A 72,089-nucleotide genomic window follows, 5' to 3' on the forward strand; every position below is an offset into this window, starting at 1 on the left:
CATTTGATAAGCTCATAACATCATTACATCATTTTAGAAAGCTCATATGATAAACATATACTCAAAATATTGCCCACCTGAAGACCTTACTCAAAAACTCCCGTCAAAGCGGAGTTACTTACTTCCTTGCTCTGCTTGTGTCTTCAGGGATCATCGTCATCATCGAAGGTTCATGTCAGAAAATGAATCTCGATTAGAACTTAACGACGAAAACTCATGCCTTAATTCATGCTCTACATTATATTCTATCTCCTTAACCAACTCTACATAAACTCTTCACTCATTTCAAATCCTTAAGTCCAAGGATAGGTTTCAAGAAAATCATGGTTCTAAGTCTCGATTCATCTCTCATATAAGACTCGTCTAATCTCATTCAAACACTTAGGCAACATAAACACATAAGGCACATGAGAAAATACAATCAAACATCAACAAAACATGTTCTGTTTTTACACAGACTCGACTTCAAACTTTAACACGTTCTGACTCCGACATCCCCTGGATTCCAGACTCATACCAAAAGAAAGGTATTTGAGTCTAGTTTCATTTAAAAAAAAGTAGAGTCAGAAACTCCAAGTGGTTTGGGAGATATGACTGTTTTACTACAGCCTACCATATTCGGCAGTTTTGAGCAATCGAAAAGTTTGATTTTTCAAAAATAGTAAACGTTGTCAAACTGCGCTCAAATTTGGTGGATATCTAGCCCATACAGTAAGGTTGATACCATAAAAATTTGGAAAGCTAGATCATACAGGAAGTTACTGAGATGAATGACTTTGTCCCCTGTTCTCTGAAACTCCCGGTGGAAATGTGCAGATTTGGTTTTGCATTTTATAAAAATAGTAAATCAAGTCCAAATGACTTGAACTTTTACCGGTATACTCAAGACGAATGTAGGGACATGCTGTAAAATTTTCAAAGCCATTAGACATCGACAACCCGTCGATCACAGTAGGTCAGTAGCCTACGAAAAATCACCAAAATTTTATTCCTAACTCTTAAATGCTCAAATCAACATTCCTTCAAAGAAAACCAATCAAAGCTCAATTTAAACACATATAACACTTAAAAACATTCAAACACATTATAAAACTCATCATACTCAATCTCAAATCTCCTCTTACATCATAAACTCAAATCTCAAGGAAAACGTTTCTACAAACGTATCAATTTAATCCTCTTCTCAATCTCATGCTCAAAAACACTCAATCATTCATTTTTGACTCCATACATCATGTAACTCATTTTACACATATATTTCCCTTTTTATCATGTAAACTAACTCTAGTGAAAAACTCATATATCAACATAAAATTCTCAACAAAAGCATGACAACTTTCACATAATGGTCATAAGCAAAATAGACCTCATGTTATCAATCGTCGACTTCTCAAGATACGAAAACTCAAAAATTCTCATAAACTAACTCAAGTCAAAATTTTACTTAGCTTAGAAAAGACTTAACCAAACATATTAAAACACTACTATCATGCTCAATTTCATATATCTTAAGCCAAAACACTTATTAAACACATAGACAAGAAAGTCCTAATTTTGATTAAACTAAACTCTTTGAAATTTTATAAACTCACATGGATCTTTAATCTCATCATATATCTATCAATTTTAGTCATTTAAACTCACATATACTCCATCAATTTTATAAATTAGAGCTTAGATACACATAGCCCTAATTTTAGTAAACTAACTCATATCAAAATCATCATTTGACATCATATACTCAATTTAATCCATCAATCATCATCATATACATCTCATAAACTCATATACATCATCAATTCATCACCTTGATCATTAACTCAAAAATTCCCAAATTGGGGTAAACTAACTCAACCAAATTTTTACATCACAAAGCATAGCTTTTCAAAACACACACAAATCATTACCAAACATCACATAGATCATTTTTCTCATCTCAATTCAAGGAAAGAAGAAGAAAAATTTTTGAAGGGTAGAACACCCAAATTTTCGAAAACCTTGAAGAATAAAAGAGGGGGTGATTTCTTGCTTCAATCCTTCAAATATACTCATATACAAACTCATACAAGTCTAATCTATGAATATAGAAATCACTTACCCAAGTTTATACCAAATATCAAATTTTCTCTCACTAACTTCAAGATTGAATCTCCATGGATCTTCTTGAATCTAAGGAGATGGAAGGTGTTTAAGGTGGATTTAGAGGGTGATTTGAGTTTTTGGTATGAATTTGAGAAGCTTCGAAGGTGCATCAATGGAGGAAAATGGTGGAAAAATAGAGAGATGAAGGGGAGAGAGAGAGAGCTCGAAAATGGGTGGAGGGAGAGAGAGAATTATCTAGCAAGATTTTTGAGGATTTTGCTAATCTTGTAAAGATTTGTGAATCTTTAAAGAGGATTTGATATCTTATGAAATATTTGGCAATTAATGCCTTGATCTCTCTCTCACTCTAATCTCTCTCTAATCTCTACACTCTCCATCTCATACTCTCAATTCTCTACTCTCTCAATCCCATACTTAGTCATTTAAGGCATATAACATATGGTATGGGAAATTAAAATAAAGTGTGAGAAAGGTGATCAAATAAAATCACAAAGATTATGGAAGAGTCACTCATTAATAAAATACCACATCATAAATATTCATGTGACCAAAAAAATAATTATAGCACTCATATTAGTGCACTCACATATATATAATATTCCTCTTCGTAGGAAGAAAAAATAATTAAAAAAAATTATGCTCGGAAAACTTTTCATAAACCGGCATCATTCGATTTCTCGATAAAAATAAACCATACTTGCTTTGGAAACTTAAACAAAATTCCAAATGCTAAGGTCTCGAATAAAAATCATAATAACTCGGTCAATATGACACACGTCACAAAATCACATAATCACTCAGTCACGTAAATTTACATAACATCACATCAAAACAGTCGGCAGACTCAGATAAGTTAGACGTTTCTCTAACCGACTCTATTTATCAAAGATTCTCACTCTTTCTTCCTCGACTCTATTTCCAACTCATTATTCCTATTTTCTTAATAGGACAGTCAGTCTCTGATAATTCGGTATCCGGTAACTCTATTCCCGGTAGTTGGAAATAAAATAAAATCTCAGCTCAATTCAATCAGCATCTCCATCTCAACTCATTTCTCAAATCTCATCATTCTAACTCTATCATCGGTTTACTCTCTCGTATCTCTATTTAAAAGACAATCTGTCTTATCTGCTCATAAAAAAAAGTAGTCTCGTAATTTGACATCTCAGTACTCTCAATAGTGTTTAGACACTTTCTCACAACATGAGGAAAAGTACGGGGTGCTACATGATGGTTATTGTTGTTCCATCTAAAATTCTCATGATTCCTCAATCCTGTGTTGTACATCTGGGCATTAGGATCATAGTTCATGTTCCCATTGTTGCCTCCTCTATGGTGTCCTTCTATAGCTTTCACCTTTTCTTCTTCATAAAGAGTTGGGCACTGGTCAGTGGTATGAGTAACAGCCATGCAAATGCCACATTCTTGAATGGCTACTTTCTTCTCCTTCGTGGTTAAGGTGGTTGTTAGCTGCTTAAGCAATGTCTTGATCTCATTGATATCTCTATTTTGCTCTGGGACGGACTGAACAACTTACCTTGTGATAACTCATTCTTCATCTCTCGATTCTTCTGCCATTTCAACGTATAACTTGAATGCATCACTCGGGATCTTGTTCAAGATAGATCCTCCACACGCGGCATTAAGCTACGTTCTCTTATGGGCATGCAGTCCCACAATGAAGTATTGAATCAAATCATGCTCTTGAATTTGATGTTGAGGGCATTTGTGTAGTAGTTTCTTGAAACGTTTTCAATAATCATGGAATGTCTCTGTCGTGCCCATTTTAATGCTACTGATCATCTTCCTCATATTCTGGACTCGTGCAGCTGGGTAATACTCCCTCCGTCCCAATAATGAAGACATACTTCATTTGGGCACGGAGATTAAGGAGAGGTAGTTTAGATGATAAAGTGTTGTGGCCCACATCATTAGTGTTTTGCTTAATTGAAGTTTAATGAATTTGTTGACTTTATTTTAAGTTTTGACTTTATATTTTAAATATTTAAATAATTAAATTTTGAAAATTTAATTAATTTATTTAAATTAATTTTTTTAATCCAGATTTTAATTTTTTTATTCACTGTTATCAATTCAAAGTCATTTTAATTCCAATATTTTTTATTCCACTTAAGTTCAAGAATGAAAAACTAAAAAGAAAGCTGCACTCATTTCAAAATCAAAAAACTGAAAATAAAAGAGACATCAATTAGAGAAAAGGCGGTTCATTCAATTTCATTTCCACCGAAAATTTGGGGGCTTAAATTTCCCACCAAAAATTTGCAATGTACAGCTTATAAAGAGAGTTCAGAATCTGCCATAATACACCATCTTTCTTACAAAATTCACACAAAAAGAAAAAGGAAAAGATGACTAGAAGAAAGGATTTAACAAGTGAAGAAAGGCAAGCTGTTGCACTCTTCCTTCTTCGCAACAGTGCAGATGGCAAGCTGAACTATGGCACTCAAAAGGCTGCCATGACGAAGTGGGGCTGCTGTAGGAGTTCGATCGCTCGTTTATGGAAGGCTGCAAAGGAAGAACAAGCACAAGGTCAGTTAATATGTGTTCAAAGTAAAAAAATCAACAAGGTTAGAAGGAAAAGAGTTCATATCGATTTAGATTTAATTTCAAGTTTGGAATTGCACAAAAGAGGAACAATTCGAAGGCTAGCAACAGGTATAAACTGCTCGAAGAGTACAGTGGGTAGATGGATATCAAGAGGGCTGCAACAGCCGATGGCTTTGATATTAGGATTGTCCATCAACCTCCAAATAGCCCTGATACCAACATAAATGACTTGGGTTGGTTTAGGGCTATTCAAAGCTTGCAAGTGCAATCAGTTTGCTCAAACGTGGAAGATTTAGTTAAAGCAGTTCATATTTCATTCAATGAGCTAAGTCCTAATACATTGAATGTTGTTTTCTTGAGTTTACAGGGTTGCTTAACTGAGATAATGAAAGTGAGAGGGAAAAACAGTTACAAGCTCCCACATATGAAGAAGGGAGTGCTTGCAAGACAAGATGCACTTCCATTGACTTTGGAAGTGCCAAAACAGCTTGTGGAAGAGTGCATTCAGTACTTGCTTGACAAAGGAGTTGTTGCAGGTATTCCCCAACTGAAAGAAGCTTTGGGAATAGACAATTGTAGTATTAGATCAATGGAAGCTGCCTTCAATCAACTCATGTTGATTGAGACTGCCTGCATTGGTTAGTTTAGGTGGTCTTTTTCAGTTTTGAAGGCACATTTTGGTATAGTTGAAGGGGCAGGTTTAGGGATTTCTATAGAAACATGTGAGAAATAGTTGAAAGTGGAGCAAAATTTTTGTAAATGACTCTCATTTTGTAAATGACCCCCATTTTGTAAAGCTTAAGTGATTTTTGTGGAAAGTTTTTGAATATGCATGCCACAACACAATTGAAACCAGAGGGCAATCAACCCTCATACCAACACACAGGGCCAACACCACATTAATCACACAAAATTAGTCACAAGATAGAACCACATAGGCTGCCAAAATCGAAACCAGAGAGCAATCGCCCACTTGAAATTTCGCGTCATCAGTGTATTTGACCTTCCGAGTGCAGAGTTCTTTGAGAAATTTCGCACACCTGGGCATATTGACCTCCACCTTTTTGAAGATTTTAACCAATTCGGTTAATTCTTCCTTCTCTTGTTCCTTAGCCATTCTGCCTGGGAAAGGGAGTATGGGTTCAGTCTGGCTTAATTTCTCTTTACACTTCCCTGTCGCCTTTCACTTTGCCTCTTTCTCTCGGGCAAATTCTTCCTCATCTGCTGACCCCATTCCGACTTGCTCATTGGTCTCTAGCTTTTCTTGATTCTTCTCTCTATCAACCTCGGGCAACTCCTTTCCTCCTCTGAGTGTCATGGCATTCACCTTCTTCACCTCCACTTGGGATGGAAGTGCCCCTTGTTTGCTTTCAAGTCTGGCGACGGCTTGAGCAAGATGTGAAAGTTGGGAGTTCACATTCTGCATTCCTCCTCTCGTATCCATTATGAACTTTTCGGTCTCTTGCTAGAACTTCACTTGTTGCTGGGCCATTTGATGCACGAGCTCTGATAGGGATGATCCTCTTGCCTGTTGAGGTTGTTGCGAGTATTGTGGTGGGTTACTCGTCTGCCCTTGGTTTGGCCCCAAAAAGGTGTTGTTGCCATACCTAAGGTTCTCATGTTGCCTCCATCCTTGATTGTTGTACTGCTGTCTTTAGGGCTCAAAAGGTTTCTGGTTTTGCCCTCCGTTGTTTCCTCCTGGCTGTTGTCCAATAGCATTAAGCTCTTCATCTTCGAAAAGTTGTGGACATTCATCGGTTGCATGTGAAGTTGCCATGAAAAGCTGGCATGCCTTCACAGGTTTTCGAATGTTGGGAATTCCTTGATTGGGTGCTCCTTGGTTCGTCATAAACTTCTCAAACATATTGCAAAGCTTGTCCAACTTATCGTCTTCGGCAGAAGGAGCCGGCACTGGAGTAGTTATGACTCTAGTCCCTTCCTCATCTCTCGATTCCTCTGCCATGTCGGCTATGAGCTTGAAAGCTTCCACTGCAAATTTGTTTAAGATTGATCCTCCACATGCAGCGTGTAACCATTGCCTATCTTGCCTTCGGAGTCCTCCCACGAAATACCGAATAAGATCATGATCCAGTATTTGGTGTTGTGGGCATTTGGCCAGCATCTGTTTGAACCTTCCCCAATACTCATATGGGACTTCTGCCGATCCCATCTTTATGTTGCTTATTCGAGTCCTCAGATTTTGGATCCGGGCAACTGGGAAGTACTTTTCCAAAACTTGCTCTGCAACTCCTGCCAGGTCCGAATGCTTCCTTTGGGCAAATCATACAACCACTCCCTCGCTCCTTCTAACAGAGAGAACGGAAAAGTAAGGAGTCAGATGTATTCGCCAAGTGCTTGACTAGCGGTGCGCACCGTTCCACATGCCATCTCAAAGTCTTGGAGATGTCTTTGAGGGTTCTCTCCGGGCATATCACTGTATTTGGGCAAAATCTGGATCAGAGTATGCTTCAGCTCCCAATTTCCAGTGATCTCCGGCAGTACTATGGCTGATGGCCGGAGGTTCAAGTTGTTTGGAAACATCATATCTCGGAGAGTCTTGTTGGCGTTGTCATTCTGCCCTTCCGGATTATCTGCCATCTCTCTCTCCGCTTCTATCTGTCTCTCTGCTTCTAACTGTCTCTCTCTTGCCTGTGTCTCTTGTTCTGCCCTGCGTCTAGCAGCGTTGTTCTCTCGAGCAAGTGTCTCAATCTCCTCCTGCACTCCTGGTACGACGCATACACAAACGTGAAGGCAAAACTCACACAAAAATCACAAAAGAAATTACTAGCGCTCTCAGTTCCCCGGCAACGGCGCCAATTTGATGAAGCCGTCGTTTTAGCTTCGCGCAAATAAATAATCCTGTGCCCACAACTAGACTAGCTAGCGGTAAGTCCAGTGTCGAATCCACAGGGAACTGAGCAGTAACTTCTCCTGCAAGGGTGTCACTAAAAAGGTTTTGTTTTCTGCAGTGTTCTGACCAAAATGTGGTTATGGGCAGAACGGGTATCCAACCTAAACTGAAATAACAAAGGAGATAAATCAAATAACAAAATAATTCTGACTTGGGTTCGAATCACTAAACATGAATTAACACTCGATCATTGGTGCAAAGATTAATCACTATATTCGCATACCAGTGGTTATAGACATAAGAAATGTTGTGCCCCTATTGTCACTCGTCACGCACACAACAAACCCCCTGCCCAATCTATCCTTTCAGTTTATGATTCCTTAGAAGGGCCAGCTAATGGAAATCAACTACCCCGGACAACATCCACGCTCTCTGCGATGGCCTATCGCTAGTTGTGCTTTGCCCAGAATGCTTTAAGAATTAGATAGACCCACTTGACTCTTACGCCGATATTTCACAGCAGCCACGGCTCCAACACCAGTTGTACTATTTTGGAGGTCGATGGCAACTCGCCTTATGCCCAAATTATTACTTGTGGTCAGAACATCCTAGTTAACTAGTGATCAATTAATTAACCAAGTTGTTACAACCTTTTTGGAATCAAACCTAGTGTATCGGGAATATGCTCATATAGTTGTTATGCTCAAATTAGACCTCTCGAGTTTATTCATTCATGCTTAGATCATCTTACCCAAATCAGAATATAAACTTAGCCAACCATATCGTAAATAACACAAGCAAAAGATATAAAGGAAAACATAACTGGAATTGAAATTACTTAAATGAAAATGGAAGTACCAACGGCCGAAAGTGCCGTGAAAAACATAAACAGTAAAGTACGAGAATATGCCCACAGCCTGGGTTAGCTTCAACTCTAAAACAATGCACAATAGAACGGAATTTCAGCACCCTTGGCTTGTGAAGCTCTTCGGGTATTTATAGGAGTAACTAGGGTTCGAAGGCCCAGCCCATGACTTGCGGCCGGATCCATGCAAGCATGGAGATGCTTATCCTTTTTCAGACCTAATCTTCATGAAGATATGTTTCCTTTTGGATAAGGCGTTGGTTTGGCTTTATCGGTCTCTTTTGGATAGCTGCCGCCTTCCGCCTTTCTTGGACTCCCACTTGTAATCCTTCATCGCCCGTCTGTTGTGCCTCTGTCTTCTCTTGCCTTCCTTCCTTCTCTTGCCTGCCAGCTCTCGTGCGGTACTTATGGGCAGAAGGGGTGGTTTTGCTTCCAAAATCCCTTTGCTTCCGGCACATACCTCTTTCACGAGAGGTGACAGCTCTTTCGACCCCTGGAGTGCTCGGAGGATTCCGCTGCTCGAAGGATTTCTCTGCTCGGATGATTCCTCTGGCAAAATCGACTCCGCTGCTCTGGCGTCCAGAGGAATGGCTTCCGCTCTGGTTCTTGTGATTCCTCCTTTCGAATCCTCTGGCAGCTTGATTCCTCTGGCCCTTTTGATTTCTCTGGCAGCTTTGATTCCGCTGCTCTGGCACTTTGGCGGCTTTGCTTCCTTTGGCACTCCGTTTCTCTGGCATTTTGGCCTCTTTCCCACAAGCTGGTCCTGCCATTGAATTACGCCCTCCCAGGCAACCAAACGACACAAACACAAGGAAAAAGACTCGATCTAGACTTAAAACAAGCACAAAAACAGAGCACAAACCTGGGCTCATCACACGCACACACTTTAAACACGATTGTCCTCAACCGTGCATGCATGATTTTGCCCAAGTACAGACACGGACGAAATAAACACGTAAAATATAAAAGAAAAATGAAAACACACAGCATGATATACTCTTTCAGTCCAACAGTAAAATGAAGATAAAAAAAAAACAACAAGTAGCTTGATCAAACAATCAAAATTTCCATCAGTTGAGTCAAGATCGGGTTGTGGGCATAAGGATGTTCCTCCCATTTCACTCTTTCTCTCAAGTGTTTAGGCTCGTGTTTACACTCCGGACATCTTGATTGGGTTCTGACCATAGGCTTGCCTATCTTCTATTGTCTTCCCCTTTAGTCAAAGCCCTAGGTGCATTTCATTAGGTCTTTCATGGGTTGTAATGTGGCTTGAGGCATAAGGTGAGAATTTTTGGTACGAGGCTAAGGTCATACTGAACTTCATTCTGGGCACAGACTTCCCAGAATTTTTTTAGATCCTTGCCTATTCTTACGGGCCTAAGCACATTCTTCCCTTTATTCTTCCTCTTTTTTTTTTCTTTTTTTTTATTATTTCCTTTTCTTTTTATGGACTTTTTCTGTTTTGGGATTTAGATTTCCCATTTTGCACTTTCTTTGCACAAGTCCTGCCCATAGGATCCATTACACTATTCTCCCTTTCTTTTGCCCTTAAGTTCAGTTTTGACCGGGACGGTTCAAATCTAGGGAAATTTATAAGTGAATTCAAAAGAATTATTAAGCTCAAAAGGGGTAGCAAGTGATAGATGCAGGGTTGGTCAGTTTGGCTCAGTGGGCTGAAGAAAGAATTTGCCTAAATCATTTAACACACCTAGACTATGTACACAGGGTTCGACCAAGAATCAAGGCAAGTTCTAGCATCACCCTAAATCAAGATGTCAAAATCACACAATGAAAAAAAAAAATTGTTTTGGGCATAAAGTAACAATTTTAAAAGCTCAAATCCTCACAAGGTATGCCCAATTCCCTATCCATCGTCCTCAACTACATACGGCACAAAGTTTGCATAATCTCACTCACAAAATTGCACTTTCAAATCATCACAACTGAGTAACATCGATTGTACAGCATGCTTGACACAAAACTTTAAAAACATAAAAAGATATCGGGTCTTCCCTCCCACTCACACACTTTGCCTTAAGGCAAAGGGTGCGAGAACAAGGATTACCCGGTAAAGCAACAACAGACGTCTTGGCCCCCCCCCCACACACACTTTGCTTTAGGCAAAGTGGGTGTGTAGAGGGGGTCAAGGAAAACGCAAACAAAATAGACTAAACAAGCAAACAACAGAAAACACAGAAAAAATGGCCATTGCTTTGGCCAGACAGACTCAAACAAACAAACAGAACAAAAACACAAAGACGCAACAAAACAAACTAAAAACTAACATCCTAGGGAGGGTAGAATTCAAGGGGCAGGTGCAGGTGGGTACCTGAACCCTTGATGCTTGAAAAAGGCCAGGAGGGCCTTCTGGGTCGCCGCCAGTGCTTCCTAGGTCTCCACTATCCTGTTCTCAATTCTATCCAGCTGATCTCCTTCCTCTTCCGACTCTGACTCCTCCACCTTTTCTTTCCCTTTTCCAACAGCGGGGCTTTGGCCTTCGGCCGCTGAAAATTCCCTCTCGTCTGGATTGATAAATTTAGGCACACCCCGATCCATTCTGACATCCTTCATGCGGATCAGGGCTTCGATGTTCAGCTTCTCCGGCTCAATTTTGGTGTTCCCCTCCTCAATCTCAATCTCATTCACCTTGGCAAAAACGGTGGTGAACTGAATGCAGGAAAGCCTCTGATTTGGCTTGCTGATTATGGAATCGATGTGCTCAATCAGAAAGGCCCCAAAGTTGAGCCTCACCCCGCTGTGCATTGCCCAAAGGATGTAGAGATCCTTCTTGGACATAGCATTTCCGCTGTCGATTTTGCCGAAAAGGGAGTACGAGAGAATGCGATGGCAAACCCTCAGGGCTGAGTCGCGAATCCTATGCCCTTTTACCTTCTGGGTTCTGAACTGGCCTCCATCGCCTATCTCTGCCCACATTTCATCCCACTCTTGTGCAGTGAAGGTGGGGATTCCTCTCTTTGCTTCTTTGTACTCCTTCTTCTGCAGGTCCTTCAGCTTCACCATTCCCAAATTTTGGTTGAGTTCATTCACAGACATATCTCTAACCCCCCCCCCTTCATGGAAAAACTCATGCCCAAAGGTCCGCAGGCTTGGTTGATGTCCACCTGTATCGATTCAAACACTTCTCTCACCACCTCCTCGTAGGCGTGCCCTGGCCAATCCAAAAATTCCTTCCATCCGATGTTGTTGAAATACTCCTTCACCTTGTCCACTATGCCCAGAGGCTTCAGTGCGTCCATATCCAGGATCTTGGGCACAACAATCCCTTTATCTGCCTTCTTCTTACTCTTTGGTGCAGATGCCGGTTCTTCCTTTATCATTCGGATCGGGGTCGGGTCTAACACCTTCTTCCTCCTCTTCGTCGGAGTTTCTTCTTGCTCCTCGCCGGACTCCCCCTGTTCACTCTACATCACCGAACCAGAGGGTTTGTTCCTTTCGTTGGATGATCCTTCGGCCGGCGTGGCCGATTTCTCGGCCGCCGGCTTCTTCCTCTTCGGGGCAGTGGGGGTGCGCTTCTTCTTGGATGGCTCTTCCTCGCCTTCATTCACCTTTTCCAGTGTCGCCTTGCCTTCTCCTTCAGCTGCATGCTGGTCTCCGGTGCCGAGAGTAGGGACGTCGATTTCCGCCGTGAGTTGCTCAATGGCATGTTCGTCTACCAGCGAGGGGCTCTCGGTTCGCGCTAGGATTTTGGATGAGGGAGTAGGTGTGGTTTCCATCGGGAGTGGTTTTTTACGTGGGGTTTTCTTCGAAGATTTTGGTTTTGACGGTGAGGGGTTTTCTCCGGTGAGATCGATTTCTGTTCCGTGGGGTATGCCTCTAAGTTTGTTTTTGGGTCTGGTGGATACCATGGTGGCTGGTGGTGGTTTTGTATTCGAAAGGCCGAGAAAGGGGGTGGTGATTATGGGAAGTTGGCTAGTCAGGGTAGAGTGACGTCGTGGGTAGAGGTTTTAGGGTTTTGGGGGTGTAAGGGCTGACAACTGTCACTTGATGTGACGTGCGTCAGGCGATTTCGACCGCGTTCTGCCCGAGGGCCTCCTTCTGCCCTGGAATCATTGCTTCTCCAATCGACTGCTTCTTGCCCATAACTGCTCCCCTGTCTCTGCAAAACACATTCAAACTTCCGCGAAGGCGGGAAACTCAAACTCGCCCACAGCTGTGGGCATAACCGGGTTCCTAGGCAAACAAAAAGGAAAAACGAAACAAACTAAAAGAAAAAAAACTAAACGGAAATACCAGGTTACCTCCTGGCCAGTGCCCTATTTATCGTCCTGGGCATGACGTGATACCTTCCAATTAATCCGAGGTGCTTGTGGCTGGGTCGAGATCCTGTTCTTCCCCAGCGTCGGGCTTATGCCCATAATAGGCTTTCAGCCTTTGTCCATTAACCTTGAACACTTTCCCAGATTTTGGATTCCCAATCTCAACGGCTCCATTTGGGAATTGGGTCTTCACCACGAATGGGCCGGTCCACTTTGTACTCAGCTTGCCTTGTGCAAATTTGAACCGTGTTTGGTACAGGAGAACCTCTTGCCCAAAGCTGAATTGCTTGCTTGTGATCAAGGCATCGTGGCTCTTTTTCATTCTTTCCTTGTAGAGAACAGCATTGTCATATGCCTCCCTCCTGATTTCTTCGAGCTCTTGAATCTCTAGCTTCCTTGCTTGCCCTGCCTTGTCCCAATCATAGTTCACTTTATTCACTGCCCAGAAAGCCTTGTGCTCCAATTCCACCGGCAAATGACACCTCTTGCCAAACACCATTCGAAATGGTGACATCCCGAATGGAGTTTTGTATGCAGTCCGATATGCCCATAAGGCATCTTCCAGCTTAAGACTCCAGTCCTTCCCTGTTGGGCCAACGGTTTTTCGCAAAATCGTTTTGATAATGAGATTCGAGAGTTCGGCCTGCCCATTGGCTTGTGGGTGGTAGGCTGTCGAGACTCGATGTTGGACTCCATACTTTTTGCACAAGTTTTCGACCGAGAAATTGCAGAAATGGGATCCTTGGTCGCTGATGATTGCTCTGGGCACACCAAACCTGCAAAAGATGTTAGTCTTCAAGAAATTCACCACTACCTTTGAGTCATTCGTTGGGGATGCTTTTGCCTCCACCCACTTGGAGACATAATCCACCAAAAGTAGGATGTACAAGTTTCCTCTCGAGCTGGGAAGGGGTCCCATGAAATCCATTCCCCAAATGTCAAAGATCTCCACGGGCATAATGGGCATCATGGGCATTTCATTCCTCCTAGTTATGTTCCCTTCTCGCTGGCATTGCGGGCAATTCTTGCAGATGGTGTAGCTGTCCTTAAAGATTGTTGGCCAATAAAAACCACACTCCAGAACCTTGGCAGCAGTCCTCTTATGCCCAAAGTGTCCCCCACATTCCTTCGAATGACAAAATTCTAGGATGCTTCTTTGCTCCTCTTGTGGGATACATCTTCGAAGCATTTGGTCCCCGCATTGCTTCCATATGTACGGTTCGTCCCAAATGTATTCTCTGCTGTCTTTGGCCAATTTCTTCTTCTGGGCATAAGTGTATCCAGGGGGTACATATCCAGAACAAAGGTAATTGCACAAATCTGCGTACCATGGATCTTCCTTTCTCCCTTGGGCATATAACAGTTGTTCATCCGGGAACATCTCCTTGATTGGTTCCCCTTCTTCCTTCCTTACGATCCTGCTTAGATGATCGGCCACTTGGTTTTGTGCTCCAGCCTTGTCCTTTATTTCCATGTCGAACTCTTGCAGAAGCAGGTCCCATCGGATCAGCCTGGGCTTAGACTCCTTCTTGGCCAGAAGGTACTTCAGAGCCGCATGATCGGTGTAGACTGTGGTCTTTCCTCCAAGCAGGTAAGATCTGAATTTTTCAAAGGCGAAAACCACTGCCAACATCTCCTTCTCTGTCGTGGAATAGTTGACTTGGGCTCCATTCAGTGTCTTCGAGGCATAATAGATGACATGACTCTCCTTTCCCCGCTTTTGCCCAAGAACTGCTCCTATGGCATATCCACTGGCGTCGCTCATCACCTCAAAGGGCATTCCCCACTCAGGGGGTTGTATTATGGGTGCGGAGATCAGATTATTCTTCAAGATCTGGAACGCCTCCTTGCAATCCTCATCAAAATTCCACTCCACTTCGTTTTGTAGCAACCTTGTCATAGGTTGGGCAATCTTTGCAAAATCCTTCACGAACCTCCTGTAGAATCCAGCATGCCCAAGGAATCCTCGTAACTGCTTGATGTTCGTTGGGTATGGTAGCTGGGCAATGATTTCAATTTTTGCTTTGTCCACTTCGATTCCTCTGCCTGAGATCACATGTCCGAGCACAATCCCTTCTTTGACCATAAAGAGGCACTTCTCATAGTTCAACACCAAACTCTTGTCAACGCACCTTTTTAGCACCTTCTCCAGATTGGCTAGGCATGAGTCGAAGGTTTGCCCATACACTGTGAAATCATCCATGAAGACTTCGATGCAATTCTCTAGGAGATCCGAGAATATGCTCATCATGCATCTTTGGAATGTGCCCGAGGCATTGCATAGCTCAAATGGCATCCTTCGGTAGGCAAACGTCCCAAAAGGGCAAGTGAATGTCGTTTTTCCCTGGTCCTCCTCCGCGACCCAAATCTGCATGTAGCCCGAGTATCCATCTAGAAAGCAAAAAATATTGATTCCCCGCAAGTCTTTCCAGCATCTCATCGATGAAAGGCAAAGGGAAGTGATCCTTCCTCGTCTTCTGATTGAGCTTGCGGTAATCAATACACACCCTCCAGCCGGTTTGCAACCTTGTAGCAATCAATTCCCGAAATTCATTCTCCACCACTTGTATGCCCGACTTCTTGGGCACAACGTGTACTGGGCTTACCCACCTGCTATCGGATACTGGGTATATTATGCCAAAATCCAACAGTTTGAGTATCTCTTTCATCACCACTTCCTTCATGGTTGGATTCAGTTTCCTCTGAGGGTCTCTGACTGGAACAACATCTTCCTCTAGTAATATGCGGTGCATGCATACGGTAGGGCTTATGCCCTTAATGTCGGCTAGGGTCCATCCAATTGCTTCCTTGTACTTCCCCAAAGTCATCTTGACTTTGTTCTCGTCTTCAAGTGTCAACTCTGAGTTGATGATTACGGGCAAAGTGTCATCCTCGCCCAGAAAGATATACTTGAGGTGTTTGGGCAAAGACTTCAGCTCGAGCTTGGGTGCCCTTTTGTGACGCCCCAATTTCCTTATTAAATAAAAAGAAGTACTTTGATTGAAAATAATAAGATTTCAATATTTAAAATAATTAAAACCCAAATCCAACCGAGAAAAGTAAATAAACATCATAAATGAGTCTTTATTCTAATTGAAAACAAAATATTATTTCTTCTTTTATCTTGACCATCACTCGCCCTGCCTCTCATCGCCCGAGTCATCTCCTGAAAAAGATATTGTTTTGGGGTGAGTACAATAAACTCAGTGGGGTGCATTTATCCATATTATAAGAATCACAACAAAATATAAGTGCAATAAAATTTGTCTGCTCTTTCATATTGCCCGAAAGCAATAACTTTCTGTCTCTTAGCCCGAAGGCTATATAACTTTCTGTCTCATATAGCCCGTAGGCTATAACTTTCTTTCTCATATAGCCCGTAGGCTATAACTTTCTGTCTCATTTAGCCCGTAGGCTATAACTTTCTGTCTCATATAGCCCGTAGGCTATAACTTTCTTTCTCATATAGCCCGTAGGCTATAACTTTCTGTCTCATATAGCCCGTAGGCTATAATTTTCTGTCTCATTTAGCCCGTAGGCTATAACTTTATATCTCATATAACCCGTAGGTTATAACTTTCTGTCTCATAGCCCGGAGGCTCTGACTGCTTCTCACACATATAAATTGAGTAAAACGTATAATAAGGATAAATGCTAAATGCAACATATAACCCCACCTTAACCTTTCTTGAACAAAACTCGTAATTAAATAATTAAGTCTCACGCGCCGTTCCTAAAATGAATTATAAATCATAATTAAAATTAAAATATACTTAATCAATGAATGCATATGAAGATGAATTATAAATATATATATATACACACAATTATATATCCTAATGAAATTATACCCCTTCTAAACACGTATATAACATACATATACATAAACAAAATATGTTCCTAATATATGTATATAAACAAAATTCTTTTCTATTTATATATACTATATATATATATATATATATTGCCTAAATACTAATCATGCCAAACATAGAGTTTAAAATTTATAAACATGCGCATAAAGAGAAGAGTGCACATTTTCCTAGCAAAAAGTGTATATACGCATAATCTCATATTACACATATACTATATAAACAAATAAATAATGATTGCAATCTATATATAAAAATAATATGTATGGCATTTGTATACCTTCAGTTAATAGCTATTGCATAGACCGACAATCTTTTACAAATAGGAAGAAAAAGCATGATCTATAAACAAGAGAGTGTACTGTCATCCTAGACGAGAACGCAAAATACAAACAAAAAGAAAAAGGAAGAAAAATACAGAAACTATTTATCTTACGAAAGCAAAAGAAAAGGAAGAAAAGGAAGAAGAAGTTTACCTCAGCCAGAGGAAACTCGAAAGATTTTTGAGTGTGAGGAAAATAGGGATAAAAGAGTGGCTATTTATACTAAAGGTTGAGAGTTTATTTTTGGTAGAAGAATCAATCAAGAAGAAATCACACCAAAATTTAGATTTAATAAGAAAGGAAAAGTCAATTAGGGTAAATCTTACTTAAAATAATAATAATAATAATAATAATAATAATAATAATAATAATAATAATAATAATAATAATAATAATAATAATAATAATAATAATAATAATAATAATAATAATAATAATAGTAATAGTGAATGCTTAGAATTTATTGTAATTAAAATGCTCATGCTCATGCAATATCTAGGCGCGACTTATAAGACTTAAAATTTAATTAGTAAAAAAAATAATTAAATAAATTAAAAATTTAATAATTTGAAGTTAAAATATTTTGGGTCACTACATCCTTACCAACTAAAAAAAAAATTTCGTCCTCGAAATTACTTACCCGAGTCAAACAAATGAGGGTATCTAGATCTAATGTCATCTTCCTTCTCCTATGTAGCCTCACTATGATTATGTCTACTCTATTGGACTTTTACTAGAGGGATTGCTTAACTTCTTAACACATGAACTTTTCTATTGAAAAATGGCTATTGGGTGCTCATCATAAGTTAGGCCTCTATCAAGTTCTAGCTTGATGTGATTCACAAAGTTGCCCGGGTCGTGGATGAATTTTCTCAAAGACGAGACATAGAAGACGTTATGTATCGAAGGCAAGCTTGGCGGCGACACTAATCGATATACTACCTCACTAACTCTTTCGAGACTATCAAAGGGCCTGATGTAACGAGGTCTTAGTTTTCCGATCTATTCCCACCACCTTTCCTGAGGGAAATTCTTACCTTCAAGGGTTGTATCAGCTTTTCATAGAATCTCCTTGCGATAAACGAATGCGAAGCACTGGAAAGAAATAGTACTAGAGCAGTCTTGTTCGAAACGGGTAAGATACCTGACGTAGTCTGAGCCTCTCCATCCATCTCTTCCTGGTTCATGGCATAAACTCGTGCCTCTCCCTTGCGGGCACCATTGTTGTTCTGGTTCCTTCCCATATTGTTGTTGTTGTTTCCGTGGTTTCTTCTCCAGTTATTGTCCTTATTTCGCCAAGTCGGGACGTTGTTTGTTGTTCGGGACATTCGTACTCCGTGCTTCTGGACAGTTCATCGCCATGTGTCCTTCTTTGTGACATCGGAAGCATACGTTCTCGCCAGATTTGCACTCTCCGAAATGGTAACGCTGACAACGTGGACAAAGAGGTTTGTGCAGGGCCAATTCTTGGTCGTCTCCCACATTACTCCTTGGTTTCTTTTCTGGCTGGGAGTTCCTCATTTTGTCTCGATCATCCCAGTGCCTCTTTTCTCCAGTATGTTGAGGTCGAACCACAGAGTTGTCCAGTTTCAGGCGTGATGCGACTGCTTGGGCTCGTTCTAAGATTTCCGAGTATGCTGTGATGTTTAGAGCTGCTAAGTGCCCTCCAATCTCAGGGCATAACCCATTCTCAAATCTCCATGCCTTCTTTTCATCGGTGTCCACCAAATGGGGAGCAAAACGACCTAGTTGGGTGAATTTCCGCTCGTATTCCAGAACAGTCATGTTTCCTTGCTCCAAGTTCATGAGCTCTATCTCCTTTTGTTTGCGAAAACTCCTTGGGAAAAACTTCCCCATCACTTTCTCCTTGAACGTTCTCCAGGTGATGGTTCTCATCTGCTCTTCAGTAAGGGCAGCAGTTTCTGACTCCCACCAGTGTCCTGCATCGTCTATTAGTTGGAAGGCTGCACATGTCACTTTCAAGTCGTCCCTGCAACGTATGTAGTTGAAAATGCGTTCCATCTGGCGTATCCACTCCTCGGTCCCTAAGGGTCCTTCATTCCCTCTTAGAATTGGCGGTGCCATGCTTCGAAATTGAGCTACTACTCCATTTCCACCTTCTGCTTGAGGTTGATGCGGTTGCTGAGGCAATACTCCCCTCAGTGCTTGTGCAAGCATGTGGGCTAGCGTATTAACGTCATTTCGATTTTGATTCCTATTCCCCATCGATTGAGTGGCTTCGCTATCAGATTCTTCGTCTGCCGGAGGTCTCCTGTTACCCCTTGTTCTGGCCATAATCTAAAATAGTGCGGTATATAGTAAGAGTTGTGAGATAAAAACAACGATAGGTACTAATTCTCATTGATTCTAAGAGATTCGTCGTCCCAATTCTTGTACACGTGTTGGCACCGCTGTACTTATTCTACAGGTTTTTGCATGTTCTAATCATCTAGATAAGTAATTAATCTCGAGGACATGAGAAGAACAAAAATGAAATAAAATATAACTTCATCAAGAAAACTTAAAGCATCATAAATATACTTTTGACTTTTACCTCACTCGGTAGCGATGTGGCGGTTGCGATGATGGTCATTTTTCTTAAAAAGATTTTTATTGCAAGTCTACAGAAACGTAGACCTGCTCTGATACCATACTGTGACGCCCCAATTTCCTTATTAAATAAAAAGAAGTACTTTGATTGAAAATAATAAGATTTCAATATTTAAAATAATTAAAACCCAAATCCAACCGAGAAAAGTAAATAAACATCATAAATGAGTCTTTATTCTAATTGAAAACAAAATATTATTTCTTCTTTTATCTTGACCATCACTCGCCCTGCCTCTCATCGCCCGAGTCATCTCCTGAAAAAGATATTGTTTTGGGGTGAGTACAATAAACTCAATGGGGTGCATTTATCCATATTATAAGAATCACAACAAAATATAAGTGCAATAAAAATTGTCCGCTCTTTCATATTGCCCGAAAGCAATAACTTTCTGTCTCTTAGCCCGAAGGCTATATAACTTTCTGTCTCATATAGCCCGTAGGCTATAACTTTCTTTCTCATATAGCCCGTAGGCTATAACTTTCTGTCTCATATAGCCCGTAGGCTATAACTTTCTGTCTCATTTAGCCCGTAGGCTATAACTTTCTGTCTCATATAGCCCGTAGGCTATAACTTTCTTTCTCATATAGCCCGTAGGCTATAACTTTCTGTCTCATATAGCCCGTAGGCTATAATTTTCTGTCTCATTTAGCCCGTAGGCTATAACTTTATATCTCATATAACCCGTAGGTTATAACTTTCTCTCTCATAGCCCGGAGGCTCTGACTGCTTCTCACACATATAAATTGAGTAAAACGTATAATAAGGATAAATATTAAATGCAACGTATAACCCCACCTTAACCTTTCTTGAACAAAACTCGTAATTAAATAATCAAGTCTCGCGCGCCGTTCCTAAAATGAATTATAAATCATAATTAAAATATACTTAATCAATGAATGCATATGAAGATGAATTATAAATATATATATATACACACAATTATATATCCTAATGAAATTATACCCCTTCTAAACACGTATATAACATACATATACATAAACAAAATATGTTTCTAATATATGTATATAAACAAAATTCTTTTCTATTTATATATACTATATATATATATATATATATTGCCTAAATACTAATCATGCCAAACATAGAGTTTAAAATTTATAAACATGCGCATAAAGAGAAGAGTGCACATTTTCCTAGCAAAAAGTGTATATACGCATAATCTCATATTACACATATACTATATAAACAAATAAATAATGATTGCAATCTATATATAAAAATAATATGTATGGCATTTGTATACCTTCAGTTAATAGCTATTGCATAGACCGACAATCTTTTACAAATAGGAAGAAGAAGCATGACCTATAAACAAGAGAGTGTACTGTCATCCTAGACGAGAACGCAAAATACAAACAAAAAGAAAAAGGAAGAAAAATACAGAAACTATTTATCTTACGAAAGCAAAAGAAAAGGAAGAAAAGGAAGAAAAGGAAGAAGAAGTTTACCTCAGCCAGAGAAAACTCGAAAGATTTTTGAGTGTGAGGAAAATAGGGATAAAAGAGTGGCTATTTATACTAAAGGTTGAGAGTTTATTTTTGGTAGAAGAATCAATCAAGAAGAAATCACACCAAAATTTAGATTTAATAAGAAAGGAAAAGTCAATTAGGGTAAATCTTACTTAAAATAATAATAATAATAATAATAATAATAATAATAATAATAATAATAATAATAATAATAATAATAATAATAATAATAATAATAATAATAATAGTGAATGCTTAGAATTTATTGTAATTAAAATGCTCATGCTCATGCAATATCTAGGCGCGACTTATAAGACTTAAAATTTAATTAGTAAAAAAAAAAATTAAATAAATTAAAAATTTAATAATTTGAAGTTAAAATATTTTTGGTCACTACACCTTTGGATTGAAGGCACCAGTCGGCCTTCCTCCTTCAAGGTAGGGATTTTCAGAGCCTCCGTGTAGTTGACCTCTTCGCTCCATGCATTAAGTACCTTCGCCGCCTCTTGCAATTGCTCCTCTTGCAAGTCCTCCTCGGTTATGCCATGCTGGATTATAATGTCATATGGCTCCTTGAATGCTGCTCTGGGCAAAACCTCTTCAACAACCTTCTCGATCAAGTCGACACTTTTCACCATCTCTGTATCGGCTGGATGTTTCATGGAATTGTATATGTCGAAGGTCACTGTCTCCCCTTCGAACTGACATGTTAGCTTGCCCGTATCACAATCAATGCGAGTCCTGGCAGTCTTTAGAAACGGTCTGCCCAAGAGAATGACCGGATCTCGTGCTTTTGACTTCCCCATGTCGAGAATGTAAAAGTCCGCTGGAAAGATAAGTTCCTCTACTTTGACCAAAACATCTTCCAATATCCCCTCTGGATAGACACTTGATCGGTCTGCCAGTTGGATCACCACTCGGGTAGGCTTCAGCGGTCCTATCTCCAGGTCCTGGTACATGGATAAGGGCATAACATTGATGGATGCCCCTAAATCGAGCATCGCCTTCTCCACTTTCATGGTTCCTATCACGCAAGGAATGTAGAACATGCCAGGGTCCCCACATTTCATTGGCATATCTCGTTGTAAGACCGCGGATACAGACTCGCCCACTTGAAATTTCGCGTCATCAGTGTATTTGACCTTCCGAGTGCAGAGTTCTTTGAGAAATTTCGCACACCTGGGCATAGAGCGTAGCGCGACCAAAAGGGGCATATTGACCTCCACCTTTTTGAAGATTTTAACCAGTTCGGTTAATTCTTCCTTCTCTTGTTCCTTAGCCATCCTGCCTGGGAAAGGGAGTATGGGTTCAGTCTGGCTTAATTTCTCTTTACACTTCCCTGTCGCCTTTCGCTTTGCCTCTTTCTCTCGGGCAAATTCTTCCTCATCTGCTGACCCCATTCCGACTTGCTCATTGGTCTCCAGCTTTCTTGATTCTTCTCTCTATCAACCTCGGGCAACTCCTTTCCTCCTCTGAGTGTCATGGCATTCACCTTCTTCACCTCCACTTGGGATGGAAGTGCCCCTTGTTTGCTTTCAAGTCTGGCGACTGCTTGGGCAAGATGTGAAAGTTGGGAGTTCACATTCTGCATTCTTCCTCTCGTCTCCATTATGAACTTTTCGGTCTTTTACTGGAACTTCACTTGTTGCTGGGCCATTTGATGCACGAGCTCTGATAGGGAGGATCCTCTTGCCTGTTGAGGTTGTTGCGAGTGTTGTGGTGGGTTACTCGTCTGCCCTTGGTTTGGCACCAAAAAGTTGTTGTTGCCATACCTAAGGTTCTCATGTTGTCTCCATCCTTGATTGTTGTACTGCTGTTTGTAGGGCTCAAAAGGTTTCTGGTTTTGCCCTCCGTTGTTTCCTCCCGGCTGTTGTCCAATAGCATTAAGCTCTTCATCTTCGAAAAGTTGTGGACATTCATCAGTTGCATGTGAAGTTGCCATGCAAAGCTGGCATGCCTTCACAGGTTTCCGAATGTTGGGAATTCCTTGATTGGGTGCTCCTTGGTTCGTCATAAACTTCTCGAACATGTTGCAAAGCTTGTCCAACTTATCGTCTTCGGCAGAAGGAGCCGGCACTGGAGTAGTTATGATTATAGTCCCTTCCTCATCCCTCGATTCCTCTGCCATGTCGGCTATGAGCTTGAAAGCTTCCGCTGTAGATTTGTTTAAGATTGATCCTCCACATGCAGCGTGTAACCATTGCCTATCTTGCCTTCGGAGTCCTCCCACGAAATACCGAATAAGATCATGATCCGGTATTTGGTGTTGTGGGCATTTGGCCAGCATCTGTTTGAACCTTCTCCAGTACTCATATAGGACTTCTGCCGATCCCATCTTTATGTTGCTTATTCGAGTCCTCAGATTTTGGATCCGGGCAGCTGGGAAGTACTTTTCCAAAAACTTGCTCTGCAACTCCTGCCAGGTCCGAATGCTTCCTTCGGGCAAATCATACAACCACTCCCTCGCTCCTTCTAACAGAGAGAACGGAAAAGTAAGGAGTCGGATGTATTCGCCAAATGCTTGACTAGCGGTGCGCACCGTTCCACATGCCATCTCAAAGTCTTGGAGATGTCTTTGAGGGTCCTCTCCGGGCATATCACTGTATTTGGGCAAAATCTGGATCAGAGTATGCTTCAGCTCCCAATTTCCAGTGATCTCCGGCAGTACTATGGCTGATGGCCGGAGGTTCAAGTTGTTTGGAAACATCATATCTCGGAGAGTCTTGTTGGCGTTGTCATTCTGCCCTTCCGGATTATCTGCCATCTCTCTATCCGCTTCTATCTGTCTCTCTCTTGCCTGTGCCTCTTGTTCTGCCCTGCGTCTAGCAGCGTTGTTCTCTCGAGCAAGTCTCTCAATCTCCTCGTGGAACAAAAGATCTTCGTTACCTGCACTCCTAGTACGACGCATACACAAACGTGAAGGCAAAACTCACACAAAAATCACAAAAGAAATTACTAGCGCTCTCAGTTCCCCGGCAACGGCGCCAATTTGACGAAGCCATCGTTTTAGCTTCGCGCAGATAAATAATCATGTGCCCACAACTAGACTAGCTAGCGGTACGTCCAGAGTCGAATCCACAGGGAACTGAGCAGTAACTTCTCCTGCAAGGGTGTCACTAAAAAGGTTTTGTTTTCTGCAGTGTTCTGACCAAAATGTGGTTATGGGCAGAACGGGTATCCAACCTAAACTGAAATAACAAAGGAGATAAATCAAATAACAAAATAATTCTGACTTGGGTTCGAATCACTAAACATGAATTAACACTCGATCACTGGTGCAAAGATTAATCACTATATTCGCATACCAGTGGTTATAGGCATAAGAAATGTTGTGCCCCTATTGTCACTCGTCACGCACACAACAAACCCCCTGCCCAATCTATCCTTTCAGTTTATGATTCCTTAGAAGGGTCAGCTAATGGAAATCAACTACCCCGGACAACATCCACGCTCTCTGCGATGGCCTATCGCTAGTTGTGCTTTGCCCAGAATGCTTTAAGAATTAGATAGACCCACTTGACTCTTACGCCGATATTTCACAGCAGCCACGGCTCCAACACCAGTTGTACTATTTTGGAGGTCGATGGCAACTCGCCTTATGCCCAAATTATTACTTGTGGTCAGAACTTCCTAGTTAACTAGTGATCAATTAATTAACCAAGTTGTTACAACCTTTTTGGAATCAAACCTAGTGTATCGGGAATATGCTCATATAGTTGTTATGCTCAAATTAGACCTCTCGAGTTTATTCATTCATGCTTAGATCATCTTACCCAAATCAGAATATAAACTTAGCCAACCATAACGTAAATAACACAGGCAAAAGATATAAAGGAAAACATAACTGGAATTGAAATTACTTAAATGAAAATGGAAGTACCTACGGCCGAAAGTGCCGTGAAAAACATAAACAGTAAAGTACGAGAATATGCCCACAGCCTGGGCTAGCTTCGACTCTCAAACAATGCACAACAGAACGAAATTTCAGCACCCTTGGCTTGTGAAGCTCTTCGGGTATTTATAGGAGTAACTAGGGTTCGAAGGCCCAGCCCATGACTTGCGGCCGGATCCATGCAAGCATGGAGATGCTTATCCTTTTTCAGACCTAATCTTCATGAAGATATGTTTCCTTTTGTATAAGGCGTTGGTTTGGCCTTATCGGTCTCTTTTGGATAGCTGCCGCCTTCCGCCTTTCTCGGACTCCCACTTGCAATCCTTCCTCGCTCGTCTGTTGTGCCTCTGTCTTCTCTTGCCTTCCTTCCTTCTCTTGCCTACCAGCTCTCGTGCGGTACTTATGGGCAGAAGGGGTGGTTTTGCTTCCAAAATCCCTTTGCTTCCGGCACATACCTCTTTCACAAGAGGTGACAGCTCTTTCGACCCCTGGAGTGCTCGGAGGATTCCGCTGGCAAAACCGACTTCGCTGCTCTGGCGTCTAGAGGAATGGCTTCCGCTCTGGTTCTTGTGATTCCTCTGGCCTTTCGAATCCTCTGGCAGCTTGATTCCTCTGGCCCTTTTGATTTCTCTGGCAGCTTTGATTCCGCTGCTCTGGCACTTTGAATCCTCTGGCGGCTTTGCTTCCTCTGGCACTCCGTTTCTCTGGCATTTTGGCCTCTTTCCCACAAGCTGGTCCTGCCATTGAATTACACCCTCCCAGGCGACCAAACGACACAAACACAAGAAAAAGACTCGATCTAGACTTAAAACAAGCACAAAAATGGAGTACAAACCTGGGCTCATCACCGGTCGGCCTTCGTCCTCTGGAACTCCTCCGTCCAGGATAGCTTTGTACACTTGCTTCGCCTTCTTGGCTAGCCTTTTTCTCGCTCTTAAAGTTCTTTCGATCTCAGGATCAAACAAAAGTGTTTCATTTTCTCCTGGAGGATTAGGAACGAACATACACCAAAGCAACAAAACAAATGAAATATAGACTCGCTACTGGAACCGCAACTCCCCGGCAACGGCACCAATTTGACGTGACCGTACTTTGGGTTTTAATCGAAGCTGTCGTATTGGTCAACATACAAATAAATTTATAACCTTGCCCAAGACAGGCGTAGTGCCTAATGGTAAGTAAGGGTTGATCCCACAGGGAGTTGGTGAAGCTTGTCTCTTGTCACAAACAAAAATAAGAAAAATGGTGGGCGGACTATCATCCTGGTCACGAGACACCTGTCGGGACTAAACTCAACTTGACTTGAAATAATGAAAATAAACTGAAAACACTAAACAGAAATATCAATAATAAAAGGCAATTTGGTCAAGACGTCGAATTTGTGGATAATCTCTTACACTCGCTCCTTGGTCAAGATATTCATTACAATGTTGTGTCTACCGGTTATAACTTACCAATGGCATGTACCCCCATTCTCACTTGTCACGTGTACTTCCATCATCTAAGAAAATCTATCCTTAAGTGTGTTCAAGATAAGGGACATCCTATTGCACTAAACCATCTCGACCTTACCATGCAATAGGACACCTCACAGCATGCAATTAAATCGAGAAGCATTAAGACCCGATATTGAACTTAGGCAGACCGTAGTCTACTTTAACCTCCCGTGCCCGCAAATACTCTCAAGACGTACAGTGATCGTACACATCCTATAATCTTGACTTATTGGTGATCTAAGTCTACTCAATTAATTAATGGCCTGTTAACTAATCAAATTGAATTAGACACTTCGTTATAATGTCCAGCACTTCGGAAACACAATATGCAATTACTTAAGCACACAATTAAACCTCACGAGTTTATAAGTTCATATCCACATCATCTATGCCTTGCCCCACTACAGGAAAATAGACCTATTGCGACATATGCACATGCGACACTACATGTATGTGACGTTAAATTACCACACTTACGCTTTTAGTGTCGTATATTTACGACAATTGTGCGTCATCTAAACATTGTGTCATATTTTAATGACACAAATGCGACCCTTGTTTTTATGTCTCAAAATTGTGTCATTTTATTTGTGACACCTCAATAAAATGTCTTAATTATACCACATATTTATAATTATGTCGCATTAATGTCGTATATTTACGTCAATTGTGTGTCATCTAAAGATTGTGTTGCAATTGAGTGACACAAATGCGACATTCATTTTTATGTCTCAAAATTACGACAATTTATTTGCGACACCTTCATAAAGTGTCATAATTATACCACGTATTTAGAATAACGTTGCATTAGTGTCATATATTTAGGTCAATTTTGTGTCATCTAAAGTATATCGTATTTTAATGACAAAAATGTGACACTCATTTATGTGTATCAAAATTGTGATGTAATTTTAGAACTATAAATCATACTTTATTATTATTATTATTATTATTATTATTATTATTATTATTATTATTATTATTATTATTATTATTGTTGTTGTTGTTGTTGTTGTTGTTGTTGTTGTTGTTGTTGTTGTTGGGCCCAAGGTTTGGAGCAAATTGACGGAATTAACATTTTTAAAACTTTATGTCATAAATTAACAAAGAGTGAATGAGTAATGAATCTATATATTATATAAAATAGCGGTATAACGGCTATTTTTTCCCACCAAAATTTCTCTCTCCTCATTTTTCTTTTTTATTTTAATTCTTTTATAAAAAATCGTCAACTTAATAAAAAGATATTCAACATGGATGCTAAATTAAAGATAATGAAAAGATCTTTAATTTGATATAAATATTATAAAAAAAAATTAAAGCGAATAAGTTATTATCAATTAAAGTTATAATTTTTTTTTTCTCTCATCTTTTATCTTTCCTTTCTCTTTTATAATTTCTTTTAATTATCAATGAAAATCAATTAATTGGTAATTGAAAATACAAAATTGAAAATTTATATATTTTCGAATTCATGTTTTTTATTGAATTTCAATTTTATATTTACATTTATTTATATCTAAATTATATATATTTAATATACATATTTATTTATTTAAAATTTCGTTTAGTTTCCATACTGATCGTGCATCGCACGAGTGGGCGTGTGCTAGTTGATTTGATGATTCAGTTGGTACAGGTGGAGTGTTCGATTCTACTCATAGTCATTTTTTATTTTTTTTAAATATACACTTTCTTTTTTATTTTTTTTTAAATACACTTTCTTGAAAAAAAAAGCTTAATTATAAATATTCACGCTGGATCTTAGATGTATAAAACAAAAAATTAGGGATTCCTATTATTCTTATTATTTTTTTTATAGTTACGTTTAATTCATTTTTTACAATTTGGAACTTTTAATTTTGGGCATCGTTTAATAATAATATAATTTGGACTTTTAAGAGTTTAATTATGACGTTTTGAGATTATCAGAAAATTTATTATGCAAAATATAAAGAATTTCGATATATATATTGTTCAGTTATATAATTATATATAATGTAGAATTATATATACAAAATAAATAACATATAACTATATTTTTATTATTAATTTATTTATTAGAAAGAATTCTAAATTTACCGAAAATTTAAAAAAAAATCAGTAATTTTTAATTGTACCAATACTGCCATTATTCTTTGGGGATTCACTTGTCCAACATATGTTGTCAAATTCATCCAGTGATTAAAATATATTTTAGTGACATTGTGTGATTAAAAATGATAAAATAAAATAAAAATCGAAAATTGAAAAATAACTGAATTAGTTCAAGGTTATCTATACAAAAAAAGAAAGTAAAATGAACATATTTTGCCAACAAGAATATCATCATCCAACTTTTTGATAGTTTATGGGGCGTGTTATAGCAAAAATGCCTTTTCAAAATTTGAATGCTCAATGAAAAGCATCATATTGTATCACTATACAAAAATGATTGACATGCTAATTTATTTTACTTTCATGGCAGCAACTAATATTGAAAAAGCCAAGAGAACAAAGCACACAATTTTTAGCAAATAGACCTTACATAAAACACAATATTCTAATCTATGCTTCATATAAATCATCCAAAACTTTCCCAAATACATGGTACAATTTCCAATGTTATTGGTCTAACTTCCAATTCCGTATAAGTCATCAAACTTGAACTAGAAAGAAAAAGTTCTAAGATGAGATTAAAATGGTTACATTACGTATGATGAATACTATTGAGCTAATTAAACCATGTACACAAGGAAGCCTCCCTCCCATGTTGGCTTAAGCCCATACAAGCTCTGCTCACACCTGCTACTGCTCCTGTAAACACCACATGAAATAAAATAACGAGATAAAACACATAAAATATTTATACTAACTGCATATTCAATTACCTAATCTGTTTCATTCTCATCTGATGGTATAATATCTTCAAAATAGTCATCATCACTGGAATCAGATTTATCACTAGAAAAAGGGATAATTGCGTGAAAATACACAAACTTTGCCAAAAATCCATATTTGACGCGAAGTTATGATTTTACATTTTAATACACCAACTTTCGTTATTGTCCAAATTTGACACGACTTAATTCTTAAAAATTCAAAAAACAACCCCTTTTTGTAAATAATTATATAAAGACCCACTTATGTTATTATTTGGGACATTTAAACCAAAACAAGATATTTCCTTATGATGTTTTCTTTTAATCTTTGATCCGCGCCTAAAATGGTTTAAAAGAAAACATCATAAGGAAATATCTTGTTTTGGTTTAAATGTCCCAAATTATAACATAAGTGGGTCTTTGTATAATTATTTATAAAAAGGGGTTGTTTTTTGAAATTTTAAGAATTAAGTCGTGTCAAATTTGGACAACAACGAAAGTTGGTGTATTAAAATGTAAAATCCTAACTTCGCGTCAAATATGGATTTTTGGCAAAGTTTGTGTATTTAGGTGCAATTTTCCCCTAGAAAAATAATCAACTTCATCATCTTCATCATTGAACTTATCAACATTATCTTCACAAATAGCATCAACAACTATCACATTATCAACATCTGCTCCAGTCCATGATATACTTTCATTGTTAATATCTGATTCATTTTGTTGACATGAAATCAACTCATCCTCAATGCTTTCTAATTCATCAACCTCTGGATCAACATTGAATACAGCTCGAGGTGTCATCTTCAAAGCTACATGCCAATCTGGATCAACGGGATCTTGAATATACCGTGCTTGTTGAGCTTGAGATGCCAAAATAAATGGCTCATCTATTTTCCTATTCCTCTATATATTAAGTGAGCAAAGTTGACCAAAGTGAAATTAAACTCATCACGTTTCAATCCTAAATTATATTCAACCCAATCACACTTGAACAATACAAATTTCAAATTATTGGTGTACTTCACTTCTACTATATCCTTCAAAACACCATAAAATGACACGTCTCCTGATATAGGATTCTTATCCTTACTACTCGAGAAACTATTGGTAGTAGCTGCCAAGAACACTCCACTATTTTGAGTTTTTCTTCTCATCTCTCGTTTCTTAGTATGGAAACGTAGTACATTTACAATATACCCAGTGTAGCGACGAGCCCATTTACTTGGTCCAACAGCTAAAAATGGAATATCCGGGTGTAGACTTTCACTACTTGTGTTTGCCATTTCATTTACCTATGTAAGTTAATAAAAATATAGCAATGTAAAAATGCATTAAATAACATAAAGAAATAAGGGTTAATTACGCCAAAAACCATGAACTTTGGGCCAATTTTCAAACTTGCCATAAACTTTTTTTTTTATCAAAAATTCCCTGAACTTAAGGGGTTGAACAATTTTTCCATGCTTTTTTGCTTTGGTGAAGCTCCGAGCTGACGTGTCGCTTACGTTGTAATACCAAGTTGACATGTCGCCTACGTGGTAATACTGAGCTGATGTGGCACGTACTTGGAAAAACAATAAACAAAAAAATAAAAAAAAAATCATTATTTTCCCTCCCCCTTCTCCAAGTCGGCCGGCGGACTGCTACCAAAGGACCGCCGCTGTCTTCCTCCGGCGAAGCAACGCCGAGGAATACCACCTCCGCTTTCCTCCTTCTCGCGCCGTTCCAGACCTCACGCCGCCTCCCACAATCACCAGATCAGTCGTCTTCCTCTTCCGCCGCATCGAACCCCCTCTACCGCCCTCTCTCTCTCCACCACCCTCCACCATCACCATCACCAGATCCGCCACCACCAACCACCCACGCAGATCCATCACTCAACCGCCCTCTCTCTTTCCACCGCCCTCCACCACCATCATCACCAAATCTACCACCATCATCACTAAATTCCATCAACACCAAATTCACGCAGCAGCAGCTCCGATTCGCGGCGGCGACGTCAATTCCAAGAGAGAGAAAGTGGAGAGAGAGAGAGAGAGAGAGAGAGAGAGAGACAACACACAGAGTCTGGTGGGGTAGGGCAGCGGAGGCGGCGACAGAGGGCGCTGGAGAAGACGCGGGGAAGGGCGGTGGAGGAGGTGGCGGATTTGTGATGGTGGTGGGGGAAGGCGGTAGAGGAAGAGGTGTGGTAGTGAGAGATGGCAGCGGAGGGAGTTGGAGAAGACGCGAGGGAGGCACGAACTGAGGGCAGAGCAGAGCTATCTCTGGCAGAGTTGGCAGAGCAGAGTCGGTAGAGCTGAGTCGTAGAGTCGGGCAGAGCTGAGTTGGACAGAGTCGGCAGAGCTGTCTCTGGTAGCGCTGCACTCTGGCAAGGCTTAGTCAGCTCTGGAATTGAAGAATACTTTGCTCTGGAATTGAAAAATACTTAGTCAGCTCTGGAATTGAAGAATTCTCCAATCCAGAAGTTCAATTTTTCATCTTCGTCATCTTCAATTTTAGGCTTTACTTCAGGATCTACCCACTCAAAGAAGCCACATTGTTTCTTTTTCCCCAAACATCCATCGTCGCCGTTGACTTCTTTTCCCTCAAAAAATCTTCTTCTTCCCCAGATCTCGTGCAGCCGACCTCGCGCCGTCTAGGGTTTGCGCCCCCTTTCGCGCTACGCCACCACCCGACCTCGCGCAGTTGCGCTCCCTTTCGCGCGGCACCGCCTTTCATCGCTCTGGCGAGATTAAGGAATAAGAGATTTGGGAAACTAGGGCTCTGCAAAACTGAAGGCAGGGGCGGTCCGGTGGGAGGCTCTTCGCCGGAGTTCAGAGAGGAGAAGACGGGGGCTAGAATTTGAGGTAAAACGACGTCGTTTTACGCCCAACTAAACGACGTCGTTTTGGTTCTCGTCCGGCGGTGCCATATCATTTTTCAGGTCACTCAAAAATGCCTTGTCAGCACTCAATTTGGGGGTTTTCGAAAATCATGGAAAAATTGTTCAACCCCTTAAGTTCAAGGAATTTTTGATAAAAAAAAAGTTCATGGCAAGTTTGGAAATCCGACCAAAGTTCATGGTTTTTGGCGTAATTAACCCAAGAAATAAATAGTTCAGATTATTGCTAAATTATTTTATGAACTTACTTGACTTTTAAACCAATGATGAAAGGTTTCAGTATGAAGCTTTTGCCTATCATAATTTGACATGCGCCCATTTTTACGATTACGTTGTAGCACACGCAAATGTTCCCTGCAATATTAGAATATTAGTAACTCAACAATTCTCACAAATAAAATACTTCATACGTGTACAAACCTTTTAAAATTATCAACAATCGATAGACTATTCAACACACATCTATGTGCTTGAATCCATTCGATGTCGTCCAGCATAAATATTTCTTCTTTCCCCAATGGACGACCATCTTGGATTGGACCAATCCCACCATTTTCATTGTTTCTATTTGGTCTATTCAACTTTGACTCGACATCAGTTAAATACATCGAACAAAATGTCATGCATTCTTCAGCGAGATACCCCTCAGCTATAGATCCTTCAGGGTGACTTCGAGTGCGGACATAGTTTTTCAATGTGCACAAATACCTAAATAAGCATAACATTGTTAAATCATTCATCTGAACCATATAATTTAAATTTGAAATTAAGAAAATACTAAATATTACCTCTCAATGGGGTACATAGAGCGAAACTGAACAGGTCCAGCAAGTTTAGCCTCTTCCGGCAAGTGAATAGGCAAATGCTCCATAACATCAAAAAATGAAGGAGGGAAAATTTTCCAACTCGCAAAGCACTAAGGCAACTCGATCCTCTAAAGCTTCAAAATCAGCTACTGTGTGCACTTTTGAATATAATTGCTTGAAAACTTCACATAAGCCAATAATTGCTTTGCAGACTTGCTTAGGAACACATCTTCTTAAAGCAACAGGTAGCAATTGTTGCATTAGAATATGACAATCATGGCTTTTAAGACCAAATATGTTTCGTTCAGCTAAATTGACACATTTCAAGATGTTTGATGCATAACCATCTGGAACCTTTACGTTCTTTAAGACTTGTAAGAATAAATCCTTCTCCTTTTTACCCAACGTGAAACAAGCTGGTTGAAGACAAAATTTATCACCTTTTCTTTGAGGATGTAGCGACTTTCGTATGCCTAAAATTTGAAGATCCAATCTAGATTTAACATTGTCTTTTGTTTTAGCAGCAACACCAAGCAAAGTCCATAAGATATTTTCCAGAACATTTTTTTCTATATGCATAATGTCTAGATTATGTGGAATAAGATTTTCTTTCCAGTATGGCAATTGGAAAAATATACTCAACTTTTTCCAATTGTATCTACATATGAAATCGGCAGGAGATTTTTCCTTCCTTCGTCTTTTTCCCCTATTCTTTTGGGTTCACGTTTTCCAAAGATATTCACCATACCATTCAGTTGCTCTAATATCTCAGGACCAGACAATCGTTTAGGTTTATGAGCTTTCTCAATAGTCCCATCAAAATGGATCTATCTGTACGATGCTTATGTCCGCTTGGAAGAAACCGACGATGCCCCATGTAACAATGCTTCTTTCCAGTTTTTAGCCATTGAGATTGGCAATTTTTATTACAACAAGGGCATGCATATGCACCTTTTGTACTCCAACCTGAAATAATGGCATAGGCTGGAAAGTCATTTATAGTCCATAATAATGCAGCACGTAATTGGAACATACTCTTTGCAGTTGCATCATAAGTAGAAACCCCAGGATTCCATAAACTTTGAAGTTCATCAACCAATGGTTGCAAATAAACATCAATATCATTCCCTGGACTTTTAGGACCATCGATGAGTGTGGATAAAATTATAGATGTTTGTTTCATACATCTACCGGGGGGTAAATTGTAAGGTATGGGAATAATAGGCCAAGTACTATGAGCAATACTTATTGACTTGAATGGATTAAATCCATCAGCAGCTAGTCATAGTCGAACATTACGACAATCAGTAGCGAAGTCAAGAAACTTTTCGTCAAATAATTTCCATACTTGAGAGTCTGCTGGATGCCTAAGTTTTCCATCCCTAATGCGTTCTTCGGCATGCCATCTCATTAAATTAGATGTTTTTGAAGACATAAGCAGCCTCTGCAGCCGGGGTTTTAAGGGAAAATACCGAACAATTTTTGCTGGAATTCTATTTTCCTTTTTAGTTAAACTCTCGTCATGTACCTCAAATGGCTTGTACCTAGAAGTCTGGCAATGTTTACAAACCTCGTCCTTCTCTGTATCTTTCCAAAACAACATGCAATCGTTAGGGCATGCATGAATCTTTTTGTACTCAAGTCCCAACTCTCTGATTATGTTCCAAGCTTCTCTATAAGATTTTGGGAATATATCATTGAGCTGAAAAGCCTCCTTCAGACTTCCATTAACATTGTGAAGGAATTGTTACTCCACCGACAAAGAGACTTGACATGCAGCAGTCGTACTATAAAGGATAAGGTAGTAAAAGTTTTGCATCCAGGAAATAACTCACACTCAGCATGCTTTAAGAGGTTAAAAAACTTCTCAGTGTTTTCATCAAAATGAGCCTGAGGGTGTTCTGTTTGTTCTCTGGGAATTTCATCAGAATTAGTACCAAAACTACCACTATTTTCATGAAATTGACCATGGTGATGTGATACCAGCAATGTATCATGTATCAATCCCTCCATGACAATCTGTTCATTTCTTTCATGTGATGCATTAAGCCTATATTTATTAATGTAGTAAGGTTGTTCACCTTGATGTACCCAATTGGTGTAACCTTGAAGGAAACCATGTCTTAAAACGTGATATTTCACATCCTCTCTCGAGTGTAATCTAGAATTTCTACATTTAGAGCACAGACACTTTATCTTAGTCTCTTCTGACTTGTTCGTGTATGCAAAATCAAGGAAGTGTTCCAAACCACGCTTAAATGCATCATCATTCACACGATCTTCAATGGAAATCCAAGATTTATCCATCTACTTATTCATATAAAGCATAGTTATTCATCATAAATAATTAAAGCTCTTCAAAGACACATATTCAAAAAAGAAAGTAACAAATCAATAGCAGATACATACATAAATTTAATGCATTATGACGCATGACCTTAAAATAAAGTTTCAGATACACATATAAATTTCTACATTTTGATATTATTTGTATGAATGTTTCTCTGATTCTATTATATTTCACAACTAATTGAATTTCAAAACTGTATTGAATTGGAACCTATACTAATTAATGGCATAATTTCATTGAATTTGAATCACACTGCAAGCATTGGTTTCATCTCATCTGATTCTATTTCTCTATCCACAATACCACAATAGATAAATAGAAATAAAAAGATAAAATAATCGACCACGAAAAGAAAATAATCAAACCTGCCTGAAGTCGCAAGCGTTGTACAAAATCGGTTCGGGCGAAGGCCGAGATGGTGTGACGCTGTTCTGGGTGGTCCAGAGGAGGAGGCGGCACAGATGGCAGCGATTGTGCGCAGCTGTGCTGGTTGGTCCGCAGATGGATGAGATTGTGCGATGTTGTACTGGATGGCCGGAGGACGACGACGAAACGGAGATGGCACGACACTGAGCTGGGTGGTCCGGAGGAGAAGGCAGAAAGATGGAGGCATTGTGGTTTGGGGCAAATTGAAGGTAATGTTTTGTTTAACCCATACTATATGTGTTATTTTTTAAAAAATTTATGTGGTAAATTAACTTTTAGAGTGAATTAAAAACAAATTGGTTTTATGATGCGATTGGTACAACTTAGTTGCACATGCTTGAGGTTATGTGTTCGATCCTTCAGCCAAACACCTTTTTTCTCATTCTTTTTGGTTTGTTTTTTTTTTAATTCTTTTTAAATGTACATTTTCTTTTAATTTTGCACTTTTAAAAAAATATATATGTATATACACTTTTTTTGTTTTTGATTTTTTTAGATAATACATTTTCTTTTTTGGTTTTTTTAAATTCTTTTCAAATATACACTTTCTTTTAATTTTGCACTTTATTTATTTTTGGGTTAAGGTGCAGATAGGCCCCTCAAGTGGAGGCCCTTAGAGCGTTTCAGTCCCTTTACTAACTGTGTGTGCAAATTGGCCCCCGAACTCAAAAAAACGGTATAGATCGGCCCCTCTGACTTAACACCGTTATGGGCCGTTAGTCAAGGGGGCGATCTGCACCGTTTTTTCGGAGTTCAGGGGCTAATCTGCACCTTTTAACTTTTTAATTAATTCATCTCTCTAGCTCAAAATTTGAACGTCGTTGTCGCTGATTCAAGCTCCGGCGAGGCCGGCGGAGGGCGCCGCCCCTTTCTTTCTCTCTTGGGCCCTAAACCTCGGAGCTCGCTCGACTGCACACGCTTAGCGTCAAGGACGGGCCCTAATTCTCCCATTCCGTCGGAAATCGCCGCCGCAATATCCGGTGAACCCACCGTCTGGCTTTTCTCGATGAGGAGTCGCCTAGCTTTTCTCGATAAGGAGTCGCCTCTTTCTCTCAAATCCGGCGAAATCCGGTGATAAAGGCCGACGATGCCCGTCGCCATCTACGCTATCGGCGTGCTGTTGAAGAAGGACACCTTCAAATCAGAGACCATGGCCAACATGATCTCGATCTCGATTGGGGTCACGATCACCGCCTACGGCGAGGCAAAGTTCGATTCGTTGGGGCTGATTCTGCAATTGGGGGCGGTGACGTTCGAGGGAGAATTCGAGTTTCCATTTCGATTATGTGATTTTCGGGAGCAATGACGCCGATTTGGAATTCCCGATTTGGGGCTTGGAAACTTGATTTCGTGATTTTCCTCATCTGACGGCGATTGACGCCGGAAAAGTTGGTCGGAGAAGATGAGATGTGATTTTTTTTAATGAACGGTGTGCAGATTAGCCCCCGAACTCCAAAAAGGGAAAAGGTGCAGATTAGCCCCTGAACTCCAAAAAAACGGTGCAGATCGCCCCCTCTGACTAACGGCCCATAACGGTGTTAAGTCAGAGGGGGCGATCTGTACCATTTTTTTGAGTTCGAGGGCCAATCTGCACACACAGTTAGTAAGAGGACTGAAATGCTCTAAGGGCCTTTACTTGAGGGGCCTATCTGCACCTTAACCCTTTATTTTTTATTTTTTTAAATAAACACTTTCTTTTTTGTTTTTTTTTTAAGTTATTTTTAGACATACACTTTCTAGGTTTATGATCTTTTTAAATATACACTTTCTTTTTTGGTTTATTTTTTACTCTTTTTAAATATACACTTTATTTTTTGTTTTTTTTAATTCTTTTTAAATGTACACTTTTTTTTCTATTAATTCTTTTTAGACATACACCTTCGTTTAACTAATCAAATTGAATTAGACACTTGGTTATAATGCCCAGCACTTCGGCAACACAACATGCAATTACTTAAGCACACAATTAAACCTCACGAGTTTATAAGTTCATATCCACATCATTTATGCCTTGCCCAAATTTATAAACTTAGCTACACATAAAGTAAATTGCAAAAACAAGAGATAAATAAGACATGAAAATAAATAAAATAAACTTACTTAATACGGGAAAATTGGGCAGGATGCTACGCTGCCAACATAAAGCATAAACTAAACGTCTTTTCCCAAACCGAGACTAAAACAAACTAAATACAGAAAAGTAAAATATTATTTTTAGTACTAGCCCTACTCCTCTATTCCGTGCACACACTCTTCAATTCTACACGTCCTTTAAAATGAAATGGAAACAGGTATATATAGGGATCCACGCGTGGGCCAAAGGCCAACACGTAGCTAAGGTTTTGGAGAGTTCAACTTCGGCTGGAGTGTTCTTCTTCTGCCCGATATAGAGTCCACAAGTGTAAGGACTCTATCTTTCATAAACTTCACCCATTTATCCGTGCATATCTGTAAGCTTTCATCATATTCGCTCAACGCACGGGACAAGGAATATTCCCGTGCATCTTCTTCATGCACCAAATCTGCCATGTCAGCATCTAGCCTTGGATACCTGGTCATGATGGATTGCTTCCCTATTCATCATTCATGTCTTCATTCTGCCCTTCCACATGCCCTCGATACCTCTCGTGGTGGATATTGATTTCCGAGCGTAAGTCAGGCCAACCTCTTGGTCAGCGGCAAATAGTCTTGGCTGCAACACTCTCTCCCAGAAACTGCTCCAACTGCCCAGGACTCGATAGAACTCCTCCTCTGAGCGGTACTACCTACTTGATCAATATCATGCCCAGCAAGTCGGTAAATGTGATTCTTGATCTTTGGATTGCATCCAACCTGCAGGCTTCGTTAGACTTGATCATTGAGGTGCCTTCCCTTTTCTCATCATATTTGTTCCATCTTGCCCATTATAGCATCCACGAGGCCCAGCCAAACAAGTGTCCTCCCAGACACAAAAAATAAATAAAAAACACACACAAAGGACTCGATCTAGACCTAGACACAACAAAGATAAAGAGCACAAAACTTGGGCTCGTCAGCAACACACCAACAAACACGTGTTCTTATCATGTTGGTAACACACCAACTAACGCGTCCAAAAATGAAAACCTTAACAATCTACTCCCTTAATCATTTCATCTTTCGAAATTAGACACACATGATGCTAAGCAACATATGAAAGAAAAATGTGTAAAGAACACAATAAACACGAACCAACTAAACATATCAAAGTTCAGTCTTTATCAAAAGCAACACTGATCTTCGTTAAAATCAACTAACATCATCTCCCCCTGAATATGAACTCTCCCTGAATCTTTTGGAGATCTGCCGAAGCCCAAGATCTTTGGGAAAGTCATCAAACAGATAATTATGTCATGCACATAATAAATTAATCATTGTAAACACATGCCAACCATAATCATATGCAAAATATGATAAAATTAAACATGGTCTGACACGACCATACCAAAAGCAAATGTTTAAGACACATCATCCAAAACATAAAACATTGTTTGTGAACACACACGGTAGATATAGTTCATGTCACTAGAAAAAAAAATCAATCCCAGCAGCAGAAGGCATCACTCTGCCCCCATGTCACTTCTCCCCCCTTTTTGGTTGATGTGGATTAGTTAATGAAGTAGGCCTCAACAGCATTAATGCGACGGATAAGAGCAGTCGTCGCTTCAACGTGGGAAGCAAGGGCCGAGACTTCAACTTTTAAGGCAACAAACACTTGCCTTGAAGCCTGCACATCATCCACCACAGTGGTGTCTTGAGCAGCATTAGGAAAGACATCATCATCTTCATCATCCGCATGTGAGTTGTCTGATCCTTCAAGATCATTAGGATTATAGGGCAGATCTTGCACCTTGTTGTCAATGAAGATGCGGGTGAAGATGTGAAGCTCAAGATCAGGAAAGGGTTCAGTGGTACAGTCATCGGTGAAACCCTGTGATCTGAGAAGAGAGAAAATCAGTGAAGGAAACGTGAGAATATTTGTTTCTCCAGTATTGCTAACAGCCTTACTAACAATAGAGAATAGCATACTGCCAAAATTGAAGGGAATACACCGATCAATTTTATAAATCAAGACGGCTTGATCATGAGTAAGGGTGGAGGTGTTCATGCTAGGAATCCAATTATTAGTGTCAATTTTGTGGAGCAGAGTAAACTTCCAAGTCAGACACGATGCAACATTGCGCTGTCCTTGCCCTTTCCACACGGTTTTAGCACCGTTTGTCAGCACAAATGTCATATCAGAATCACGAACAAGAATATCATCAACAGAATCAGAAAGAGAGAACAAAGCATTGATAGAAGTTGGAGTGAAGGAATAAAGATTTCCACAAACATATACTTGACCGAAATAAGGGGATTCCTCATCACGCACAGAGGAAATAAAATTCCTTCACAACAGATTCATCAAACGAAAAAATATTGTTGACGGTGTCCCAAAAACCCTTCTATTTTAAATACACTTCCATCCCATATTTTTGAAAGAACTCTGGATCAGCTTTCTTTTCACACCACACACCACGAGTAAAAATAGTTTTAGCAACCAGACGAGCGGTAGAAGAGCCAAAGCGAGAGATTTTGTTACCAGATTTTGCAGTAATCTTGATCACCTTTTTCTTCCTCTTGCCAACAGAGATTTCAAGCTTGGAAAGGTTGAGAGTTGAAGGAGTGGGTCGACAAGACTTTGTACGTCCTGACTTCAGTGCATGAGGTGGAGAAGGAGTAGCCTCAAGATCCTCAGGCAACACTTCCTTGTCAGCTGGTACTTCAGAATCCGCAGGTAACATCTCGGTGTCAACAGTGATATCATGATCAATGTCGGCATTGTCAGTTAACATGTCTTTGTCAGCTTGTACGCTTGGCTCAGTGTCATCTAGAGCATGAGTTTCATCAATTGGCTTGGAGGCAGTTTCTTCCACATCTTGAGCCGCCGTGGGTGAACGAGAGTGAGCCGAATTGTGACTTGGAGCAGGGGATGGAGTATTAGATTGTTCAGAGGCAATGACCGTAGAAGGAAGGGGTGTTTTATCTTTCTCTTTTACCGAAGACTATTTGGGCTCTAGCGTTGCTTCCTTCTTTTGTCGTTTGGGAGGTTCCGGTGCAGTTTCAGTGCTCGAGCTTTGGCGGCATCGCGTCTTGCGATAGGTGGAAGCAGTCACCTCAGTCGCCCCCTACTTCGAGGGTTTTGATCGAGTGGATTTTGAAGGAGCATCCACATTCACAGCCTTAGTTGTCTTACCCTTGGTCGAAGTAGGAGGTTTGTTGCAAATAGGTAGGGCTGCTAAGGACCAACCGGAACCAGCAGTTCGACCCTGAATCGGCCCGATGGTCAACGATTCCGACCCGACTGTTGACTACTAGGCCGGTTCAGGGCCGAACTGTCGGTAGTTAAGGGCCGGTTTAGGTTCGAGTATATGCCGCCCTGAACCGCCAGTTCCGGAGCGGCAGCCGAGGTCAGGCTGGTCAGCAGGTGCATGCTCCTAGGGGTGCAGGGCTAGGCCCTTGACTGGCAGGGCTATTGGGCACGGAGGAAGAGGCGAACCGGCGGTTTGGGCGGTGAACCGCCGGTTATTGCTCTTGTTAAATTGCTCTTGCTCTATAATTATTTTGCTATTCTCTTGCTTCATTGCTTTACTTTATTGTTCTTACTTTACATTATATTACTACTAGTACTACTACTAAATACTAAATACTATACTATACTATACTATACTATACTATACTATACTATACTATACTATATATTTCAATTACACTATCACTACACTCACTTTCTTATTTACTTTATTATTCTTGCTTACATTATATTACTACTAGTACTACTAAGTACTAAATACTATACTATACTATATATTTCAATTACACTATGTCGCAGCCCGATCCCAACGCTAGTGATAGCATAGACCGAGTATCGTTACGACCAATATGAAAGGATAAGAAAGACAACAATAAAAGATTGAAACTCAAGCGGAAGCTTACATACAAACATGCTAAGGCAAAGCATCAGAAATCAACTCAAGTGTATAAACGTCAACATCGTCATAACTTCATAAATATCAGGATTCTCATGAACAAATACAAAGTAGGTATAGCTCAATATTCACGAAGAAACATAAGGTTCAGAGTATCGCAGCAAAAGGTGAACCGATTATATGTATGAAGACACATAACTGAGATTAAATCGCTTGATTCAAAACAAAGTAACTCTTTGTTGGGAACCTTGTGGAATATCCTAATCCTTGTTTTGATGATACCAAAATCCATAGGTCGTAATTGTAATAGACTAGAACTGTTTTGAACTCAAGTGTTAGAGTTCGTTTCTAGTTTAGCTTGCAGTTCTGAAGACTGAAGACTGAAGACTAAAGATACCAACTGAAGTATCAGTTGAAGAATCAGTTCGAAACTGATTACTTAATACGTGCCACGTGGACTCAGCGGACTGATAATAAAGTCAAGTATCAGTAGAATATTCTTCCTCGGACTGATCTTCCAACGTTCAAAGGAAGCCACGTACTCACAAAAGTACAGCTGCATTAAATGCAGAGATCTCAGGATCTTATCTCTGCAGAGGTCATTCCTATTTGGTGGTTACTTTATCAGAGACGTCACATCTCATGTCCCTCAATAGAGCCGTTTCCACCAGACAAGGAACCTCGAAGATTGAAGCCTCAGCCCAAATTCGAATTGCTCTCCAACGGAAGAAATCTTGAGGACGTTCAACGCCAACGGATCTATTCAAGAGTTCTCCTACAAATAGCGCTCGAGGTGTTGGATTTGTATACTGAAAGCAAGAACGTTTTATGCTTGTATACAATGTTTCCTAAGTTCACTATTTTAATCTCCTATCTGATTGTGTTCATGATTGCATATGTATGTTCTCTATCTCTATATAAGTAGATTATATGGTGTGTTGTAGATCACAGAAGACCATATAATTGGAATAACCTTAAGAGATATAATATGATCACAGCCGAAATAACTCTAGGACAAGTTATTGGTTTAGGCTGCGGTATAGATGGAAGTAGTTTGTCTTGACTACTTGTCTATACTGGTACGTCATAACGTATTGATAGGACCACAGTGAGATGTATTCTTCTATCTGACTTAAGTGAAGAATCAAGATCTCGGTGACTTAATAAAATCTTAATACTAATAAGATTTCAGATATATATGTTGATTCGTATATCACTTTCATTTACTATGGGTGAGAGTTATATAGTAACTTGAGTACTCTGTATCTTGGGTGATAGCGGTCAATATATGATATTTGATTATCTGTATTAGTACTCGTATCCGTATAGGATAATGGCATCCCCTTAAGGAGCTCAATAATGTTTATTGCGCTAAACCCTGCAGGTTGATTAAGTTCAGGCGCAATAATAAGGTTTGAGTGGTACTGCTTAAGGATTACAAAGAGATTAATTAATTTAAGCTGTCAGAGCTCTAATTAATTAATGGATGTTGGATATTTTAAATACGAGGATTTAATAAGTCTAAATACAAGCCCCGACTCATCACCGGCAATAAAGGGGTAAGTCAATATTGGTTCTCTAGTGGAATGAACTGATATTTATAAATTAATTATGGTCTGGGCTGACCATAGATAATTAATTTATTTGAGGCCCATCTTTATTCCTTGTATCTGGTCCCTGGACTGGCCCAAAGTCTCCTAGCCCAAGAAGAGAGAGAACACGCCTCCTACACCTAATATGCGCCTCCTACGTATTTATTTTATTATAAATACAGCTGTCAGCTCTCATGAAAACACACTGATAAAATATTAGGGTTTTGGAGAGCTGTGGGGCGCAGGAAACGTGAGGAGCATTATTTCTCTCTTGGGACTTTCATAGTTCGTTGTCCATCCAACGGTGAAAGCTGAGCGGGATACAGTTCAGAAGATCTGAGCTGGAGTCAAATTTTCGCAGGAAATTAAGTTCTGGCAGATTTGGGAGAACGGCCATAACTTCCTCCACAGAACTTTGATTCAGGCGAAACAGGCGGCCACAGAAATCTCTCTCGAAGACGAAGAAGTCGTATTTCTGGGCAGAATACGATTTGAGGACGTTTGAGGCTTCAAACGAAGGCTTGAAGCTGACTGGTCTGTTCAGCTGCGAGTTTGACGAATTCTTTTGAATTCTTCAGGTATTTCGGAACTCCAACGTGCAACACTTAAATTCATAGGAGCATGGTAGGATTAATCGTTGTATGATAAATTAATAATAATCCAAGAAACGATCATCGGGCAAACGGAGCATTAATTCAGTTTAATATTCCTTCAATTGGTATCAGAGCCCAGGATTAATTTCTTGGCTCTATTATTAATTTATGTACGATTAATAATATGCGTTGGTTTTACTGCTGTTGTTCTTCGTGGTCTGTTGATTCGTGGGATACGTCGTTTTTGACGTTGTAATCATTTTTCACCGCGAGAAAATCCGTGGTTAGATTAGGATTTCAAATTGTTTAGTTTTTCGGTTGTAATTTGTAATTGTGGAAAACGAGATGAAGACGATGACGATCAGACCGGAATAACGGAGGACGGATTAGAGTTAAGATCCACGGAGGTAAGTTTGCGCTAGGAGGCGGCGTGCATCGCAGGCGCGTCGGGCGGCGCTGTCGCGCGTGCCCGAGCGCTGCCGCGTGCACGCCTAGGGCTGCTGAAACTGACCAGGTGCCGTGTGAGAGGCGGGACAGACCAGGGCGAGGTGGGGGCTATGCACTCCGAGGGTCGTGCGCGCGCGCGCTTGCGTGCTGTGCGCTGCGGACCCGGTCGGGCGATGCTTGGCCGCCGCTGTTGTCGTCCCTGGTGCGTGCCGTGTGCTGCTGCCGAGGCGGGGCGAAGCTGGGTGAGGCGGGGCGAGGCAGGACGAGGCGGTGTGCAGGGGCTACGCGCGCCGAGGGCTGCGTGTGTGCACGTTGTGCGCTGCGCGCTGCGCGCCCGGTCAGGCACTGTGCGGCCGCTGCTGCCGACCTGCTGCCTTTGTGCGAGGACTGCCGAGGCTGCTGCTGCCGCGCCAAGCTGCTGCTGCTCGCGCCGGGGCTGCTGCTGCTGTCGAGGCAAGGAGGCGGCGGCGCCTAGGGTTCCCAAACCCTAGGTGGCGCATCTCAAACCCTAGGGGGCCCAAACCCTAATTCCCTACACGGACTTGATGGAGATGTTCGGGCCGAGTTTTACTTTTGTTTACAAAATGTAATAGTTTAGTGTTGGGATTCCACGAATGGGTCAAGAAGAACTTTATTCTTTTAATTATGTTCTTTGCATGTTGTGGTGTTAATCCTTTATGCTCTTTGCATGTTGTTTTGTCTTTGCTTGTTAATATGTGTTTATTAACTGCGCTTATACAAGCATGCTAGGTTTATCGTTTTCTTAAGCATGTTTTAGAATTCTGCGAGCATGTTTTACATGTTGCGTTCTAGATGAGCATGTTTAGGATTATGTGTTGAGCATGATCAAACCTTTTGAAAGAAAAAAGACTAAGCTGTATTAATAATTTTATAGATGTTTAAAAATTATTTAGATTTCCACAAGCGGTCTCTAGACAAAGTGATTGGCGATGTGAGTAAACGTCCACACGAACGTGGCTTACTTCATATTTGATTTCACAAGTTTGTTAAGTTGATATTTCTATTAAAAATATTTAAATCCATTTAAGTAGTGGGAGTTATGCGGTAAACGTCCACACGAACGTGGCTTACTCGTATGATTTTCATAAGTACTTTAGAGGATGGATTTTAAATAAGATAACTAAGAAATTAAATTGAATGCGGCATGGTCCTAGTGAGTATGTCAAATTCAAGAATTTAATTTCAAAGTTAGATTGTGGTTATTACTTAATAATTTTTATTCTTAAAATTATGTAGACCTCCACATGCGGTCTCAAGACAAAGTGATTGGGAATATGAGTAAACGTCCACACGAACATGGCTTTCTTCATATTTGATTTCACAAGTTTGTTAAGTTGAGATTTCTATTAAAAATATTTAAATCCATTTAAGTAGTGGGAGTTATGCGGTAAACGTCCACACGAACGTGGCTTACTCGTATGATTTTCATAAGTACTTTAGAGGATGGATTTTAAATAAGATAACCAAGAGATTAAATTGAAAGCGGTATGGTCCTAGTGTGTATGCTAATTTCGAGAATTTAATCATCAAGGTTAAATTGTGGTCATTGCTTAGATATCATTTCAAGTACAATGTACAACTCCCCAACGGAGTCCCTTCTTGAAAATGATATGGTCTAGTTAAGGTGCCAACTATTAATTTCCTTTGTCAAAAGGTTAAGTCGACATGGATGGAAATTAAATGACTAGGTAAATAGTCTGGTTGAGGGGTTCATGTGTAAACGTCCACACAAACGTGGCTTACTCGTGAGATTCCTTGGGCAGTTGGAGGTTTCATTAATATTGTTTTATCAAAAGGTTACAATATTATTGTTACGAATTATGTGCTTTATGTTCGTTACTTTCAGATATGTCTATGTCTCTTACTGTTTTATTTATTCTTGCACTAAGTTCTTTTTACCGGTCCACATATATAAAATGGAAACGCAGTTTTGGATTTCTATCTTTATCACAAACTAACACAATTTGTGTGTTGCTTACTACTCCACGTTCTTATGGTCCGAACAATGAGTCAACTGATGAGAAAAAAGAATTACATAAAAGGTGGCATGAGACGAATAATGTGGCTATATGCTATATTATGAGTATAATGTGACAAGCCTTGTAGCTCCAACATCAGGGCACGGACGATGCTATTAGCATCATGCTGAATCTCAAGAAAGTGTTCGGAGAGTCGGACTGAGCTGCTCATTTAAATTTGATGAGAGTAATCTTGTTATTTTTATGAGTGAGCACAGCTCAGTGCACGAGCATGTCATGCAAAGTTTGACGAACTTGACTTGCTCAGTGGGAGTATCGACGGTGAGGCAAAAGTCGATATTATCCTGAACTCTCTGCCCATGTCTTTTAATCAAGAACTTTCGCCTCAACGCTGTTATGAGCAAGAAGGATAATACTCTTTTTGAGTTGTTGAATGCTCTAGTTATGGCTAAGGAAGTTGTGGGAAAAAGATGTGCAAACATTTGTTATTGCCAAAGGATGGTCATCTTCTTCATCAAAAGACAGGAAGAAGAAGGGTCCAAGGGGCAAGAAAGACAAGGGAAATAGTGGGAGTAGTGGTGTGATAAGATTGAGTATTAGAGGATTTTTCTTTCAATACTCAAGGCAAAGGGTTAAGGTACTTCACTTGCTATAGTAACTGAGACATATCAGCTCATTTTCTACTCAGTTGTGAGTAGTGGATAACGAGAGAAACTGATAATGATTGTTACACCTTGCATGGCTTTTTTATAAGCTGACAAGGAAGCTGAGAAGTGATTAGATGATTGTCTTCGTTGGCAACGTGACTAGAGTCGCAGTTGTTGCAATTGAAGACTTGTCTTTAAGTCCTAAAGACATAGTTTAGTTTTTGAGAGTTCCTTATCATGTTCCAAAATTTTGAATAGATGGATCTTATGTCATTTTTGATAGTGGTGTTTCTATCATAAGAAATGACAAAGTTGTCTATTCTGGTATTTTTGAACATCTCTCTTCATACTATAACTTGTCTACAAAATACTTATATATTGCATTTACATCATCGAACAAAAGAAAGAGAAAAGTTAAGGCTAATCTCTCATGATCTTACACATATATTGATACCCTAGATTAGGTCACATCTATCTTAACAGGATCCAAAGGCTCGTGTCTAAATAGTACATTGGATTCAATCCAAGTTGTACCATTTGGAACCTGCGAATCATGTATAGAGGAAAAGATGGAGACCGGGTCATTCATGGCAAAGGGGATAAAGGGCCAATAATGTGTTAGGAATGATCTTTTCTGATTCATTGTCAGTGTTTGGGATTCCAACCCAGTTTACTACACCGTGTAATTGATCACTAATTATTAGCAACAAATTACCGCAACTAACACGGTGCAATTGCAGCACAAAATCAGTAACCGAGTATCGTATCCACAGGGACTATTATAACGAATTACTCTAAGTAATCCTAATTAAACTATAGTAATATTCAGGCAACGAAAGGTAGAGATTGGTTGACGTAAATTAAAACGCAAATAGAAACTAATAAAAATACGTAGATAAATTCAAATATGAAAAACTCTGACCCTAGGGATGTATTTTCACCAATCAACTACATGCATTCAACCTATTGATTCAATTACCAATTTTAATCCAACCCTGATGAAAGATCACTATATTATCCACAAGCGTCTCTAACGACCACCTATGAACGTAGATTAATTAATCCCTTTTCACATTCAAGACTCCAAGGAATAAATTAACTCCCAATAGCACATAAAGAATAGCTTCCTATAGCTTCACCTATCGCATTCAAGACTCAAGGTTAACACTATATCATGCATTCCTGAATCGGCTGAACAATTATCGCATTCAAGACTCAAACTGAACAGCTAGACATGTAAATCGTTGATCAGATAATTCACAAGAGATTAAGCACCAGGAATCATGAATCATAAGTTGGAGGGCAAATTGATATCAATAAATCAAAAACACATAATCAATCAGATATATACAAACCCTAGGTTCAGATTAAAAGACTAGCCAGACATAATAAAATCAAACATAAACATAATTAAATGGAACGCAATTGTAAAAACTAAATTAAATAAAAACTGAATTAAAACGATTGTAGCGGCTTGAATCTTCAATCTTGATCCAAGCCTTGAAAACTGGAAAGCTAAAAAGTTCTAAAGCTATAAAACTGAAATATGAAAGTTGGAAACTGAAAAACTAAAGCTGGGAACCCTAGATAGGTCAAAAGAAGACCTATTTATAGTCTTAGGGTGAAAAACCAAGTTCTAAACCGAAAAGAACTTGAAAAAACGTAAAAACGCGGAAGGAAACGGAAACACGCCTAAAAACGGCGACCCGTTCGGCGGTCGCCGAACTGGTCGCCAAAAATGGCCTGAAAATCCTCCAAAAACGGCGATCGCCGTTTTTCTTCCTCAAGGCCAAAATCTGAACAGGAATTTCGGCGACCTACTCGGCGATCGCCGAGTTGGTCGCCGTTTTTCTTCTTTAAAACGCCAATTTTCGGCGGTCGCCGTTTAGGTCGCCGAATTTTGACTGCTGCGCGCGACGTTTTTGTTTTGGCCATATCTTCCTCGTCCGAACTCGGATTTACGAACCGTTTGCGCCCACGAACTCATATCGAGCCGATCTACAACTTCTATTTCAAAATATTGTTCCAAATTCGAACTCAATAAATCTGCAAATTCCTTCAAAGTTCGAGTAAGAATCATGTTTCACAAGATAAAGCAAATTAAGCACAAAACAATCATCCAACTCTCAATTTCCTATAAAATTAACATCATATGAACATTAAAAACCATGGAAATATGAGTGTTATCAACTCCCCCAAACTTAAGGCATTGTTCGTCCTCGAATAATGAGAAGAACACAATCAAAAACACGAATGGGTAAGAAATCTAGATCATCGATGCCTCCGAAAAATAAAGAATGATAGAATTCTCAAATCCTCAACAATTAAGCATAAAATTCACCAACAAACACAACCTATAGTAAAATCAACCTTGACATTCCAAACAATTGAATCTCACAAGGTATGTGTATCACTCAACTCTCAATATGATGGAATAGGACGTGTATACTCTCATCGAAATTCAATACATTGCAGATCTCTTACCATAGGCTTGCCAATCGTCTACAATCTCCATCGCTAATAGTGTGCCAGGACTAAGATCAAAAAGGTCTTTTTATTCGGGTTATAATGTAGGGACATTGGTTAAGGTAGGGAAATATAGGCTAAGTGACTCAAATAGATCAAGAACACCAACCTTATAGCTTCACTAATCAAGCATGGAATAAATTCCATCTTCCACCCAACTATATCACCATAATCAACACAACTCAAGGGATTTAATCATCACAAAACAGAACTAAACACTCTTTTATGCTCTCCATTTATTTCCAACACACAAAGTCGACTTTCAAACAAATATCTCAATATACACTCGACTTTATACTTTTTTCTCTTTCTTTTTCTTTTCTTTTTTTTTTCTTTTATTTCCACAACTTTTCTAGAGCTCATAAGAGTAAAAAGTAACACAAAATCATCCCTTCTTTTTCACAACCCACTATGAAAATTCACCACACAAAGATTCCCATATACTTCATCACCCCCTATCATCCGGCTAAAGAATAAAAGCTAAATAGGCTCAAAGTGGATAACAAAGGATAATTTTTCGTTAAGGACAGTGTTTGGAAAAAATGTGGCTAACAAAAGATGGCCTAAAATCATCTCCTAATCCTGGGCACAACAGCAACCTCAACACAGAAACCATGGCAAGTTCTAGAAGATCACTACATATGCATGACAAAACTCACAACAAAGAATAAACTGTGTATGATAAACAGTTATGGCTCAAAATCTCACAGGTTTATTCAACGTCCAAAAGTCAAGGTTAAAATCACTCTAGAATTATGCAAATTAGTTCCAATTATGCTCAAATCATCAAAGAAAATCAAATTCAATATTTTTTTTTTTCACAGAAATCATCATTGGCATCTCACCAGAAATCTAATGGAGCAATAATCATCTAAAAAACAATCACAAACACACACCACCAACCAAGCAAGATGAAACAATAAAGCCAACAAAAAAAATAAAAGTGATACACATATCTACTCTCACCCCCCTCCCCCAAACTTATTACAGAACATAAGTTCGAAAATAAGTTTGGAGGGATGATGATATGTGTGTCACTACTCACAGAAACACATGCTCCATGGTGGTGGTATGAACAAAGCGCAAGTTCCCGCATCTTCCAAGCTCAACACTGCACTAAACAAAGAAAACAAAGAAACAAAAAGAAACTAAACGAAATGAAAACAAAACAAAGAAAAAGGTTGTGTTACCTCCCAACAAGTGTTTAATTTAACGTCTAGAGCTCGACGATACCTCAAAAACTCATGGAGGTCGGAAACAACACTCTAACCATTGGAAGGTTTTTCTACTCTTAGGTGCCCTCTCCACCAAAACACTTTTCTTGGCTCGGACATCCTCCACAAGCATTGCCCCCTTTTCATTCTTATTCCGAAAAATCCGGAATTTCACTTTCTTCTTCTTGGGGGTATGGGTTTTCAAAGACCCCCCATCATACTCCAAAAACAAACACTTCTCAAAAGTCAGAACTTCTTTTGGTTTTGGAGTTTTTTTCTTGGCTTCAAACTTGGGGAGCTCATTCTTCTCAACCTCTTCATCCTCCAAATTTGCTAGAAAACTGTCAGCCAAATTAATCATTTCATTCTGGGGAACTTCCTTTAGTGGAGGTTTCTGTGTGATACACTCCTCCAAAGGATCCTCTACAGCTGCAGGAAAAGCTATCAGAGAGTCGATCATGTTGCACTCATCCAACGGCGGCTCGGCTGGTTTTCTCATAGCATCATAGATAGATAGAGTCAATTTTTCATCATTGACTCTAAATGTGAGATCTCCATCCTGCACATCAATAAGCGCACGGCCGGTAGCTAGGAACGGACGTCCTAAGATCAATGGAGTATTCTTGTCCTCCGGCATGTCCAAGACTACGAAATCTGCAGGAAAAATAAACTGCTCCACCTGCACTAGGACATCCTCCACAATTCCCTTGGGATATGTGATGGAACGATCTGCCATCTGCAATGCAATAGAGGTAGGCTTGATATCTCCAATCTCCAACCGGTTGAAAATAGAGAGAGGCATCAAATTGATGCTAGCCCCTAAATCACAAAGAGCACGAGAGAAATTCTGTCCTCCCATCATACAAGCGATGGTAAAGCTGCCAGGATCCTTTTTCTTCAATGGTAGCTTTCTTTGTAGCACAGCACTGCATTCCTCGGAAAGATTTATCATCTCATATTTCCCCAACTTCTTCTTGTTGGAGACTGCGTCCTTGAGAAACTTGGCATAGCCTGGCATATCTCTCAAAGCATCAAGTAAAGGAATGTTGATGTGAAGCTTTGAAAACATCTCCATGAACTTGGCTAACTTCTTATCCATCTTCGGCTTTGCCAGGCTATTCGGAAAAGGCGCTACAGGCTTGTACTCTGGCCTGGGAAACGTAGGAGTAGGATTGGGCTCCTTCACAGCAGAAGAGCTCGAATCCTTCTTAGGGGTAGGCGGCTGTTTCGCTGCAAGCTCCTCCAAGTCATCATCATCGTCCTCCACTACTTTGCTTTTTCCCTTGTCATTCTGCAGCTCTGGAAAATTCTGGTACTCAGTCCCGCTTCGAAGATGGATCGCATTACACTGATTTTTGGGATTTATTTCAGTGTTGCTAGGAAACTTTCCTGGTGTGTGCTGCGCAGCTGCTTGGTTGGCCATCTGACCAACTTGATTCTCTAACATTTGCACTTGTTTGGACAGTGCTGAAAAGTTTTGCTCCATGTTGAACATTTTGGTTCCCAAGTTTGCCGAGTTTGTCTCCATCCCGGTGACCTTCACCAAAACTTGCTTCATCATTTCCTCTATTGAATCTTTCTTTGGCTCATTGATGACTCTCCCACTAGAAACAGAAAATCCAGGTGGAGGCTGCAAAGCATTGTTGGGATTTGAATAGGAAAAATTTGGATGATTCCTATTATTTGGATGATACGGTGGATTTCCGCCCTGATGTCCTTGATAGTTTGGTCTATTGAATTGGTACTGCCGCTGGACGTAATTAGCATCTTCCAACTGCGACACATCAGGTAAACTCGGCTGCTGAGGAATTTTAGCTAGCAGTGTCTTTCTCTCCAACTCATACTGCTTTTGAAGAGCTTCATATTTCTCCTTAAAATCATCTCTCTCCTCATTCACAGCTGCAATTCTTCTCGTGGAATTTCTGTCATTCGGCCATTGGTAACTGTTGTAGGCCATCTCTTCTATCACACGATACGCCTCCTTTGTATTTCTATGGAGAAGACATCCACCTGCAGTAGCATCCACCATACTCTTTGTTAGACCAGTCAAACCATTATAAAAGTGAATGATTTGCTGATCCTCTGTGAAACCATGTTGTGGGCATTTCCTTTGCAGCTCACGAAATCTTTCCCAGGCATCATGAATGGTCTCATCTCCTAGCTGGGAAAAATGAGAAATCTCTGCAATGATTTTCTGAGCTTTAGAGGCAGGAAAGTATTTTGCCAAGAAAGCTCTACACAAATCCTCCCATCCAGTAATAGCACCTCTGTCCAAACACTTGAACCATTCCTTTGCTCTATCTCTGAGAGAGAATCCAAACATCTTCATTCTGATGGCATCTGGTGGCACTCCATTCTGCTTAATAGTGTCGCAGATATCTAGAAACTGAGTGATGTGGACATGCGGATTTTCATCAGCCATTCCACTAAACTGTTCAGCTTGCACCATGTTTATCAATCCCGGCTTCAGTTCGAACGTGGTAGCCTGCACAGTTGGTCCCCATCTGCCTCCTTGAAATTGATCAACCCTAGGCTGATACATGTGATTCAGTGGTGGCTCTGTTGGAGGAGCCCGGTTGCGCTCTCTTTCTTCATCTAGTTGCCTCTGAAGGTTTGTCACGACTTGCACAAGAGTTTGAAGGTCCATGTTATTCTCTGTCATTGCTTGCTTTTTCTTTTCGCGGTTGTCTCTTTTGTACTGTTTTTCGATTTCCAAGTTCAAAGGTACTAGATGTTTCTTTCCTTTGGATCTCGTGATCATGCACGCCTGAGACAACAAACAAAAACAGAAATTTAAAAACTAAAAAAAAAATAAAATTAAAACTTATAACGCCTGAAATAATGCTTAAGTCTAATCAGAAATATTAAAGTTAATTCTAAATAGTCCCCGGCAACGACGCCAAAAAGTTGATCACTAATTATTAGCAACAAATTACCGCAACTAACACGGTGCAATTGCAGCACAAAATCAGTAACCGAGTATCGTATCCACAGGGACTATTATAACGAATTACTCTAAGTAATCCTAATTAAACTATAGTAATATTCAGGCAACGAAAGGTAGAGATTGGTTGACGTAAATTAAAACGCAAATAGAAACTAATAAAAATACGTAGATAAATTCAAATATGAAAAACTCTGACCCTAGGGATGTATTTTCACCAATCAACTACATGCATTCAACCTATTGATTCAATTACCAATTTTAATCCAACCCTGATGAAAGATCACTATATTATCCACAAGCGTCTCTAACGACCACCTATGAACGTAGATTAATTAATCCCTTTTCACATTCAAGACTCCAAGGAATAAATTAACTCCCAATAGCACATAAAGAATAGCTTCCTATAGCTTCACCTATCGCATTCAAGACTCAAGGTTAACACTATATCATGCATTGCTGAATCGGCTGAACAATTATCGCATTCAAGACTCAAACTGAACAGCTAGACATGTAAATCGTTGATCAGATAATTCACAAGAGATTAAGCACCAGGAATCATGAATCATAAGTTGGAGGGCAAATTGATATCAATAAATCAAAAACACATAATCAATCAGATATATACAAACCCTAGGTTCAGATTAAAAGACTAGCCAGACATAATAAAATCAAACATAAACATAATTAAATGGAACGCAACTGTAAAAACTAAATTAAATAAAAACTGAATTAAAACGATTGTAGCGGCTTGAATCTTCAATCTTGATCCAAGCCTTGAAAACTGGAAAGCTAAAAAGTTCTAAAGCTATAAAACTGAAATATGAAAGTTGGAAACTGAAAAACTAAAGCTGGGAACCCTAGATAGGTCAAAAGAAGACCTATTTATAGTCTTAGGGTGAAAAACCAAGTTCTAAACCGAAAAGAACTTGAAAAAACGTAAAAACGCGGAAGGAAACGGAAACACGCCTAAAAACGGCGACCCGTTCGGCGGTCGCCGAACTGGTCGCCAAAAATGGCCTGAAAATCCTCCAAAAACGGCGATCGCCGTTTTTCTTCCTCAAGGCCAAAATCTGAACAGGAATTTCGGCGACCTACTCGGCGATCGCCGAGTTGGTCGCCGTTTTTCTTCTTTAAAACGCCAATTTTCGGCGGTCGCCGTTTAGGTCGCCGAATTTTGACTGCTGCGCGCGACGTTTTTGTTTTGGCCATATCTTCCTCGTCCGAACTCGGATTTACGAACCGTTTGCGCCCACGAACTCGTATCGAGCCGATCTACAACTTCTATTTCAAAATATTGTTCCAAATTCGAACTCAATAAATCTGCAAATTCCTTCAAAGTTCGAGTAAGAATCATGTTTCACAAGATAAAGCAAATTAAGCACAAAACAATCATCCAACTCTCAATTTCCTATAAAATTAACATCATATGAACATTAAAAACCATGGAAATATGAGTGTTATCAGTAATCCCTATATAAGATGGTGTGGTGGAGAGAAGAAATAGGTCACTCTTGGAAAAATATGTTCGATGATGAGTTATGTATCTTTGCAATTAGTCCTAAAGAATCAGAAGGTGGTTATTAGCAATGACACACGATTCTTAGAAGTGGACTATGGGAGTAATCACTAATCCAAGTCAGATAGTGTGCTTCAAGAAATTGAAGACATTAGACAGGCGATTCCATCACCCAAGCCAAGTGTGCAAGAGTTTTGTACCACAAGACACTGCACGCACTGTTGACACACATGTGCCACCACAGATCCATTGTAGTGGGAGGGTTGTGGGACAACCCGATCGATTTATGTTCTTGGGAGAATCTTTGGATTCACTCCCTGGTAGTGAATATAAGAGAATCGACCCAGATATTGGAATTAGTGGAAGACGAGAATGTAACGCCCCAATTTTCATAAACTTTTCAAACTAAAATCTTGAAGAATTAATAGTTAAAAAATAAAATTCCTTGACTATCACAATTTAAACTAATTTAAAATCAACTTGCTAAAACTAAAGTAGTAACATAAAATAAAATGATAAACTAAAAAGTAACATGTTAAACTTAAATTTCTATGGAAAAACTAAATTTCTAGTCATTCTCGACTTCCATGGCCACCTCAACTCCAGAACTGCAAAACTTAAAACTTGCTTTGAAAATATTTTTGACGAAACATAAATACGTTGATTCCTGATCAAAAAAATTAAACTCCTCTATCCGAAAAGAAAAAGAAGAAGAAAAAGTATATCTGTATATACACTTCGTGTTTAATGCGTATGTGACCCTCTATATATATAAGTTTTTGGGAAAACTCTTTCATAAACATGAATCTAATTTTGAATATATCACTTTGGTCTCTCACATATATACACGTATCTATAGATAATAAATTTGTTTAGTCAAATATTACTCAATAATTTTGAGCTCTATCCCAAGTACGAATTAATCCAACTAATAGGACTAATCATAATAAAATAAGAATTCACTAACTACTTAAAATAGTTTCCAATTATTCGGTCAAATAAAACAATACTATTTAAAAAATTGACCACAATTGAAAAAAATAATTCAAAAAACTAATTTTCTTTCATTCTCACCCCTACATTCTAAATTGTAAGTCTAACCTCCCAAAAAAACTAATGGTCCACCGAATTTAAAGAAATAGTAGCATTTGTTGAAAAATAAATAAATAAATAAATAACAAGTTTAACTCAAACTTCTGTTAGGCATCATAAATATAAATAATAATTATAGTCTAGATAAAATTAATGGTACATGTCTATATGTATCATGTAATTATCTAAAAATAATAAATTGCACGTGAAAAAATATTAATAATTAAACTTATATAATAAATATAAATATTTGGGGTGTTACAACTTATCCCACTTAAAATAATTTTGTCCTCGAAATTTCTAATCATGCTTCATTCGTGTCATCTAAACAATTTCACAATTCTAACTATGTCTAATGGATCTAAACGTAGTAGGACTACAACATAAAAGCATCATAAAAAAATATCATGTAAAACATCATAACGGCCATATACATACTTGAACAATTAGAACACATACCTTGGGATTGGAGTCGATGCAGCTCATGAGTTTCGAATGACTAGGCTTACTTAACCTTTTGAAAGCCTTTTAAAAAAAAAATATATATATATATATACGAGTCTAAAGAAACGTAGACCCGCTCTGATACCACTATGTAACGCCCCAATTTTCATAAACTTTTCAAACTAAAATCTTGAAGAATTAATAGTTAAAAAATAAAATTCCTTGACTATCACAATTTAAACTAATTTAAAATCAACTTGCTAAAACTAAAGTAGTAACATAAAATAAAATGATAAACTAAAAAGTAACATGTTAAACTTAAATTTCTATGGAAAAACTAAATCTCTAGTCATTCTCGACTTCCATGGCCACCTCAACTCCAGAACTGCAAAACTTAAAACTTGCTTTGAAAATATTTTTGACGAAACATAAATACGTTGATTCCTGATAAAAAAAAATTAAACTCCTCTATCCGAAAAGAAAAAGAAGAAGAAAAAGTATATCTGTATATACACTTCGTGTTTAATGCGTATGTGACCCTCTATATATATAAGTTTTTGGGAAAACTCTTTCATAAACATGAATCTAATTTTGAATATATCACTTTGGTCTCTCACATATATACACGTATCTATAGATAATAAATTTGTTTAGTCAAATATTACTCAATAATTTTGAGCTCTATCCCAAGTACGAATTAATCCAACTAATAGGACTAATCATAATAAAATAAGAATTCACTAACTACTTAAAATAGTTTCCAATTATTCGGTCAAATAAAACAATACTATTTAAAAAAATTGACCACAATTGAAAAAAATAATTCAAAAAACTAATTTTCTTTCATTCTCACCCCTACATTCTAAATTGTAAGTCTAACCTCCGAAAAAAACTAAAGGTCCACCGAATTTAAAGAAATAGTAGCATTTGTTGAAAAATAAATAAATAAATAAATAACAAGTTTAACTCAAACTTCTGTTAGGCATCATAAATATAAATAATAATTATAGTCTAGATAAAATTAATGGTACATGTCTATATGTATCATGTAATTATCTAAAAATAATAAATTGCACGTGAAAAAATATTAATAATTAAACTTATATAATAAATATAAATATTTGGGGTGTTACAGAGAATGTGGATTCCTGGCACGCCTCAATGGAGCAATCCATTAAGAATATGGGTGTATACTAGAAAATCTTGCAACTAGGAGGCAGTAAAGCCTTAGGTTGTAAGTGAGTATACAAGATAATGACAGGCCCGAATGAGCAAGGTCGTAGCTTTCGAAACTAGACTGGTGGCGAAAGGTTATGCCCAGTGTAAGGGTATAGGTTATGATGATATTTTCGCCAGTGCCATGCTCAGAACATTCGGACCATTTTTCCCATAGCAGCTCACTTAAACCATCGAGGTCTGGCAAATGGATGTCATATATATTACCTTGAAAAATGTAAGGACAGCCATGTGCAACAACCTGAAGGTTACTGAGGGAGGGAGAGAAACATCTCGTATCAATCGCTCTCGTGTCATCGGTGATGTGGTTTATCTTGCATTTTATGTAGATAATATCCTCCTAATTGGCGACAATATGGAGCTATTGTCAAGACATAAAGTAATGGTTATCCGAACAGTCTCAGATGAAAGACTAAGAAGGTACAGTATACATCTCTGTGATCAAGGTTATAAGGGATCACTAGAAAATGATGTTGGGCTTATCTCGAGTGTCTTACATTGATACTGAGAATACTCGTTGTAGTATGAATACCGCCAAGAAAGGATTGCTACCTTTTAGATATGGCGTTCCTTTATCTAAAGACTATGTCTTAAGATGCCTGTTGAGGTTGAGGAAATGAAGGCAGTATTCTACGTTTCCGCAGTAGATAGCTTCATGTATGGATTACTATGTACGAGATCTTATATTTGCTATGCAGTTAGCATGGTTGTAAGATATCAGTATAGTCCTAGTTAAGGACACTGAACTGTGGTAAATTATATTCTCAAGTCCATGACTAGAGGATAAGGATAGTTTACCAGTTAGACAGTTTAGTTCCTTTTTGGATTATACGATTTCGGATTTCCAGGCTGACCGGAACAAAGAATAATTACCTCGAGCTATGTGATTTCCTTGGGAGGTAAAACCTTTTGGTTTGACCACTACCTCCAGGATCTAAGGGTGATTCCTAGTTTGCGTGAGAGCATCACCTTCGTGAAACCTCAAGTGCAGTTGCAAACACTAAGGAATCTAAGAACCACAAGGGGTCAAACACATGGAGAGTAAGTACCAAGTTATACGATTATTCGTAAATCGAGGTTTTGTGCTCATAGAATAAATTCTCACATATTGGAGAAACCTACTCATCTTTTCACAAAAGGCTTATCGCAAATGGTCATTGAAAGATGGGAATGCGATTGATGCCACCCACTTATGAAACTTTAAGTATAAGTGGGAGAAGTGTTAGGTGATTGGTAAATAGATGCATTGTATACTAAAAGTTTGCTTTAGTATAAGTGGGAGATTGTTGGATTTGTATACTGAAAGCAAGAACGTTTTATGCTTGTATACAATGTTTCCTAAGTTCACTATTTTAATCTCCTATCTGATTGTGTTCATGATTGCATATGTATGTTCTCTATCTCTATATAAGTAGATTATATGGTGTGTTGTAGATCACAGAAGACCATATAATTGGAATAACCTTAAGAGATATAATATGATCACAGCCGAAATAACTCTAGGACAAGTTATTGGTTTAGGCTGCGGTATAGATGGAAGTAGTTTGTCTTGACTACTTGTCTATACTGGTACGTCATAACGTATTGATAGGACCACAGTGAGATGTATTCTTCTATCTGACTTAAGTGAAGAATCAAGATCTCGGTGACTTAATAAAATCTTAATACTAATAAGATTTCAGATATATATGTTGATTCGTATATCACTTTCATTTACTATGGGTGAGAGTTATATAGTAACTTGAGTACTCTGTATCTTGGGTGATAGCGGTCAATATATGATATTTGATTATCTGTATTAGTACTCGTATCCGTATAGGATAATGACATCCCCTTAAGGAGCTCAATAATGTTTATTGCGCTAAACCCTGCAGGTTGATTAAGTTCAGGCGCAATAATAAGGTTTGAGTGGTACTGCTTAAGGATTACAAAGAGATTAATTAATTTAAGCTGTCAGAGCTCTAATTAATTAATGGATGTCGGATATTTTAAATACGAGGATTTAATAAGTCTAAATACAAGCTCCGACACATCACCGGCAATAAAGGGGTAAGTCAATATTGGTTCTCTAGTGGAATGAACTGATATTTATAAATTAATTATGGTCTGGGCTGACCATAGATAATTAATTTATTTGAGGCCCATCTTTATTCCTTGTATCTGGTCCCTGGACTGGCCCAAAGTCTCTTAGCCCAAGAAGAGAGAGAACACGCCTCCTACACCTAATATGCGCCTCCTACGTATTTATTTTATTATAAATACAGCTGACAGCTCTCAGGAAAACACACTGATAAAATATTAGGGTTTTGGAGAGCTGTGGGGCGCAGGAAACGTGAGGAGCATTATTTTTCTCTTGGGACTTTCATAGTTCGTTGTCCATCCAACGGTGAAAGCTGAGCGGGATACAGTTCAGAAGATCTGAGCTGGAGTCAGATTTTCGCAGGAAATCAAGTTCTGGCAGATTCGGGAGAACGGCCATAACTTCCTCCACAGAACTCCGATTCGGGCAAAACAGGCGGCCACGGAAAGCTCTCTTGAAGACGAAGAAGTCGTATTTCTGGGCAGAATACGAATCGAGGACGTTTGAGGCTTCAAACGAAGGCTTGAAGCTGACTGGTCTGTTCAGCTGCGAGTTTGACGAATTCTTCTGAATTCTTCAGGTATTTCGGAACTCCAACGTGCAACACTTAAATTCATAGGAGCATGTTAGGATTAATCGTTGTATGATAAATTAATAATAATCTAAGAAACGATCATCGGGCAAATGGAGCATTAATTCAGTTTAATATTCCTTCACGAGGATCACTTCAATCTTCACCGATTCAACGACATAAGCTGAAGCTCTACCAAAATTGCTACTCAGCCTAAAGCTTAACCTCCCCAAAGCTTGAATCGAAGAAGAGAATTCCAAAGCCAAAATCAGTCACTGCTGATTACACACATTCTCTTAGACCTTAGGCAAACCTCTGTTTACCCAGAAGCCAAGGTCAAACTTGCTACAAAGAACTTGTTCTTTGCAGTATAGTTGACAACCGTTCAAACCTCCTTTCCGAAAGAAAGATTTGAGTGTTTGAGTGATTCGGAGTTCAGAAAGGTACTCTGACTCTGAGAGTCTTAGCGCGGGTTGTGCTAAGCAAGAGAAATCCGACACGAGTGAAGTGTGGATACTGAAGAAGGGTTTTCTTCAGTGGTACGGTTGTGTGCACCCGGCAAGCACACGGTTTGGTTTGTAGTGCACCTGTTAAGCACTTGCGGAGTGGATTGTTGGTCTGATCAACCGACCGTGGATGTAGGAAAGGGTTTTTCCGAACCACGTAAAAGTCTCTGTGTTGTTTACAGCTTTCAGTTTTACTTTCCTACTTGTGTTGTTTCAATTGATAAATTGAATACTGAATAACTGCAAAGAGAAACCTAAGACCAACAACTTGCTCAACCGAGGCTATTGCGAAACTAAGTTTAATTTCCGCTGCGTTAGTCTGACTGATCTATCTTTTGATAGTCAGGAAGAGTGTTATCATCTCTGTTTTAGCAAACTCGACTGAAGCCCATAAGTGCATCAGTTAAGTTCCAGCAACTTAACTGATAACTCCTTACTGAAGAGCTTTCAGTATCAGTCGTCAACCCTGTTTGGTCAAAACTGTTTTCAGTCAACAGGCGTCACTGTTTGCGTGTAAAGTTTCGTTTAGATCTCTATCTTGAGATCCCTCACTTTGAGGAAAAGAAAAATAGCCCATAGGTGTATTCCCCCCCCCCCATACACCTATTCGAGACCCCCCGGGACCTAACAATTGGTATCAGAGCAGGTTGTTCGTAAGAACACTCTGTATCTGATTAGGTTCTAATTGAACTAGATCCTTCTTCTCAAAGGTCTCGAAAAAGTTTTCTCTTTCATTTTGTGCTTGTTGTTTGCTCTATCTGCTGTTATCTGTTCTCTCTTTTTTGATGGAGACTAACCACAGCAGATTATCTTCTCTACCTATGTTTAGTATTGAAAAATACGACATATGGAAGTTTCGGCTTGAAAGCTTCCTCACCGCACAACATTGCCGAATGTGGGAAGTCATCACCAAAAGACCAATCACCATCACCGAAACCATCAAACGGGTTCCTGTTGATCCACGACAGGATCCTTACGATGAGGTCCAACCAAAGCAAAAGGCAGACTTCACCACAGAAGAAAGGAAGCAAGATGAGCTTGACAACCTCGCCAAAAGCATCATCTCCGGCACCGTTCCCGACAAGCATGTCATGAAGATCATCAAGTGCGGAACTGCAAAGGAGATGTGGGACATTCTTGAAAGAATGTGCGTAGGTTCCGAGGAAATCAAGGATAATAAGCTATCCATAGCTTTCCAGAAATTCGACTCCTTCCTTATGCTCAAGAATGAATCTGTCGAAGAAATGGAACTCAGATTCAATCAAATCCTGAATGAAGTTCAATCCATTTATAAAGACAAATACACTCAACGAGAAATCAACCTGAAGATTCTTCGAGCACTGCCAAGAGGAGAATGGCAGATCTACTCAGTCGCTCATCAGCATAAGCCTGGATTCAGTCAGCTCCCGACAAACAAGCTTTTCTCTGATCTCATAGCAAATGAGTTCGACCTTCAGAGAAATCTTGGAATCAAGAAGGCTGGAGGATCAGACGAAGATGGTCCATCAACCTCAAGAGGAGCAGCACTGAAAGCATCAGCAAGAGAAGGCAAGAAGCAAATCAAGGAACCAGCGAAACTCAACCCTGAGGACTTCTTCAGTCAATATGCTTTGTTGACTGAAATATTCAACAAAATGGAGTCCAAGTTTCGGAAGTACAGAAGGTGTTCCACAAGCAGCACTACAAAGGAAAGGAAAGAGAAAGTAACTCCAGACATTCCACTGATCGAAGCGGAGAAAGGAAGTCAGCCGCTTACGACATCAAAGACATGGAATGCTTTGGATGCAGAAAGAAAGGGCACTTTCGAAAAGAATGCCCTGAACTGACTCAATCTGAGCGCAAAGAGCTGAAAGCCAAGAAAGATCGTAGCTTCTCAAGAAAGAAAGCGATGGTTGCTGACGATGTTGATTCTTCCAAAGACATATCAGAATCATCCGACTTCGAAAGCACTAGCTCAGACGATGAGAGTCAAGCCCTGATGGCCAATGGATCTGAAAGTGTGGCTGACAACAGCTACGACAATGGAATAAATGGCTCAGAGGTAATCTCTCATTCAAAAACTCCTTATACTGATAACTTCCTGATGTTTTCAGGAGACCACTCAGAATCTGGAGAAAGCTCATCCGATGAAACTGACGAGTTTAATTAGCTCATGACAGATCACTGTCAGTTGAGGAAAATGTTCGAAGATCTCGTCAAGCAGAATCAGAAAATGGAAAAGGAGATCAATGATAAACGAGCTAGGAATCAGACAATCATCTACTTTCTGGATGAAACTTGTCTTGATCAGCTAATCATGGAGAACAGTCGACTGGAAGAAAAGCTCAGAATCTCCAACTCGGAATGTGATAGATCATCTCATGAGATCAAGAGGCTCAATCACAAGCTGGAAGAAACAGTCAAGGACTGCATGATGAAGTCACCCATGATGAGCAACTTTCCATCAAAAGGCCTTGTTGAAAGCATTGGAGGAAAGGTTGCATCTGACAAAGGAAATAATATCATGATCATTTCAAAGGACGATTGATCACTATTTTTATAGCAACAATAACTGCAACTAAACAGTGCAATTGTAGTACGCAAATAGCAAGCAGAGTATCGTATCCACAGAGACTGTAAAACGAAATCACTCTATCTACTTCCTAAACAGACTCTCACAGTATGCAAGTGAAACGAAATTGAAGGTGAATTACGAACTAAATTTAACTAAATTAAAACTAAAGAGCATATAAATAACGATTACTTAACTCAAATATATGGAAAACTCTGACCCTAGGGATGTACTTTCACTAATCAACTACATGCATTCAACCTATTGATTCAATTACCAATTTTAATCCAACCCTGATGAAAGATTACTATATTATTCACAAGCGTCTCTAACGACCACCTATGAACGTAGATTAATTAATCCCTTTTCGCATTCAAGACTCCAAGGAATAAATTAACTCCAAATAGCACATAAAGAATAGCTTCCTATAGCTTCACCTATCGCATTCAAGACTCAAGGCTAACACTATATCATGCATCCCTGAATCGGCTGAACAGTTATCGCATTCAAGACTCAAACTGAACAGCTAGACATGTAGATCATTGATCAGATAATTCACAAGAGAACAGGCACCAGGAATCATGAATCATAAGTTGGAAGGCAAATTGATATCAATAAATCAAAAACACATAATCAATCAGCTATGTACAAACCCTAGGTTCAGATTAAAAGACTAGCCAGACATAATAAAATCAAACATAAACATAATTAAATTGAACGCAATTGTAAAAACAAATTGTATAAAAACCGAATCAAAACGATTGTAGCGGCTTGAATCTTCAATCTTGATCCAAGCCTTGAAAACTGGAAAGCTAAAAAGTTCTAAAGCTATAAAACTGAAATATGAAAGTTGGGAACTGAAAAACTAAAGCTGGGAACCCTAGATAGGTCAAAAGAGGACCTATTTATAGTTTTAGGGTAAAACAGAGAGTTCTAATTCGAAAATAATACTGGAAAACGGAAAATTCCGCAAAACCGGACGTCCGGCGACCCGCCCGGCGATCTATCCGGCGATCGCCGGCTCTAGCATGAAAATCCTCCACTCGGCGGCGATCGCCGCTCACATTCCAACGTCCCAGAAGTCTCGGCGACCGGCCCGGCGATCGCCGGCCAGGTCGCCGGCGTCAGTGCAAATACTCCTCGATCGCCGCCCAGATCGCCGGCTAGGTCGCCGCCCAGCCGCTGTATGAATCGTTGCCTCGTTTTTCGCGCCCTTCGAGCTTGATTCTTCGATTCTTTCACCCGGTGCACTCCTAACTCAACTTTTGATTATTCATTGTCTAACTTTAGCTTTCAATAACTCTCAAACCTATCAAAATAAAGCCAAAACCATACCCAAGCGTAATATACCAAAATAATATGAAACTTAAACAAAAGATATCACAACCGAGCATAATTCTAGCACTTTTAACACTTAAACACTCCTAAAAACAATGCAAAATGAGTGTTTATCAACTTCTGAAATCACAACATCAGAAGAATCAAGAGATCATGATATGGATGAAGTTCGCAAACGAAAACTGATGGCAAGATCAAATGTTCCACCTCCACGGAGCTACAGACGAGCAAAGGAGGCCCCCAACCAGATCACCCTACTAAGAAGACTGGAAAGAAGATTTCAGTCAAAGATCGGGGAAGGAACATCAGGAGTCAAGAAGAATCTTCCTCACCAGTCCAAGGGGAAGAGCGGCCACATCAGTCAGAAGCTGAAATCAGTTCAGTTTCAAAAGGAACAACATCCATGGAGACAAAACAATAATGAGTCCAGACGAGCCAAGCGACATCCACGACGACAAGCAATTGGACATCAAATGACTCATGTTCCACGACATCAGTCAAGTCTCCATCAGTCTGGAAAGACTTGAGTATCTCAAGGAAGATACTTCACTGAGCAAAGAAGACCTCAACCACTCATCAGACAGAACTCTTACAAGAATGAGGCCTTCAAAAGAAAATCTCAACAGAAGAATGCTCGTGTGCAAACTGAAGCGCCAACAACTTCAGTCAGAGGATCAGCAAAGCGCAAGAGATCAGCCAGACCAATTCTAAAGCAGATATGGGTTCCAAAGGGAACTCGAGCTAACATCGAAGGACCCAAATCTTGATTGGGTACCTGAAGTAACTCTTCCTTGCAGGTCAAAATCAGGAAACACAAAAAGAAGAAAGAAGTTAAAGCTTCAATCAGAACATGGTATCTGGATAGCGGCTGCTCGAAGCACATGACAGGCTACAAAGAATATCTATCACAGTATGTTGAGAAAGCTGGATCCAAAGTTGCATTCGGAGACAACTCAATCGGAGAAACAAAAAGCTATGGTGTGCTCAACATGGGTAACGCCAGTATCAGTAATGTTAGCTTTGTTTCTGGTCTTAAACATAATCTGTTGTCTGTGAGTCAATTTTGTGACAGCGGTTTCACAGTGAAGATCAAAAAGGATGAATTCACTGTTAGAAACAATCAAAAGAAGGTGGTTCTGAAGGTTTCAGACAAGGAAGTCTCTACGTCGTTTCATGGGAAGACAGTCCACTTGAAATTTGCCTCATCAGCAAAAGCAGCTCGAAGCTCAACTGGCTGTGGCACAGGAGACTCAACCATCTCAACTTCAAGACGATCAACAAGCTTGCTAAACATCGACTGGTAGAAGGTTTGCCTTCTATTGTGTTCCAAAAGAAGCAAGAATGTGAAGCATGTCAAAGAGGAAAACAGACGCGAATGTCATTCAAGTCAAAGTTAGGACACTTCTCTGGAAGAATTCTTCAACTACTTCACATGGATCTTTTGGGCCGAAGCAGTCAACAACGCATGCTACACGCAGAATCGCTCATTCCTCACTTAAAGACATGGAAAAACTCCATATGAGTTATGGAAGAACGGGAAGCCTTCAATTGCCTATTTTCATGCTTTCGGTTCTAGGTGTTTCATCCACAACAATAAAAAGAAAAGGTTAAACACATTTGATAGTAAGGCTGATCCAGGAATCTTTCTTGGATACTCTGGAACAGAACGTTCGAGCAAAGCCTATCGAGTGTTTAATTCTCAAACTCTTTGTGTTGAAGAAACACCTCATGTGGTCTTTGATGAGTCTACAGATGATTTCAGGGAACAGAAACTGAAAGGTGTGTCCAGAACACTGAAGGTTCCAAAGCTGAAATCCACAACACCGAGCCCTCTACTGTCTTGGTGTGGGGACCAGGAAAAGATGAAGATACTGAGAAGCTTCAGTATCAAAAGATCAGCCAAAGGTCTGAAGTTCAAACTGGAGCCAATGCCGATGGCATCAGTCAAGGGGGAACTCCAGTTGCTGAAGATCGAGTTGAACGTGCCGAAGCAGGTCCAGCTCAACTCTTCCCTGCTCCAGAAGGTGCTCAACACTTCAGAACAATTCTGACTGAAGAAGCCCCACCATCTCCAGAAGAGATCAAGAAATATCGAAGATGGTTTGAACTCTACTCAAAGGAGAACATCATTGGAGAACCATCAGATGGCGTCAAGACTCGAAGATCAATGTGCAACCTCGTCTTTGACATCAATTAAAACTGCATCAACGAAGATAAGATTTTCAGCTGTTTCTTGTCATCTACAGAGCCCAAGGATGTTGAAGAAGCTCTGAAGATACTCAATGGGTCATCGCAATGCAAGAAGAACTCAATGAATTCAACCGAAATTCAGTTTGGGAGCTTGTGGATCGACCAGATAATGCACAGGTGATTGATTTGAAATAGATTTTCAAAAATTAGAAAGACGAAGAAGGAAACGTTGTGAGAAACAAAGCAAGGCTCGTAGCAAAAGGATACAGTCAAGAAGAAGGAATCGACTACGACAAAACATTCGCTCCAGTTGCCAGATTGGAAGCAGTCAGACTCTTCTTAGCCTTCGCAGCTTACAAAGGTTTCAAGGTACACCAAATGGATGTGAAGTGCGCATTTCTCAATGGAGTGCTCACCGATGAAGTCTATGTGGAACAATCTCCAGGCTTTGAGGTTGCTGGACCAGAAAAGGTGTATAAGCCGAAGAAAGCGCTCTATAGCTTAAAGCAAGCTCCACGAGCGTGGTATGATACTCTCTCGGAGTATCTTGTTGAACAAGGTTTCAAGAAAGGATCTGTGGACAGAACTTTGTTCACTCTCAAAGAAGGAGAAGATCTCTTACTTGTTCATATTTATGTCGATGACATAATTTTCGGATCCAAATCCGAACGCATGTGCAAAACGTTTGCTGACATCATGACCAACAAGTTCCAAATGTCCATGATGGGATAAATGAATTTCTTTCTCGGATTGCAAGTCAAGCAGACCAGCGAAGGAATACTGATCAGTCAGTCCAAGTATGCCAAGGAACTGATAGCCAAGTTCGGTATTCAGCACATGAAATCAGTCAAGATCCCAATGAACACAAACTGGAAAGTTGATCCAGGTTCAGAAGAAAAATCTGTCTCTTCGACGAAGTACAGAGAAATCATTGGATCATTGCTGTATTTGACTACGAGCAGACCAGACATCGCATTTGCAGTCGGGGTATGTGCAAGATATCAGTCAGATCCAAAGGAAGCTCATTTGGATGCAGCAAAGCGAATTCTGCGATATCTCAAAGGCACACCCAACTTAGGATTGTGGTACCCAGCAGACGACGACTTCAAGCTCACCGGATATTCAGACTTAGATTTTGCTGGATGCAAAATTGATCGCAAATCAACCTCCGGAACCTATCAATTCCTAAGCAACAAGCTCATCTCATGGTTTTCAAAGAAGCAGACTTTAGTCGCCACCTCCACAACTGAAGCTGAATATATTGCTGCCGGAAGCTGCTGCTCACAACTCCTGTGGATAGTCCAACAGTTGAAGGACTATGGGATAGACGAAAAGGAAGTCCCAATCTATTGCAACAGCTCCAGTGCTATTGCAATCTCCCAGAATCCAGTTTATCACACCAGAGTCAAGCATATTGCTATTCGACATCACTTCATCCGTGATCACGTCGAAAAGAAGAATATCTCTGTGGAATGGATTCCAACTGCTGTTTAGAGAGCGGACTTGCTGACCAAAGCTCTTCCAGAAGAAAGGTTCAACGATCTGTGCAGAAGGATCGACCTCATCAACCCTGAAGAGTGATGTTGTGTTTGAAGATTTTCTCAAACAGTCATGCTAACTGGTGGTCAACCAACTGCTGTTCTACGGCCGCTGACGTGGAAAGCAATGAAGTCAAGCGCTCATCTGAAGAGAAGCCATCCTGCTGATTCAACCAGGATCAAGTGGTATCGACTGACTACAATGATCAGTCGATCAGTAAGTATTTTTAAAAAGCTTACTATTTAAAATCAGTTATTTCAGTTAAGAGCTTTGAGTTAAAATTCAAAATCTTTCTCTAACTGATTAGTTTCTTTCAAAACCTTTAACTGATTGTTGGAAATTGGAATATCCGAAAAGGACAAGAGTTTTAAAAGGGGAAATTTGTTTTGATTGAACTTGTCAAAATCTTCTCTAAAACTCTTTCCAACCTGTTGCCTCTGTGATAAAATTTCTTGAGAACCTCACTGACATGACATAATGCAATGATACCTCTCACCTTTTTGAAGCTTCAGTCCCCTGCAGTGACGGCGGACGTGAAATTTTCTTCAAAAACATTTTAGGCACAGTCTTTGAAAAACTTTTCATCTTCTTACTTGGTACAAATTTTGTCTATTTATACCATGTTGTCTTCACTCTTTTTCTGCATCAACTAGCAACTCTCCACAGCCTTCACTGTGAGAAAAAGTTTCAATCTTTCCAAAGTTGCAGAGAAATTTTGTTCCGACTAAAGGAAAAATCTATGACTGCAAAGTCATAGAGTGGGAGAATGACGCTCACATACTTGGTCTTCACCGGACCCTTCCACTGGATCTCAACATCTCTCCAACGTCAAAGTTTGCTCTACCCTCACTTGTATCCAGCGAAGCGAGTGTCTTCCATCCTCATGATCGGACCATATGGCTTGAAGTACCTGTCTCAAGAAGATGGTCTTCACTTGTTCCTCAGGCAAGCTTTGCACCTTTTGTAAAGCTTCCATGTGGTGCAACAACAATGAGCAGGAGCTCGTTGTCAGCCGGCGCAACATCGACAGTGCTAGTCCTCACGACTACCACTGATTCGATTTTTCATCCTCACCTTCTCTTTCCTCCATGTATGACGAGGCGCATTTTGATCTAATTCTTTCATCAAAGCCTCGCCATGCATTTTCTTCGTTTCTCCTCCCCACCTCTCGCACTCCTCTAATTCTTCCCTCCTCGTTTGTCTCCTCGCTCTCCGGATCGTATGTATAGCTGCATCTCAGGATTATCTCTAAGATGCTATACATACTTTCCTTTCCTTCACTCTGCTCTTCTCCACCTCTCTGTCTCCATCACTTCTCCGTCTGCCTCTCTCATCTCTCTACCTCTCCACTGGCGTCTTCTTCCTTCTGCATCTCTGGACTCACCCTATTCTCGAATCTTCTCAAGAGCTTTTGAGACTAGGAGTTGGGTACCGTCTGATCATAGCTTCCATCATCAGCTCTCTTTTTGATGTTGCCAAAAAGGGGAAAAAGTCAGAAGTCAGAGAGAAACCTTCCCTAAGGTTGCTCCTGTCCCTTCTTTCTTGACTAAAGATGAGACAGCAAAGGATCACCAGAAGTTGTAAGGACGACGTTCCAGTAAAGACCTCAACTCAACGGAAAACAAGTGAGAGTGGAACAAGCTTAGGAACATGAAGACACGAAGACAGAAGATGAAGATCAAGAAGTTCAAAGGCGCAGCCAAGCAGACTGCTAGAGTCCATGGGTTTCCCATGTTATTTTTGTTTTTCGTTTCACTCCAATGTAAGTCTTGCTCTGTACCTCGACTGATAACTTATCAGTCTTTCATAAATGAAAAAAACTTTCTTTTTGATCTCAACCTGAAGACAATGACTCTTTGTCCAGGCTCTGATTATGTTTTTCTGTCTTCTCCTTGTTCTGTTTTAGAACTGTTTCGTTCTTAACTCTAAGTACAAGTTTTTAGGTTCTATTGTTAAGGGGGAACTGTTTTCACCCCAGTTTTAGAACTTGTGCTGTGAGTTCAGTCTTTTTGTTGTCTAGAACTGCTGTATGGTTTTGGCATCATCAAAAGGGGAAAATTGTTGGGAACCTTGTGGAATATCCTAATCCTTGTTTTGATGATACCAAAATCCATAGGTCGTAATTGTAATAGACTATAACTGTTTTGAACTCAAGTGTTAGAGTTCGTTTCTAGTTTAGCTTGCGGTTCTAAAGACTGAAGACTGAAGACTGAAGACTGAAGATACCAACTGAAGTATCAGTTGAAGGATCAGTTCGGAACTGATTACTTAATACGTGCCACGTGGACTCAGCGGACTGATACTAAAGTCAAGTATCAGTTGAACATTCTTCCTCGGACTGATCTTCCAACGTTCAAAGGAAGCCACATACTCACAAAAGTACAGCCGCATTAAATGTAGAGATCTCATGATCTTATCTCTGCAGAGGTCATTCCTATTTGGTGGCTACTTTATCAGAGACGTCACATCTCATGTCCCTCAAGAGAGCCTTTTCCACCAGACAAGGAACCTCGAAGATTGAATCCTCAGCCCAAATTCGAATTGCTCTCCAATGGAAGAAATCTTGAGGACGTTCTACGCCAACAAATCTATTCAAGAGTTCTCCTACAAATAGCGCTCGAGGATCACTTCAATCTTCACCGATTCAACGACATGATAAGCTGAAGCTCTGCCAAAATTGCTACTCAGCCTAAAGCTTAACCTCCCCAAAGCTTGAATCGAAGAAGAGAATTCCAAAGCTAAAATCAGTCACTGCTGATTACACACATTCTCTTAGACCTTAGGCAAACCTCTGTTTACCCAGAAGCCAAGGTCAAACTTGCTACAAAGAACTTGTTCTTTGCAGTATAGTTGGCAACCATTCAAACCTCCTTTCCGAAAGAAAGATTTGAGTGTTTGAGTGATTCGGAGTTCAGAAAGGTACTCTGACTCTGAGAGTCTTAGCGCGGGTTGTGCTACGCAAGAGAAATCTGACACGAGTGAAGTGTGGGTACTGAAGAAGGGTTTTCTTCAGTGGTATGGTTGTGTGCACCCGGCAAGCACACGGTTTGGTTTGCAGTGCACCTGTTAAGCACTTGCAGAGTGGATTGTTGGTCTGATCAACCGACCGTGGATGTAGGAAAGGGTTTTTTCGAACTACGTAAAAGTCTCTGTATTATTTACAGCTTTCAGTTTTACTTTCCTACTTGTGTTGTTTCAATTGATAAACTGAATACTGAATAACTGCAAAGAGAAACCTAAGACCAACAACGTGCTCAACCGAGGCTATTGCGAAACTAAGTTTAATTTCCGCTGCGTATGATATCAGTCTGACTGATCTATCTTTTGATAGTCAGGAAGAGTGTTATCATCTCTATTTTAGCAAACTCGACTGAAGCCCATAAGTGCATCAGTTAAGT

General features: G+C 39.7%; 2 protein-coding genes and 1 non-coding gene across 3 annotated transcripts; 1 reads left to right on the forward strand and 2 right to left on the reverse strand.

Moving 5' to 3' along the window:
* Nucleotides 1-22,587: 22,587 nt before the first annotated feature.
* Nucleotides 22,588-23,868, reverse strand: LOC130990620 (uncharacterized). Its single transcript, XM_057914839.1, has one exon. The coding sequence runs from the start codon at nucleotides 23,866-23,868 to the stop codon at nucleotides 22,588-22,590; it is 1,281 nt and encodes a 426-aa protein (XP_057770822.1).
* Nucleotides 23,869-29,659: 5,791 nt separating this feature from the next.
* On the reverse strand, nucleotides 29,660-35,906 carry LOC130990352 (uncharacterized). Its single transcript, XM_057914571.1, has 5 exons — nucleotides 35,615-35,906; nucleotides 32,882-35,206; nucleotides 32,514-32,801; nucleotides 32,342-32,447; nucleotides 29,660-30,504 (listed from the first exon to the last, which is right to left on the reverse strand). The coding sequence occupies exons 2-5, from the start codon at nucleotides 32,962-32,964 to the stop codon at nucleotides 30,100-30,102; spliced, it is 882 nt and encodes a 293-aa protein (XP_057770554.1). The 5' UTR covers nucleotides 32,965-35,206; nucleotides 35,615-35,906; the 3' UTR covers nucleotides 29,660-30,099.
* A 16,862-nt stretch (nucleotides 35,907-52,768) lies between these two features.
* Nucleotides 52,769-52,875, forward strand: LOC130991103 (small nucleolar RNA R71). The gene has a single exon (XR_009091066.1). It is a non-coding gene; the product is annotated as a small nucleolar RNA R71 (small nucleolar RNA).
* The last annotated feature ends 19,214 nt before the right edge of the window (nucleotides 52,876-72,089 follow it).

The sequence above is a fragment of the Salvia miltiorrhiza genome, chromosome 6 (assembly GCF_028751815.1).
Source record: "Salvia miltiorrhiza cultivar Shanhuang (shh) chromosome 6, IMPLAD_Smil_shh, whole genome shotgun sequence".
NCBI lineage: Eukaryota > Viridiplantae > Streptophyta > Magnoliopsida > Lamiales > Lamiaceae > Salvia > Salvia miltiorrhiza.

Bases quoted from the DNA above. Each gene is read 5' to 3' on its own strand.
- LOC130990352 (XM_057914571.1), bottom strand. From the start codon at position 32,964: ATGGAGCATTTGCCTATTCACTTGCCGGAAGAGGCTAAACTTGCTGGA. The intron at 32,802-32,881 runs GTAATATTTAGT...ATGCTTATTTAG, and splicing joins TCTATGTACCCCATTGAGAG to GTATTTGTGCACATTGAAAA. The intron at 32,448-32,513 runs GTTTGTACACGT...CTAATATTGCAG, and splicing joins ATTGTTGATAATTTTAAAAG to GGAACATTTGCGTGTGCTAC.
- LOC130990620 (XM_057914839.1), bottom strand. From the start codon at position 23,868: ATGCGTCGTACTAGGAGTGCAGGTAACGAAGATCTTTTGTTCCACGAG.